Source organism: Maylandia zebra, linkage group LG7 (assembly GCF_041146795.1).
Source record: "Maylandia zebra isolate NMK-2024a linkage group LG7, Mzebra_GT3a, whole genome shotgun sequence".
NCBI classification, from domain to species: Eukaryota; Metazoa; Chordata; class Actinopteri; order Cichliformes; family Cichlidae; genus Maylandia; species Maylandia zebra.
Window position 1 is genome coordinate 43,474,936 of NC_135173.1, and position 72,089 is coordinate 43,547,024.

Here is a 72,089-nt window from a genome sequence, read left to right on the forward strand (position 1 = left end):
GTAGTCCTTATTTATTCAGGGCCTTTTCTCAGCTGCTGCATGTCTCTGCTGGCCTTTCATGAAAAGGTGAAGCTCTGCGGTTTCCTTGTCTGTCCCAGATGTAAGCCAGTGTTATGGCAGGTTTTCTCATGCGAATGCCTCCTGTTTGTAAGGCATTAAGGACTAGAACATGATAATCTATCCACGGGATCTCGAGCGGCACCCAAAAAAACAATGCCTTTGGGGCCTGCTTCTCTAGGGCGACAAAAAGAGACCTCATCAGTCTAACGATAATTGAAATCAGGGATAAATGCTGTAATCAGTGTAGCTTTTGTTAATCACACATATCGGTGATAAATTGCTCTTGATTTAAGTCTGGTAAAGGTATGCACACTGAATTCATTGACATATGAATTGTGATCGACGAGGTGACGTTTAATCAGATTACTGTATGTGAGTGTGAGAGAGAAAGCGAGAGAGAGAGAGAGAGAAAGGAAAGGGTGGACTGCAGCAGGGTGGTGGCGGTGGGGTTTATGCAGACAACCTGGGGGAGGGGGTGGGGTGGTAGGTGCTCATTCACACACGTCAGAGAGAGAGAAAGAGAGACGCAGAAACAAACAGTGCACGTCTCCGTGGATAGACGGAGCAGTGTGCGCAAAAGTTTGGGGTTTTTAAATATCTATCTGGCAAGTGCAGCTTCGTGCACCACGCTCACATTCACCGAACCAGACATCAGGAAAACAGAGGTCAAAACGTAATCCCGAGTTTTATTCTGATGTTTAGCTTCAGGTGCTGGCACGGCGTGGACCTGTTGCTTCAACTTTTGCAGGCAACTTTTGGATAAACTCGCGCAGTTTTTCTTGCCAGAAGGGAGTACAGAGAGGGGAGTGTGTGTCTGTTGGAGGGGGATCCAACATGACCAGCAGTGAGAGGATGATGTGACCCTGTGTAGACTCCTATGACCGCCTCTCTCTCTCTCTCAGACACACGTGAAGCGGCAGCGTCGAGTCCAGGAGGCTGAAGTCAACATGATTCTGTCCGGCGGTTTATCGGATACTTGTCATCTCATTTTACGTGACCGCACGGAGCCCAAGCTGTGGAAATAGGACTTGGTCCATGCTTTTTTGGTATAGTTGCTGCAAACACCTTGTGGTAGAGTAAACACAGGCCACCGTGCACGGTTTGGAGACAGCTACGATGCGGGGCACTTTGGGCGCATTCATTCAGTCCTGCCTCATACTGTTGGTCCGAGCAGACCAGTGGAGGCTGAAGGACTCCGCCAGCTGCGAGCTGAACAGGAAAGTAAGTTGTATGAAGAGAGTGTATGAGTGATCACACTGTTTCAGTTTGCAACAGTGTTGCTTTTTGTGTCTTTTCATTTGCTTTTAATTTTGCACTTTTTGCATAACAGATAAAATAGTTGATCTCAGACTGGACCTGTCTTGGATTTAGTTTTTTTTTTACTTAAACCCTCCGAGGGTTTTATAACTTGTAAAATCAGCCCAGTTTGTTTTTTGTGCAACTACTCACTTATCGTCATTATTTGTTTAATTAATAAATTGATGATCTGATCTTTGAAATCTGAAAAAAAAGCTTCCAAATCTCTAATGTAGCTTTAACTTGAAAACTAACAATCTTACAAAGAAGTGGATTGCCTACAATTTTCTGTCAGCTAATCAATGAACTATTTCTTTTAACACTCCTTTTGTGTATTGGGATTGTGTTATTTGTAGATCTTTATCTAATCTACAAAAAGATGTGTGCATTCATAAAAATAACCTTTCAGTCTCTTTGCGAGTAGTCTTCTTGTAACACCGTTCATCATACCCCAGAGTAACTCAGACCAATTTGAGGTCAGATCCAGCAGCAACAGGAAGGAAAACATTCAGGGCAACAGCCTGTAGTCTGACAGTCACTGACATGTGTATTGTTCATTTGACACTTGGGCTCTAAGTGGCCTGTTAATAAGTCATTATCAGCATGTTAGTGGTCTGTCTAATAAACAGCCACTCACAGACAAAGAGGCAGTTGGTGTCAGACAGGCTGTAATGTAAACATAATGGAAAGACTGTAAATTTGCCCCTTTGTTTCTTTCTCGCTTGTTTTCCTATGTTTTTTTCTTTTCTTAGAGTTGCTATTGTTTAGGTGCTACGTGCTTGGGTGATAATTTGATTACTTGAGCAACTCACAATTAGAATTAATTAGACAATCAGGAATCTCCTACATTAAGGATTTCTATATTTCATGAGATTGTGGTTTAGGACTATCGAACAAACATAAAAAGTAAAATATTTAGCACGTTATTATGAACCACTCAGTTTATGTTTGTTTGTGGTTACTGTGTGGAGTTTACGTGTTCTCCACATGTCTGTCTACACTGGCCTCCTCCTGCACTCCAAACACATACATGGGATTTAGTTAATTGATGATTCTAAATTGTGAATGTTTGTCTGTCTCCGTGTGTGATTAGCGACGTGTTCAGGATCTATCTTGCCTCTCGCCCTATCACACTAGGGATAGGCTGCAGACCTTCTGTGACCCTGAATTGGATAAGTGGAAGAGGGCCCATGAACGGGTCTGTCTATCTTGATTGTAGCTTTGCTAATATTTTTTTCTTGTACCCACAGCAAACTGACCTAAACTCCTTCCTGTGGATGATCAAACGGGACCCTCCTTCATATTTCTACGGTACAATCCATGTTCCCTACACACGTGTTTGGGACTTTATCCCAGAAAATTCCAAGCAGGCCTTCCAGGAGAGCAATATTGTCTACTTTGAGTTGGACCTAACAGACCCTTACACCATCTCAGCTCTGACCAGCTGTCAGCTGCTTCCTCAAGGTGAGAACCTGCAGGACGTATTACCCAGAGACATTTACAGGAGGCTTAAAAGACACCTTGAGTATGTAAAGCTCATGATGCCTTCTTGGATGACCCCGGATCAGAGAGGGAAGGGACTCTACGCAGACTACCTCTTCAATGCCATCGCTGGGAACTGGGAGAGGAAGCGACCCGTTTGGGTGATGCTGATGGTGAACTCGTTAACCGAGGCAGACATTAAGACGAGAGGGGTGCCGGTGCTGGACCTGTATCTGGCCCAAGAGGCGGAGAGGATGAGGAAGAGAACAGGAGCTGTCGAGAAGGTGGAGGAACAGTGCCATCCACTCAATGGGCTCAACTTCTCCCAGGTTAGTTAGAGAGATGTACTTCTTCATACCGTCTCATCTTTGCTTGTGTGAAAGTGTCAATATTGCAAAAATAACAGAAACACAGTGGTACAGCTGTAATCCTACAGCAGAGACTGTTTCAGATAAATTACACATGATGAGGAGAGTGAGGTGGACACATTGAAGCAATGCTATTTCCCAAACCTACAGTTACAATTTACACAAGCATAAAAAGGTCGCTGGGCTATAATTATCTCCATAGTCAACATTTAATGTGTAGCAGCACATAAGTTTCTAATAACTTCCACAGAGGAGTGATCAACTGATTGGACTTTTAAGATAAACATTATTTTAAGATGTGTGCTTTATCTGAACGCGATTATGTCTTTTCGAGTCTGAACAACATCCATCTCATGCTGATGATGCCAAATGATGTGATGTTACATGAAGCAGCTGGTGGGTTCAGGCTTCAGCCTTCATGCATCAGGCTTGCTTGTTTCAATAAACATCAACCTCCCCCCCCAACACTCTCATATATTGTAAAATACATCAGCATAAGACACTAGTATGTGTAATATAAATGATTGAGACTGTCCCTTTCCCTCTTTTCCCATAGCTTATGTGGAGAAAGGTGTGGTGTGAGTAATCAGCTGTATAAACATCCAAGCGCTTGTTTTTTACATCCTTTTGTTATTAAGAAAAAATGGATTCTAATAACTCAAGTCTGAAATCATCAGAAAAAAGGGAACCTTGTTCCTCAAACCTCTCTCACAGCCTTTCTGTTTATCTGTCTGTGCCCCTCGGTGACCCTTTCAGCATTACAAACATGTCTCAAAGACAGCAGCCACTATGAAATCATGTCGCATATTACTGTGGAATTTCTGCCAATGCTGGCCGGGAGTTAGAGGGATTACACCATTTAGCCTAACACCCAGAAGCTTAAATTGTTGTTATTTTAAAGGACGCCCTGTTGGCCACCATAAGTCTCAACTCAAACCACCCAACACCACTTATATAAGCATTCTCTAGAGATGGAAACAAGGGTTTTAATAATCTCACAGCACATATAATCAGTCATATGTAAAATGAATTATGCTTTTTTACTTGTTGGTGTAGGCAGTTTAATAGAAATCTTTTTTCCCCATGGCAGTGCTTACATCTTAATAAACACATGGCGTGTGAGTGATAGATGACAGTTACTGTGAAAGCATTTTTTCCCTCTCACTGAGGTAAGATGATTAGCTTGTGCTCTAAACATCTAAGACTGATTTAAGAATGGCTTTGAATAACTGTGAGTGTTTTTGATTAGAGTCCTCTAATAAATAAGAACTACAGGAGTATCAGCTAATTGCTAACCCCTTTCTAGAAAGCATGCTTTTTTCGTAATTAGACAAAATATCCAATGGCCAGTGGATATATTAATATAGTTTCGATATTTCCAGGAAATCTGCAATAATGATATTTATGACACTTTAGAAAAAATATGTTTTATTTGTTATTGCAGCTTGCAGCCAGTGACATTGATTTCTGCTACCAAAATTTCCATTTTCAATTCGTTGTTGTCACTGATTACAAGCTATGTAATTTGAAGTGAGAACCTACTGCTACAAGCTCCCAGCAGCTTTAGCTGAACTCTAAAAAGTCTGTCAGCGTAGCAACTAATAGTTCCCCCAAGAATAAACAGCCAAACTTAACTCAACTGTTCCGCATAGACGAGACACAGTTATTTACAATATCTTAACTCAGGCACTACAATAATTAAACTTCTGGGCGCACACATCAGGCACAAACACAGGTGAGCCAATCCATTATAAAAACATTAAAGAGGATTCAGGTATTGCAGCTGTTTAGTCTCTAAAGATACAGCAGTCGGGACATACAACAGGCCTGTTTGCACACTGCTGACTAGAACCTATCAGATTTAGCATATAATACTCGCCCCAAAGCCAGATTTGCACAGCATACAATATGGTCAAATGCCCTTCTGCAGCAAATGTAGGACTGTAAAATCACTGCCTAATAACAATATTAAACTGCAGCAGCTTATAATAGGCCAAAGGGTTACTTTCATCTGCGTGCACAAATATAATACTCCAAAGGTGCTCCGAGGTTTAGGCAATGAATTTCTTCACGAGTTCTACAGAAGAAATTGTCCCAAGTTTTCAAAATGTCTTTGAAGGCATTCATCAGCAACAGGTCTGTGACTTTCATCTGTAATGCATTGAACAGTAACCATGGCGTCACTGGAGAATAATCACTCTGGTGAGGCCAACAGGAACAGTTCTGAGAGTCATCAGGGGGATGATGCTCTATAATATGCTGGTCTTTTGCTGTGCTCTTTTATAAGCTAGCTGATAACAAAACAAGTGTTTTGATATTACTGTCATTTAAAAAAATGCACCATGTTTTAACTATTAGTGGCTACTATGTAAAGTCATTTGACCATGATAGCTGGTGATGTTTAAAGAAAAGAAAAAAACATCATTACTTGGCATTTTTAATATATTACAACTTCCTATCACACATTTCTTAGACAGCTGATAACAGGAACACTCTTGCCACTATAAAGGTTTTTAACACATTTACCTAGGTTTTTTTGGCACTTGGCAGGGGGTGCTGCAGCACCCCTACTTACCACGACCTTGAACAACAGCAAAACTGAGAGGAGCCCAATTCAGAACAAAGTTGAGCCCATTATAATGTAGCAGTTGTGACAAAGCATTATATAAAGTGATGTAACATAAAACAAATGTAAGCATAAAACTAGAAACATAACTGCTTAACACTTTTGTTTAACAGCAATTAAAATAACGGAATCTTAAAACCCTTCAGGAGCTATGTAATATTTTTATGTAATAAAGTAGTAATAAAGCAGAAATTCAAAAATATTTTCTAACCTGGAATTTTGTGTCTTGGGTTGATCATTTTAACTAGTTGGCTAAATCCCACCTTTTCCATCATGTAACAGCATCAGTAATTTCCATCCACCATTTCCTTTTTCTGTCTACTGAGCATGACTAGCAAGTGTTCCAGGGATGCTAGTTGAGTCATTTACTTTATTTACTGTTGGATTGTGTTGGGAGTGGTGAAGCAAGTTTGCCCTTTCCACCTTTAGCAGGATTAGTTTGTTGGAGGTTGCTGAAGTAGCTCCCTATTTAGGTACTACATTACCATCAGAGGCTAGCATTCTGTTATGGCGATATACTGATATTACGGCAGGCTCTGTATCCAATGACCACTGGTATTGGCCCATGTTGGTCTTGTTGACTGATGTCAGAGTATAACTAGCATAACCGGCTATTGTTATCTGTTTCGTCACATCAGTTTTATAAAATGTTTGAAGGGACTGAAAACCTAAACAACTTCATATGTTCTATGATGATTTCTGTGTTGCCCTGGCACAATAATGAAACAAATAACTAACACAAGATAAAGAAAACAGAAGGACATTTTGGTAACAACTAGTTGTCTGAAGTTTGCACTGCTTGTACTGCTCAAATGGTGATTTGGTGTATGCACCTGACATTATCACCAACATTTGCAAAGAAGTTTAAATGCCCAGAATCATTTACGGGAGGTGGCATATCTCCTAATTCATTTCCCGAATCAAAGTTGGCCTGTTATGAAAGACATTGATACTTTGCTTATTTTGTTGTATAGACATGGTTGTTAGACATTATTAATATCAGAGAAAGGTTGTGGGTGGCTGAAATTGGGTTTGTCAACAGACCTGTAAAGTGATTAAACCTTCCATCATCGCAGCTTCCATTTAATTAGGTCCACAAAACCTCCAGAAGGCTCAACAATGGATTGTAGTGTCCTGAAAACAACCCCTGTCCTGATCCTATCAAAACAACACACAGCTTGGCACTCCGTAATTTCCACACTCAGTTTCAGTCTAATCACCAGCAGCTCGACTGACGCCTTCACCCCGCTGGCTTAAAGCAGCCTGCTTTATACCTTTTTTCACAGTTCTGCCTTGTAGTTGAAAAGGGCAATTCCATTTAAAGCCTTTTAGCTCAACTCAACTGTAAGATGTCCAGATAGAGTGTGATGAGTGAGATACACGCTTGGTGAAACAATACTGCCGCCTCAGCCACCAGTCTTGACAGAGATGTTTAATCAGGCTGCAAATAGAGAAGCACATTTATGGTTTGTAATAGTCTCTGTAATGTTTTCACTGGCTATTTGGCTCTGGCATGGAAAATAAAAATATTTAATGTACTGAAACAGTGAAAAGTTCTCTCCTCGTGCCTTTGTTAAGGACAAACCAGCATGTAGGCCTGTTCACTTCCAACAACTCAGATGGGTATGCATTTGAAGTAAAATTGATTTTCAAAGCCACAGTTGATGTAGACATTCTCTTCTTTTGTGAAAAATCAACACAAAACCTTTCCACAGCTGATTGGATGACTGCACCACTAGCTTTATTTCTGACTTTCGCACTGGAAAATCATGGTTGCCCTTCAGGAATTTTACCAAAACCTTGAAGAAGTTTAAGACAAATAGGTTTTGCAATCATGTATAATTGGACATCCAAAGTACATCTTTTAATGGGTTTTGAAGGCTTGGTATTTGTTCTAAGAAATGAAAGAAAAAGAAGGAAAGAATTACACAATCATCTCACTGTCATTTAGTTTTCATAATCTCAACTCTTTCCATAATCAGCTAATGAGCCAGCTTCCTGCCTTCTCTGAATGTATCCAAACAGATAAATTCACAGAGGGGAATGCAAATGACATAATGCAGTCATTTACATATAAAGATAATGCTGTACATTTTGAACAAATCTTTCCCTGAAAGGTTTCTGTGGTTTTGTACTTGAGACATTCACAAAGAGATAAAGTAATTGCATCAAGCAAGGAAATTTGAGCTCTAAAGTATATGAATTTTGAAAAAGTTTAGATGTTGAACTACTGCATGCAGCAGGAATGCTTCTTGGACCGATGGCTTGGGAAATTTAGAAAAATTACTGGATTCATGGATCTTAAAGGCAGGCAATTTGTTGATACCCTAGAATATTGGTACCCGGTGCAACTTTTTTACATAAAAAAGACAAGATGCGGCTTTTTTTTGCTTGTCAATATAAATTAAGCACATTTAGGTCATTATTTTCATGCCACAACTTATTATGCTTTCTTTTGTCGCATCTCTAATCTGGCTAAGCATGACTGCTCTTATTCTTGCGTGGTGCCCCTAGTCTTTTGAAGAGCGAGCTCAGCCTTGCCCATTACACTAAGTGAGCTTGTTGAGGACAACAATAGCTGCATGAAGGCTGGCTTTCTCTGTCACTGTTGCTGGATACCCACAAGACATTCCACACCTCAGTGGAGCGGACCTGCTAATGAAAGTGTTGTTTCTTTGCTTCCATCATTGGGTGTAATGGTGCATGGAGAGGTGATGAATGCGGGTCTCAGTGTACGTCTAGGAGAACAGAGAAAGAATTTTTTGAGCCCATTTGGTTCATTCATGACCAGGAGAACAGGGAGAGCTGAGATGCAGACTGAGATCAGTAGAAGAGCCATTAGGGAAGGAAGGCGTGACTCCATCTTCATTAAAGGTATCATGACGTTACCTCTGTTTGACAACCTTGAAACTCCATTTGTGGTATTTTCTTTTCACAAGAACTGACGAGCCACTGAGCTCTGGATGTGCAAGGTTTCATAAGTCGAGGCCTCATGATATCTGAACAAAACCCACATTTATAACATCACAGACTCAGAATGAAGCTGTTTTCTCTTTCGATGGAGCAGTTCAGTTCTCATTAGACTTTCAGTTCGCCTCTCTTCCCTCTTTTTAGGCTCGTCTTTTTTGCCTGAGGAGAAGCATAAGATATTAGAGAGATATTTTACTAAGGAAAGCCAAACACAACTTCTGCCTGATGTGAAATTCAACACGGACAAGGCTCAATAGCACTAGTGATTTTAACCTAATTATCATATCTTCCTGCATGTCTGTAATCCAAGCTGTTTTCACACATGCACATCAGCCCTGAACTTTTTGAGCCATCACCCTGTGGAGGTGCACACGAAAAGCAAATGTAGATCGGATATGAGGCCGTCTTTAACCTGCTGTCTCCTTACAAAGTTTCTGTGCTGTTCAATCGAGTCCACTTGAGAATAGCACAGGTCACTGTCAGGTGAGTTCACAGTGAGCGAGTTGGTGTCAAGTGTCCTGCCTCCTGCATACTTTAACCCGGCTGTGCCCTCACCTAAGAAAAAAAACCCAGAGTATGTCTTGTAGTGAGAATGTAACCGTTTCAGACCATTGACAGCAGTGTGCTACATTTGAGAAAGTGCAACTTTAGACAGTGTCCCAACCTGATTCACCCAAGAATATCTGAGGTTCACGTGTGAAAATGAATTGCAACTGTTTCTGGCCTCAAATTCAAAAAGGCTTCTTACTGCACTAACGTACCCATTGCATCCTTTTTTTTTTTTTAAATCTCTACAAAACTGTTTGAACTTTAAATACAATTCTACATTTATGTAAGAGCATCAAAAGAAGATATGGTAACAGAAGTGTGCTGTTACAGGAACATAATACTAAAGAGCAACTACATGAACAAAAAAAGTATTAATGCCCATGGGAGGAGCTTGCCTGTCAAAACCGAATCTATTGTAAGCAATAAACAATATAAATGTTAATTGTTTTGGTAATTTCTCAGCTTTCAGTGTGCTGCTCTGCACAAGACTTTGTCACTTATGCATGAAGCCACACTTCCTCCATGGTTCAGATTAACTGCACAGATATGAGCGCATTCGTAACAGTTTGTCTAACTCTCAACCGGAAAGCAAAGAAATGTATTTCTCAGGGATTTACTGACTAGCATATTCTAGGCCACTAATGATTCAAATGTTCCATCCATCCATTCGCTTCCGCTTATCCTTTTCAGGGTCGCGGGGGGTGCTGGAGCCTATCCCAGCTGTCATAGGGCGAGAGGCGGGGTACACCCTGGACAGGTCGCCAGTTTGTCGCAGGGCCAACACACAGGGACAGACAACCATTCGCACTCACATTCACTCGCACATTCACACCTAGTGGCAATTTGGATTATCCAATTAACCTATCCCCTCAAGCTGCATGTCTTTGGACGGTGGGAGGAAGCCGGAGTACCCGGAGGGAACCCACGCAAACACGGGGAGAACATGCAAACTCCACACAGAAAGACCCTGGACTGATGTTGGAATTGAACTCAGGACCTTCTTGCTGTGCGGCAACAGTGCTAACCACCGTGCCACCGTGCTACCAAATTAAAATGGTTTTATTTGAAAAGGAACCATGCATTGTACCAGAATTAGCTTAAGGCTGGCAACTTAAGTTAACTATTTTTATGTAGCCTGGCATCCAGGCTGTTTAGTAGCTTCTACTATGGGACGAGACCTGCCTATGAGTTTTTGTTCAAACATGTTGTGGGGTAAGATTATAGATAAATCTTTTTTTAATTAGATAAATTAAGTTAAAATAATTTAGCTCTTTATCAAAATGCAAAATTCAAAACTATTGCTACACTGCAGGTAATTGTTGGTCACGGAATCAGTGAATCATCATCACTGCGGGCAGGGCAGTGGTATTGGTTTTGGCTGGGAAAACAAAAATTCTTTCGTTTGAGAAACAGAGAACATATGGAGTCATAATGACAGTATTACACAGTAATACACAGGAGCAAATCTGATTAGAGCTCATTTGTCCAACTGAAAAGTCATAGCAGTGAGCATGTGACGAGAAAAATGTCTGTGTGTGCTCTTATGGCTGCAGTCAAAATAAAGGGAAAAGAACAGCATTTTAACATTTTAACCTGCACTTGAATTTATTAGGCTCATTACGGTACTCTTGAAGTCGAAGTTAAATGCTCTGCCAAATAATTGTCTTGGCTTAAAGAATATTAATTTGTTATTTTGGAGAAATGATGAATCGTGCATATTTTTAAAATAACTTGCTAAAACGGTTTTGGCAACGAAACATCACTGTTTGAAATATTAAAGGCAAACATGCAGTGCAATTTTCAAAAAGCCAACAAAGCAGATATGGACTGAGCGCAGGAGGACACGATCTAGTGAAAAACATTTATTTACATGCAACCTGTTGCCCAGGTGTTGCAGTGCAACTGCATGATCTCATTCATATTGCAGAAAGTCATTTGTATTCTTATGCCCAGCATTAACTCGAGCATTTCATCTCTAAATTGTTTATAAAATAATTTATTATCTTGCTTCACTCTACTTTGATCACAGGGAGTAAACTGCACATGTTTAATTACAGCTTGGGGCGTGTTTGTCCAGTGTATATTTTTTCATATAATTGCTTGTATCCGTTTATTATTGCTTGCATGTGCACGTGAATATTTCCATGCACATGTGCACTTCTGTGCTTGTTTGCAGGAGTTGGATATGAATGATGGTTTGTATCTGTGTGTATGCGTAAGTGCATGTTTATGTGCATATACAGCTCTATGGTTGAACTTTGAACATGCCCTTACAGCTTCTTTCCTCGGTTTCATGTCAAATGGCGGTGCTTGATTTCCTCCCCACTGTTGACCAAACAGTCCCGTATTAGATGTCTGGCATTTCCTCAGACATTATCTGTCAATCTGTCTCGATACATGACACCAGAGACAAAGAAGCGGCAACTGTTACTCCCAAATCACTTTACAGATAGAAACTGAAGCCTGGCAACAAGTCAGAAAAGAATACAAATCAAAAATCAGCAGTCTGTATCGACTCTTGATATGTAGTTTGTATTGGCTGCTTTCATTTTAACAGCAAAAAAAGAAAAAAAAAAGAAAAGAATAAAACACCAGAGATTTTGTTTTTCTCCTGGTGGCTGAGGAGTTGAATGTGGTGCCATTCGCTTTGGTGATTGCAAATATTCATGTTCATATTACAGCGCTCCCTTCTTCGCTTTAAAGTTTACACGTGTAACGTCTCAAATATTTGAGGAGATATTAGAGAGAATTTCTTTTATTTCTCTTGTTGTCAGGATATTCTTTGTGTGATCACTGCACACCTTTTTAAAAGAATCATTAGAAAACCGGCGTCATACCGAGCTAGAAAAATGTTACAAATTCCATTTTCCTGTCCTGTGTAAGTCCACCCATTTGCATAGTTTTATTTTTTGAGTATATTTGCTTCAAAGTGGATGAGATTCAGCTGGATGGTGCCAACTGCGTGCCAAGAAAAAGAGCTTTGATTCCTGAAAGTATATACAGTAATACACTCCCGCCGAGCGGAGTTTGACTTTTTGAGACTGCCGCAGGCTTTTCCTGGTTGTGTAACACAAGCTTCTGCTGCTCAGTTAGGGATTTAATAGCTTGTCTTTCTGACTTAACGCTAAGTCATGAAAGTTTCTGCAGGTTCCAGAGAACATTACACTGCATTCATACATGGATGCTCCAAATTAAAACATAACACTTACACTCAAAGCTTTAGAAAACACAAGCTCTTAAAGAAAACATGTAAAACTGCACATAATAGCTGCCACTTATGTCAAATAAATGCAAGTCACTAATCCTGATCCAGGGTAACACAAGTTAAACACACTTCATTAGAAATAATTCATCGCTGACTTGATCTTTTTCAAGGATTAATGTATAATAACTGAATTGGGACATGTAAAAATAACTCAGATGAACAGAAAGATATCTCTGAAACTGCTTATTTTAATAGGCAGTTTTCCATCCACTGTTCCAACATCTGATTATGAAACCTTACTGAAAGTAAACAGCTCACAAAGAAACATGGATTTTGTTGTTTCACAGTGAACCGCCGCCTTCATTTAAGTAAGAAAAGCTCAGCATCTGCAAATGAACTTAACCCTCACATACTAAGGCCTTCGCTTAATTAAAGCTAATGTAGGTTACATGTAAGAGCTGCGGGAGTCGTTACGACACTAATTTCAATTTGTTTGGTGCCCATCAATCCCTCTATTGTAGTGTAAGTTAACATTTTTGCGGGCTGTATGTGGTTGAGGCCCCGGGTTTGTTGTTTATACTAAGTCGTGACCAATTAGCATTAAATTAGCATGTGACTGATGAAAAGTAAGAAATCCCATACATGCTTGTTTTAGTGTAATTTATTTCTGTGTGTTGCAAAAGAGATACAAGCTAAGTAAAAACAGTTTAGAAGTAAAAGTGTCATGATAAAGGATTTGTTAAAAAAAAATAAAAGGTTGCTTCTCATGGTTCAGTCTTGACTCTGGTAAATTTTATCCTGTTTGTTTTCCCATGACTGATGAAGCCATTGATCAGGATTACTTGATAGCTAAATTGCTGTAATATCGCTAATGGCTCAGTCACACTAGAGTAAAAGTCCACAACTGCCTTGCGACTAGGAAAAATCAGTGCCTCAGTGTCCGAGGCAAGCGTGCGGGTATAACTCCCTCAAACGTTAGTCAACCAAGGTGATTGTGCGAGGTAACGTGTCTCCAAACAGTCATGGTGCGACTGTGACTGCAGACAGATTGGCAAAGATTTGCTAGCAATTTTGGAAAAGTGACAATTCGTGAACAAAGAAATATTGCAAACACACTGCAGTTGATCTAAGTCAGTCTTCATTGGTTGTATTCTGGTTATTTTACTATATAAAAGCAAGGTTGCTGACCGCCTGAATTTGAATCACATCACTATTTGTGGTGGAAAATCTGGATTTCAGTTTCAAATGTGTGAGGTTCTAAGTAGCCTCTGAATGCAAGTAGTTCATGTGGATTTCTGTGTGTGTAGATGTGCAACAGATTTGCAGTTTTTGCTGGTAGTTAATCGCTGTTTCATCACAAACAAACCCTATTGCCAACCTGACCCATTCAATCGCAAACTTACAGCAGACTAATAACAGACTGGCCCCATCTTAACAATTCTTAATTGCTATCTTGGTGCACCAAAGCTGCTTTGAAGATGGCAACTAAATGCAAGTGGTCACAGACCTGGCCTCTGTCTTCAACAACAAGATTGTGAAATAATTTCCGTTGTGTCCGCGGTCTCTGACCTAGAGAAAACAGTGGAACACCTTTCAAGGAGGTATTATCAAGCTGGATCATCACTGAATGCTGAAAAAAACATGGAGATGCTTTTTAAATTAACCTTTCGCCGTATGACATGATTTCTCATAAATTCTGCCTGGTAAGCTTATGCTTTCTGTGTGCTGCTGAGGTTTGTGGCTGGTCTGGATTAAATCCAGTTACTCCACTGCCTGTCGAAGTGAGCCAAACCTGGCTGGACTTCAGCCGAGTGATACAAGGCCAAAGCTGTCCGCAAGCTCCCACACAGAGGATTAATAGTTTCTGTGTCACCTGGAACTTGTCAAAAGGTTTTTTTTTCTAAAGGACATTTTTTAAAATTAGGAAAATAATATATTTATCATTTTTAATTTGAAGGAATGTCAGATAATTATATTTTCATATGTTTGCTTTGAGGTCAGCTTTCTCATACTTAGAAAAAAGTTGATTAAACATTTGTAGCACGTATTTCCAGTTAAGATTTTTTTTTTTTTGGCTTCGGCTTCAGTCTGTAAAATACAATGATGTTATTGACCATTAAATGAAGCAGGTAAATGATTCTGATAATACTTAATGTGTTTGAATAAACTTTTAAAAGAGATAAATGACCATAAATGCACTTGTGTCCTTCTGGCTCCAGTCCACATTTTTGGGGTTTCGGTGAAGTTTCACAGGTGAGTGCCACACAGCACACTTTGTGAGAGTTCTGCACAGATGTTTTGAACTGTCTCAGTGCTGTTACACACCTCATTCACAGCAGGTCTGTAATGAATAGCTGCCTTGAGCATCCACTAGATTTCTCCCCCCCCCCCCAGCTAGGTGATGATTTCTTAAATACATTGCAAAGCTGCTTTTTGACCATTACGTGCCATTACTAACGTGTCACTTGCCAGGCTGTGTTCAGTTTCAGAAAACACAGCTCGACCCACTATTAGATGCTTCTGAGATATTTTTTGCTGCGTGGCAATTTCTACAAATTAGCTGAAAAAGTGAAATGTTTTGTAAATGACGAATAGCTGTCATGTTGGGAGTGGAGGCCAGGACCTTACACATGCTGCAAATGCAGCGAAATGAGGAAGATGCTTTTGAAATGATCTTTTTGCTGTATTCTGCTGAGAATTCTGGTAATAACTTTATTCATTCATTAATTTAAGATTAGCTACAATGTGTGTATGACGAAGGAACCAGTCATCGTTTAAGGTAGCCTTTGACAATTAGAATCATCTTCATAGTGCTGGTTTTTAAGGTTAGCATGAGCTGGAGAGGCCCAAAAAAGTTACTCTGTAGCTTAGCTTATTATCAGTGTTCCACTGTCAGACTAAAATTGCTCCACAAAACCTTGCCCACATTTTCTCCTCCTTTTATAACTTTGTATTGACAAAACTTGCCATGTGGGTAGCCTTCACATGATTCAGATCTGGCACTTACTTCTTTGTGTGGGCATAATTAAACACTCTAATTTAACTCTTTATAGAATTAGGCATGGTAACCATGGTTGATTAGACAGTTGTGATCACTTACACGAATATCTGACATGAGCTGGCAAAGAGACACCGAGCTACACATGCTCCACAGCTAATCAGGACCTGCAAAGGTAATCAGATAGCCTTTACCTCAGGCAGCAGCACACCACAGACATTGTCAAGCTGTCCAAAGGAGAGGCAGGAAAATTTCTGTCTTTCCTTGGGCTTTTGTTAGGTGCCTTGCATGCAGACCTGGTCTTCTTTCATTGTGAAGCAGTACACCTTATGGTGAAAGCATTTGACAGTAAATAGTGCTGCAGACACTCTGCACATGTCAGGTTAGGACACTATTTAGCTGATTTTTCTAAAAGGAATTAAGCTGCTCACACTCTAAAAAGAAAAGCATTAGACTGTCAAAGTAACTACTAAACATTGCCTCACCTGTCCCTGCCTCATTTTCTTACCCAATTGGAAAATTGATATATATGTGTTTTTGGCTGAGAACAGAGCTAATTGGAGGTTTGAGTGTCACACGGCCTGCACAGTTTCCCTTTACCTGAACGAAAAAAAAAATGGTAAAAGCAATTTTTCCAATTCTGGAAGCCCGTAGTTGATTTCGATAAGATCTTTTCAGAGGAACACTCCTTTTGATAAATCGCTGCTAAGATAACTGACACATATTGGTCTGAATACAACGGCAAATGTGATGGTCTGGTGATTTGACTTGTTTTGTATCTGTAGATGAAGACAGATATGTTGTATAAACTTATGCGGTGTGTGGTTTTTGTGTGCCGTGCATTTTTGTCTGCGTGACGTGCTATATGTGTGTTTGAATCATTTTTTGAAAATAGTCAAATATTTTACATTATTGACATTGCTGCATTCAAATACCAGGCTAAAATAACGTTTAAAAAACCCGCTAAGGTGTACCTAAGCCTTTGTGAACACATACTTTTCCAGCATTTGTGGAATTTCTACTCAGAAGTTGAGGCGTTTTTAGGTTTGGCTTTTGAGGTTTGAGTTTCAGGTGGTTTTGTGACTTCAACAAAACTGTTTGGTAAGCTTTTTAACCTATGTATTTCAATACCATCGATATAACTAATTTTCATGGTCTGTTACTTGCGATACTTTTTCTGCCCCCAAACATCGATTTTGTTTATCTATTTTCAAAGTAATTTAGAAAGCAAAACCTACCAGACTCACTCTGATGCAAACTGCTCAGGTGAGTACTTGTTGCTTTTTATTTTAATTTTGTACTCAGTATTTTTGTTGTTGGGGAAAAAAACAAGCACGCTGTATTTTTTTTTCACATTTGCAGTTTTTCTGAAGTCACACACTTTGAAACTGTTTCTGAGTCTGCAATAATAAAGAAACTTTACAGACATGATGCAAAGTTTGATTCCTCACCATCTAAACTTGTATGCAAACCACTCTTTGACCCTGTGTGAATCTTTCATTGGCTGTTTCTTATTCCACAGTTTCCTCCCCTTATCTAAAACGTGTTGAAGCCTCTTCGCTTGCTGTTTTTACAGTATATTTCATCATTTGTGTTGCTTTGACAGTTGCTATTTTGGTGTCAGTTTGCATATCAGGATGCTTATATTTGTACCATTCACAATAGTTGCAGAGGGACACTTCTCTGAAAACTGAACTCCCAGCACATTTGTGATGTTTGGATATTTTTCATATTTTGTTGACTGTTCATAAATCTGTGGTTGTGAAGCTGTGGGAAGTGGTAGATGTCCAGACAACAACAACCATCACACTCTCTGATTTTCACTTGGCCTACCTATCTTTTTTTTAACCGCTATTTCTTTTTCTTTCCGTGGAAACACGATTCTCTCTTTCCTCCCGCTGTTTGTCTCAAAAATATTTTCACCCTCTGTTTATCTCCTTTACTTCCTTTGTCTCCTGTACTGATCAGCCTGACAGAACAATAAACAGATTAATTTCTCAGATGGTTTGGATGCAAGGGCCCATTTTCCATTGCATAGACTTATTCTGTAGGTGATTGGGAGGTGTAGCGTTTATACTGCTGATGGCGTTAAAGGTCGATGTTGAGTTTATTGGGATTCCAGTCTCTGTTTTTGTTTAGAATAAGAGAAGTGATGCAAGCTGACTGAAAGTGTTCACATGCATATTACTGTAAATAAGCGTGTGTGCTTGTGCATGTGCCTGGCTTCTTCAGTTTGGTTTGCCCGCGGTGATTTGGTTCTGAGTCTAGGCCAGTGGTAAATAGCACTATGTGGGTTTTTAATTCCTGCTGTGTCTTTATTTCTTGGAGAACTTGGAGAGCAATTTCTTATCCTGCTGTCTGTTGTTGTTTTTTTAAACATCATTTGCCCCCATCATCCTGTGCAGTGAGGAATTTGGTGTATTTCAATTCAATGTCCAAACTTTTTACGGGATTAATATACAGATTCAAAAAAGTACAAAATAATCATCTTAACCTTCCTGCCTTCTTGGGACCTTTTTGTGCCACTGCTATGTGTTAAATGGCTGCCATTTCCACTGTGTTCAGTGGAATATAACCAAACTTGCCACAGGATAGTTTTTACCTGTCAATGTTAATATTCCAGTGTGAATTCCTTAAATCAGCCTAAAATGGCTGAGCAGCAAAAATCCCCACACCCATCACCCTGGGGACCATTTTCTGCCCATTGACTTCCATTATAAACGCTATTTTTCAACCCCAAATTATCATCATATGATTTTATTTTTTCTTCTTTTCTTGGATGTCAATGAAGACTCAGGGCCTTGAAGTTTTAATTTTTAAATTGCAAAAAAAATGCAAAAAAAATAATGGCAGGTCAAAATGTATGTTGGTGCCAATCTTTGGTCCATCTAAAGGCCTACTTATAATGACAATCACATATTACTTCAACTGGTTTTTTGTGGAAATATTTAGTTTCGTTTTTTGGTTTTTGGGGCTTATAACGCAGGGCGCTCATGTAATAACACTGGGATTTGAAGGGTTAAAACAACGAAAATATAATTAAAACTTTACATGAATATTTCAGGGAGAAGTAGTTTTACAAGGTTGGCTAATTTAAAGTGGAATAAAATATGGATATATGGTCTTTTTATGGCGTGGCTGAGAATGGTCCCTAGGGTGATGGGTGTGAGTTTTTTAAAGGATGGCAGGAACAAAGCAATTTAGTCAACGCTGTTGGATTAAAGTTTTGGGCATGTAGTAGTAGTTTGAGTTTTCCCTTTTCCTCTTCTTCCGTAATTTACATTTCCCATGTAAACCTTTTCACCTTCAGCCTCTTTTTGTCGTCATATGTTTCCATAATTTCTTTGGACTTCTGCATCTTGACTCTTTGCAGTTTCCTGTTTTCACATGTGTGCTGAATAAAGGTTCAATTATCTGTGTAGCATGATGTGGATGACTTAGAATGCATGTGATTGGTCTGTGTTTACTCTGTACATACACTGATAAAGACAAAAAGCTGGTTAAAATAACCTTACTACAAATACGAGAGTAGTTCTGCAGAATATAACAGAATTGTCAACTCGAAAATAACAAACTACGTCCATTCTTTGAATCACTGTGGTTTGGCAGCGATGTAAATGGATAAGCTTTTAATAAATACTCCTCTGGCCTTGCAAGAAACCATCAAGCAGTCTTGATCTATGCATTGTTATCGCCACAGGCTAAGGATGAAATAGCTGCCACCATCACCAAGGGGGCAAAGTTTGTGGAATGAGTGCGCTGAGTGGGATTTTTCTGTTTCTGCAGAGGTTGGAGTGCAAAAGAGCACACGGACTAAAATGCAATTCATGCATCTAAAACTATGTTTTTTATAAACTCGACACTGAGATATTTCCAGATATTGGAAATACTGGAAAGTCTTTTTCTTGCCTGTATCCTTGCTTGGCTGTTTTTTTTTGTCCAGCTGCGATTCCCAGTTTGTCGATGGCCAGCCATTTGTCTACAATGGCATACAACACTCTGCTATTGAAGCAACCTGCTGTACCGAAATATTACAACTTTTTCCCAGATGAAAGAAGATAAAACAATTTATTTCCGACGTGGCCGGTGGCAAATTTTTGCCTGTTTGAGTGTGGAAAATCTTGAATTAATCTACTCTTCTTTCTTTGCCTGTTTGCGTGATAACACACATACATTCTCAGATGGTCAGTGTGCGTCTGCAGTAAGTGTTCGCAGCTGTTTTGGCTTGAATCTCAGCATGAAACAGCTTGGCAGTGTTGTTCTTGACTCGTGCTGTCCTGAATTAATAGTGTTCTTTCAGTCAACAGACAGTCGTCGAGATTGATGGCTGTTTTCCTTGTGGCTCGCTGTGTTTTCAAGATCTTTGTGTTGTGTCTTGGTGGACCGAGTCGCCGAGTGGCTCGCTGGTTGCTGTGTGGGCCTGTTTTGTATGTACGTGTGAGAGAAAGGAAGAGTGACAGGCAGGAAGACAGAGGCAGTAAAATTTTGCGAATAGTGGACACTCCTGTTTGGTCACTGTCAGAATGTGTGATGACAGGTGGCAGCATGTGTGTGTGGGAAAGTGTGTGTTTACAGTGCTTCTATGTTGATTAGGAAATTAGCTTTGCACAGAGAAGCCACTGTTGTTATGTTAATTTATATAAAAAGTTAGAAAAGCTGGAGTTACTGAACTTTGACATTTTGGCATTTTTACTTAGACAGTCAATCAGGTATAAGAAGACATTACAGTAAATCAAGGGGTTGATCACAGACTAAGAATGACCCTTGTGTGCAAACGGCGTGTTGTTAGGACTCCTGTACAGCTTGTTCAGGGTATAGCGAAGCAGTATAGCCGGATAGAGCGCGGGGGTTTGAGAAGTTGACATTTCAATCACCACAACCCCCACGATCTGCGCGCGCGTGCACACACACACACACAAAATGCGCGTGTAGAAACCTCGAGCCATTTGGTTTGAGGCTGATTCCCTGTGACAGCCTAAATATTTGGCTGTGTCAGGCACCAAGGTAAATGCACCCCGCAAGAATGTTTTTACAGGGCGAGAGAAAGGGAGAGAGAGACAGAAGGGAAGCGAGGAGGGCGAGAGATAGGTTTTGGACAGAGATAAATAGAGAAAGAGAGAGAACGCACAGAGAGGAAGAGAAGGAGAAGTGTAGTCACGGTTTCATATGAATGTGGTCTGAGTGCTGGCCGCTGGTTTCTCTGTGATGTACATGGAGCATGTGCTCATTTTTTTATGTGCTGAAGTCTGGAGGCATAACTCTACTCCAAATAATTAATCAATAAGAAATTGTATCGACACACTCTAAGTTTAAACTTCAGCCTCCCAAGAGATCTATGAGGAAACAAAACATGCACATTAACTTATTCATTGAAAACATTTTTAAAAAGCAGACAAAACAAACATATTACTTTACTGATAACAGCTATTAGTGAAATCCTTGCTCATCTTAGATGACTTGGCTTTTATAAACACACTTGTGAAGTAAAAATTGCTTGCTGATGATTTTAGTATTTTAGTGATTTAAAATGAAACTGTGGGCTTAACCTGGCTATTAAAGGAGTTGTTCATGTTAGCATTAACTCACAAGGATCATAAGGATTAGGAAATATAAATGGTATATGAGGATACTTTTTCCCTAAAGAGAGAGAATACGTTTTTGGTCATTATTATTTTCAAAGCTTTGGGCCTGAGGACTTTTTTACTTTCTCCTCTTTCTTTCCTGTACAGGAAATCCTTGCCCAATACTTTCCTTCTTTTGTTGCATTGGAAAATTAATAAATCTTTCTTCAAAGGTCTGCTCTGAGTTCTGCAGAGCGGGCAGTAATCCATGATGATGAAGCATTTAAGCACACACACACACACAAACATATAGGCACAGACACATACATGTACATATAAACACACTAAGATGAGACCTAATCTTGTACAGGTTATACACACGTACATACACGAAAACATACACACGGAGCGAGGAGGTCATTAGTGACCCGAGGAATGTAAGGGTCAAATCTTAAAAAGATCTGATAGAGGGGATCTATAGGATCAAAGGAGAGAAGGATGGAAAAAGAGGGAGTGAAGGAATATGCAGGATGAAAGAGGAGAAGAAGGGAGGTATGAAACGATGGGAGGATAAATGTGTGAGGGAGAGATGTGTAGGCAAGTCGGAGAAAATATGCTCAGGGGAGTTGGAAGGAGGGAATTGAAAGAAAGAAGCAACAATACGGATAAGTCAAACTGACAGGTGTGCGTATCTGTGTTTAAATGGTGGGTTTTCAGCAAGAAAGTGAAAAGGTTGCGCTGTGGTGAAAGATTTATGTGTGTGCGGTGGGTTTCTGTGCGGTGGGAGTGTCAGTGAATGTCTGCTGAATAAAACACTTTATTTCCACTTTTGCAGCCGCAATAGCCATTAAACAGCCGTTTCTTTACAAACATAAAGACAAAAATCATAAAACTGGCAGTATCTTCACTTTTTTTAACCACAGTCTTATAGAAAAAGAAACTTGCTATGTTTTCTTTCGCTTTTCAGCTTGTAGTTATGGTTTAAACCACCTTTTTAGTTTATTTAGGTTTTCTCTTTATTTTCATACACCTTTTCCTGGCTCAAAACCAATATTGGATATTTATTTGACCAGAAAGCAGCAGAAAAATACAAAATAAACACGTTATGTTGATTTTTTTTTCTCAAGACTGTTAGATGTTACACTGAAACGCGAAAGTTCGTTTTTCATGGTTTTAAACCTCTGAAACCTCTGAAACTGTGGAGTGGACAAATTGAGACTTTCAGTTTAAAATACACAATGAGACTATTATGAAAGAGAAAACAATCAATTTGAAATCAGTCACATTTTTTTAATCATCTTAGGTATTAGAAGTTCAGCCTGTTTTGTCTGGAAACTCAGATAAAAATAGACGTTACTTCCTGAACCCCATCACAATCAAATCACAGGGCATTGGTGTTTAAATGTTAACTACCTGAGGACAGCACAAGGTCTCCGAATCACTGTTTTGTGAAGTCCTAGCAGTGCTGCTGTGCTCCTGATGGGTCTTGTTTTAGGGCTGACTGCTCTGACTAACATTTCGCTGATAACATCACTCATAAGTAATTCAGAATCCCCGTCTCTGCCTACTTCTGCCTGCATTCGTCTTCGTCTATACTCTCATCCTGAGGTTTCATCGATAACAACAGTAGTGAAAGTCTTTTCACTACTGTTCTTTTTCTCTCCCTTTTTTTCTTTGTTTTCTTCTCTATTATTGGTCTGAACCTTTCTCTTACTGTTGCTGGTATAAATCATACTCAGTGCCTGTTTCTGTCTTATTTATGTGCATGTATGACAAAGAGAAAAGGAGACTTGTATTACTGTGATAGCATCACAAGCAAGTAGGAAACCGAGGAGCTGTTGGGAGTCTTCATTTGTACTTGGGAGATTGCCTGGAAGATCTCTGTCTCACTCTCTCTCTTTCTGTGTGTGTGTGCACGCATCTGTCTGAGGACATGGTTTGTCAGCAGTGTGGATAGCCTACTTTATAAAACGTGTGTTACTCCATATGCTTTTTCTGCTCACTTAGGCACGCAAAAACAGAATATTTGGAAAAATCACAAAAAAACCACAAAGACGCTTGCACGCACCAGCACACATGCTCATCTTTAGTGTCTCATTAAAGCCCAGCTGAAAATTAAACTAGTCAAACACTCTCTAAATCTCAGTGCCAGCTCTTACAATCAGAATAACATAAATTAGCTGGAGGCTTTGCCATAAAAGGAATATAGCTTTGTGTTTACATGTTGGTCACATTATGCCAGATTCATATTATGACATGATCTCTCGTATAGTTTACATAGTCTATATATTTATATACAGACCAAATGTGTTGATGACATTGTTGGCGAGATTAAAGACGTAAAGTCATCTTATCTTTGCTTGTTATGATTATGGTGATTATGATGGCAGCATTAAGGCCGAAATATACTGAACCTAAAGTAACATGAAGCAGACCAGTGTTGAATGCTGCTGGCTGTTGTGCCGCTGTCTTTCCCTGGATACAAAAGAGGTCCTTCTCTAAACTGTGACACTATTCCTATTCCTATATTATTCCTGTGTTATGGAATTAATTGTGCTGACTTATTTATGGTGCCATCACATTAGTACTGAATAGGTTTGTCACCAGAACTGAAAGTTTCGATACCTTTTGACACCAAACCAAAAAACACTGATACTCGAATACTAATTGATAAAGAAAAAGCACAGATTATATCGCATTAGATACTCATTTGCAGCAGTATTGAAATCAACAGTGCTTTCTTCACTTCCACCAGCTGACGCTCTGCTTTACACAGCCCCACTGTAAGCTGACAGGCTCACAGCCCTTCCCCTCACTAGAAGCTGAACACATGAAAAGTAGTGCAACAAACTTGGTGATGCTTATTAAAAGACCAACAGCCCACTCTTTATCAACAGTTGTCATACATGTTAGCCTGGACACATGTTACCTGATTAATTACAGAGCTGCCGCGTGCTATCATTAAAATAGGGTCTAGTGGCTTTGGCTAACAATAAAATGCTAATGCTAATTTTGGACTTAGGGATATTTTATATTCAGTGCAGTGAATTGACGTCAAATCTGCTGTCACTAGCCACCGTTTCTTGGTCGTGCACTTATCAAGTTTTGTAACCTGCTTGAAGACATGACTGTGTTGTTTTTTTTCCCTGCTGTTTTAATGGTATATCAGTAGAAATGCTCAAACATTCACAGATTATATAAAGGGAGATGTTGGAACAGTTGAAAAGATGATACTTTGTGGACAAAACTGGAAAAAGCAGTTTTTTTCTCCTTGTTTTGATCTCTTCTTCTCCTACATCAGTGCACATGTAGTTCTCTGATCAGGAAAATAATGTAGTGGCTACCTGCTTTGCTGCCATAACAGAGAGCATAAATGAATGAGGCCGTGAAGCCAGCAACCTGGTGGGTATACTGGGGCCTTTAGAGAGCAAACATTATCAGTCCTGCTCATCTGTGTTGTTAATGGACAATGTTAGTTTGTCAAGATAGCAAAAATTATTTGTTTTTAAAAAGTATTGTGTTTCTTTTAAAGAAAGACACCTAGACAAATGATTCAGTAGATATATCTATAGCAGGAACTTTTCATTTAATTGTTTGTCCATTATCTAACTTTGGTGTAGAATGAATGACAAGGGATCTTTATTAATAGAAAAAAGCTGTAAAACGTATGAAAATATCCTGAAAAGTTCAAAATTAAAAAAGCCTTCCAGTGAAACGGACTGGCATCTTTGCTTGCCCGATTTTGACCCCCGGGCCTTATGTTTGACACCTCTGCTTTAGAGAAAATCAACATTTGGCTCTGGTACATGTTCCTTCACATGATTTAAAGCATCTTTCCACTTGGCTCGCAACCAAATGACAATTTTTACTAAATAGTTGAGGAGGTGTAACACCTTAACAATACTCTACAAAACTCAAAACCTTAAACTAAGACTCCAAACTCCAGGGCGAGAGCAGCAAGAGTTTTTTGAACACTCCAAATCTCCACATGTGGGAATCTGACCGTGATGATGTTTGCTCTAGATGCACACACCCACCCCACTCCATCTCCACAAGAGGGGAGATTTCCATGACAAAGGACAATTATTGACTTTCATTGGCTCCGCTTTCTTTGATATCAGCAAGGGGTGTGTCTGTGTGTCTGTCTGTGTGTGCAGGAGGGGGCGGGTTAGGGGACAGCAGAAGAAACAGGGGGATCTGATGAAAGGAGCCGAGTGGGGAAAAAGCACCCGCTGACCCGCAATGGAGTAGTAGAAGAGGACGATTACAGCAGAAAGAAAGGAATGATTTGTTAAGGTTTTCTTCCTTTCAGTCCTCCACTTTACTGCTTTTTTTCTGTTTCCTCACTTTCTGGTTAGTGTTTTCTTTCTGTCTGTCTTATTCCTTCCCCGCATTTTTTTTTGTACTTTAAGCTGCCTATATATGACTGATCCTCCCCCTCACCCACACCTCCGCTCCCTCCTCCTCTCCCTTCACTACCATAATTTAAGGGGCTGAAAGGCATGGCGAGCACAGAAAGAGGAGAAGGGAGAGCAGTGAAAAAGGGGAGACCCTGCAGATGAGGGCCTTCCTTCACGGAGATGGCACAGATGTGAGGGTGTTTTTGTGAAATGAGTCGGGGAGGGGCGGCGATAGGCTAATTTGCGTGGCATAAAGACGGGGGTCCTTTTCATATGCAGAGCTCCACTTTGATGCGCGGCCGATGAAAGCTGGAGGGAGCACAGAGGAGAGGAGAAGAGAGGGTGACGGAGGGGTTCTTTGTCCCCCTGACAAGAAGGCATCTGCTCCACGCTGCTCTCCTCTCCTGCTCTCTTCAGCTATAAGGAGGCTCCCACAAAGGGGAAGCCGAGGGGGAAAAGTGTCATCGGAGCACCTTAGAAAGCAGAACATAAAAAGCAAAAACATAACAAAAAAATAGCCGCTCAGGTCCGCCTTGCATACAGATACGCATATCGTTACAGAATTCAAGAGCTGAGGCTTCACACACAAACTGGTGAATTGCAAAAACATGCTGACATACTGTGGACAAATTTACATAGTTCCACTGCTAACCAAAAACGTATTCACTTTGACTCATTGTTCCTTTTGAGAAGCAAATAAACTATACAAAACTTTCTTCTGTCACTGGGATTGAGATCAATGGCTTCCAGGGTGAAAGGTGTGCGTTTGTGTGCATGTGTCTGTGTGTGTGCGGTGAGAGATCAGAGGGAGACCATGCACTGAGGTGACTGGCGGTGCTTTCTGTACGAACCCCTGTCTCAAGTCTGATGTGTAGACTGTACAGCTTTCTGAGCATGTGCGTGCGCTGATGTGCAATTGTGTATATCTATATTTGCATGTGCATGTGTGCATATGTCTTTCATCTCACCAGGCCTCTCTAACCAAACACTGGCTGATTTCATGCTCACACAAAAGCTGAATCTGTGCTGCAAAGCTGAAAGGGGTCCAGGCAGAAAAAAGTGTCCTTTTTAAAGTGGTTAATTCAATAGGACACGTAAATCAGAATTTTATGCCCAGTCTTGCCTAAAATTTAACATGTTTGCTGTTTGCTGACAGTGTCTGTCAGTCAGACTAGTATAGCTCAACAACTTTTAAATGGAATCCTATAAAGAGTGTACATAAAATAGTTTTCAGATAATGGATCATTTTAACTCTAAACCAGGCTGGACTCCAAAAGGCTAGGCATGCTGCGCTATGTTGAAACTGATAGCTCCTCTCCATTTCCCCACTGTGGCAGTTACCACTACATATCATCACAGCAAAAATCTTCCTTATGTGGATTCCTCGCTTCTCAAGATTTTCCGCTCTAGGTGAGCTATCCTCTCACCTTTTATCAGACATTTGTGTTTTTTTTAGCAGCAGAGCTCCTCTCTCTTACGGATAATTGACATTGTCTTGCATTGACAGCCACATGTGCTGTCATTTCTCTTGATCCTCTTTCTTTGTTGTTTTTGTTTTTTTGTGTTGCATTGCTCAACAGCTGATCTGGGAATATCTTTAACTCTCAATTTGATTGTCTCTTTGTTTGGCAGGCCTTGAAATAAAACCTCAGAGTCACAGAATGAAGCCTCCTGAATACAACTGTCATCATTAATGGTTCCCAACAATAGCATTCTTCAGCTGCATGGCAGTTTTAGCAGTGGCACACTGCACAGCCAATAACTGTTCAAAGATTGCTTTGGCTTGTAGTTGAGAGGGCACTGTTTATTGCTGGTATCCAGTAATTACACCAGAACATACCAATGCTCACATGTATGTGTGAGGTTGCTGACTCGCTGCTTGTTTGATTGTTAGAAGTTGTATTTTACACATATAATTGACATTAATTTGCTTGATCTTCATATTTTTGACCCCAGAAAAACCTCTGGGTCTTAGAGGGAGGTAGAAATAAATCTTTCATTAATTGGTTATCCCTGTCTTATTTTAGGTGATCTTTGCCCTGAACCAGACTTTATTACAACAGGAGTCTTTAAGGGCAGGAAGCCTACAGGTCCCATATACCACTGAAGACCTCATCAGGCACTACAACTGTGGAGATCTCAACTCCATTATCTTCAATCATGACACATCACAGGTCAGATCATCCACAATCTCATCTTATCTTGTCTTGTCTTGTCTTATCTGTAACTTTCAGTCTGTCTAATAAGCTTAGATTCATTTTGATCTTAGGTTTGTCCAACTGGCACAACCCTTAACCTTTTACTTTCACCCCTAACCTACTGACCCACCTCACCTTCTTCTTCCCCCACCCCACACACCCCCAGCGCACACATGCACTTTCTCCATACTTAGCTACTTCTGTTCTTTCTTTGCCACCATTGCTATATGTTTCTCCTGCCAATCTCATGAGATCTTTGTCAGTCCAAAGGCTTTTAAGTCAATTGTACCATCAGTCATGTAAAGAAAATAAATAAGTAAAAACCCTTGAACGATATGTCTTAAGAATTTCAGATTTTTTATTGATTCAACCTTAGTCAAAGGTTTGCAAATAACCTATAAATAAACAATCATGTCTTCTGTGTTTTACTTTCATGGCCAACTACCTTGGGAACTATAGGTCCCTAACTTCAATAATGTGACACTGCCACCCAATGAGCAGGCCACTGCCCAGGAAATAGACAGCTACTTCCGACAGGAACTCATCTACAAGAGAAATGAAAGGATGGGCAAGAGGGTCAAGGCTCTGCTTGAGGAACACCCAGACAAGAGCTTCTTTTTTGCTTTTGGAGCAGGTTGGTGTTCTCTAATCTACACAAAATACACACAGAAAAAAATGAACAGTGAACTCTGTGATCAGTGTTTGGAGTATCAGCTTTATAATATGCAGTGTGGGTTGTTGGTTTACTAGTGTGTTATTAGATACAGTAAATGCCGCTATATACGTATAATATCCCAAATCCACGAGTTCCTCCCCGTGGATACTTCTATGTGTATGTGTATTTGTAAAGTGGTAATGAGATCTTTCCTTCAGTCCAGACCAAAACCCCTGGACACAAATTTACTTAATTACCTTCAAAATGACTGAATGAGTGAATGGTCTGTGTGTGTGTGTGTGTGTGTGTGTGTGTGTGTGTGTGTGTGTGTGTGTGTGTGTGCATGGCGGGGCCTGGGGCTCACTAAGCCTTGACCCCTGTGGGACATGGTCCTGCTCCCGGCTGGATGCTTCTGCCCGTCTTTGGGATGTGGATGCTTGTTTGTTCTGGGGTGCGTGGCTGGATGTTCCAGTGTGGTTGTTGGCTTGCTCCCTTGGTGGCAGGGTAATAATAATTACTTTTATCCATTTAATATAATGACTTTAATTCCAGTTTTGTTTGAAGAGCACTCCTACAAAGGAGATTAGAGACTTCTTAGTCAGAGCAGCTTAGCAAACTCAGGTAGAGAAAGCAAAGACATCGTAACCTCCTAAGACCCGAACTCTTTCATGGCATGCATTTTTAATTTCTCTTTGCTATTTGGGCTGATTGGGACCGGATGAATGTAAAAACAAAGAATTACGTGATTTTTTTTTTTTTTTTTTACCTGATTTTTGTTTCTGAGAAAAATGAGATCCACATATGAGGGCATTCGCTTTAAATTTCGATAGAACAATAGCAGTATAATGTCCTCATAAGTGGATATCAGACACTTGTAGAGCAAAATGTAGTATTTTGGTCTAAACAACTCAAAATGTGATGTCCACATATGTGGACGCCAGGTCCTAGGAGGTTAAGGAAGAGGTGAACAGAAGCCCCAGAAAAGCTGAATTTAGCTTGTCTTCCCAGAACTGAAAGGGCAGAGTCCAGAAACACACACATATATATACATTTATACATATAAGTGGGAATTCGTGTCTCTTACTGTTGTCTTTAAATAAAGAAAACAATTTTTTTGGATGTTATTGCATTGGATTTATGGAAACCGGTGCTGCTAATCAGCCCTATGAATGAATAACTCACTGACTGATAGATGGTCTTTATCAACTTTGAGTCCAAATAGTTTAGTTTAAAGGAGATCTTCTATAAACCATAATTTTATCAATGCAGGGTTAACCAGAAGCAGACTTGTGGTGTGTTTGAGTCATTTAGAAATGTCAGCATAATACTTTGAATTCTTTTAACACTACATAGCAACCTCATAAGTATCACCCATCTAATAAAAGAATCCAATGAAAACAGGGACGGTGATAAGAACAGAAATCAAGCATGATTCTATGTGTGTGTGCGTGTGTGTGTGTGTGTGTGTGTGTTCACTTTATGTGTGCATAAGTCCATCAGCCAGACTTTCTTTATTCTGTTTTGAAAATGTACAATCAATTGATTCATTCATTTTCTCTATCCTTTGAATTTGTCTTTGTTGTAAATCACTGATTGATCTATTGATTATATTTTGGACAGTTTTCTAATGTAATGTCCAACAATCAGCTTATTTTTGCATAAAGCGTTTACAGATAATTAATAACACATCTATAAACTATTTATTAGCCATCAATAAGGGGAGTCTTATTGAAAAGTAGCGCCATTACATTCTGAATTTGGCATGTCATAAAGTTTCAGTTCATTTCATACTTCTTATACAGAGCTGTATGAGAAGAGTGGACCAAATTGTATTAATTTCTTAATCCAATTTTGTTGTTTTGTTTTGTGTTTTTTTGCTTTTAAGCAATGTTACTGTGTAAACCTTTGGGGGGTCATTTTTGAGTAGAACAGCAGTGAGCTTTGAGCAGAAAGAGAGAGGCTTTCACAGACTATTGGTCTGCTGCAGGAAACAGATGAGGAAAAGCAGATGAACACACACACACACACACACACACACACACACACACACACACACACACACACACACACACACACACACACACACACACACACACACACACACACACAAAACCCACTCCCAGTGCCTAACAAGGAGTACATTTCAGAGCTATCCCCTAAGGAGGTGCCTTTACAAGGGCTTGGTCTCTGAAGGTGTGCGCCTCTGTGTGTATTTTTGTATGTATGGGTGTGTGCTTATATGTGTGTTCACTGTGCATGTGTGTGTCTGCATGTGAGCTGGTGAGTGAAAGTGATATGGCCAATCAGCCCAGAAGCATTGGTCTTAGACATATGGAGGGCAGGTTAGGTCGTTGTGTACAAGGAATGGGATGTGGCACACGATGGTCCACACACACACACACACACACACACACACACACACACACACACACACACACACATTACACAGGCCCCTGGGTATCTGGGTAAAATGTGTCCTTAATTATCCCGGGTGGGGTCAGAGGACAAGCACACTCACGCACACACACCGGCTACAATGGAGCCCATTATGTCAGGGTACTTCGTTTCCCTGTTGCTATCAGCTGTGAGATCTGTCTTATCACTGACCTTATCATGTCCCTCTGATTCGTTAAAGAATGTTTAAACAGATTAAAGATTTTTTTATGTTCCACATTTTCAAAGCTTTAGGTAATCTGTGATTATGAATAATGTTAACTTTAGATTAAATTTGATTCAGAGGAATTAGAGTTGTGCTTTTTGAAACAGCAGTAGCATATTTGACATATTTCTTTTCCCGGGTAATGATCCCATTTGACTGCAGAGGTCGGCCTGCAGATTCCTGACTGACCTATGTGGAAAATTGTTGAGGGTTTTCATTTTTGCTTTCAGTAAGCTTTATTGCCACAACAACTTAAGTACACTGGAAATAAAATAATGACCTAAAATAACTTAAGCATTAACATTCTAATATAGTACAAAGTTAACTGTGATGAGGAAATATGGCTGTTTTTTTATATTTAATTTTTATTTACATGATCAACGCAGTTTGTCTGTTTGTCTGTTTGTCTGTCAGCAAGACAATTCACTCACTGGCCACTTTGTTAGGTATACTTCAGTAGTTCTGAAGCGCACTTCTACAAAGGAGATTAGAAGCGTTGTAGTCAGAGCACCTTAACAAGTTCAGATACAGAAAGCAAAGTCAATTTTTAAGTAACACGAGACAGAAAAGCTGATTTTTTTTCTGGAACTGATGGGTAGTACATGGCACAAATTGAGCCTAATCAGCCAGTCACATGACACAAACTCAGTGCTTTTAGGCAGATATGTGCATATAGACATGCTAAAGTTTAAACTGAGCGTCAGAATGGGGAAAAAGGTAATTTAAGTGATTTTGAATGTGGCATGGTTGTTGGTGCCAGACGGGCTGGTCTGACCGTTTCAAAAAACTGCTGATTTGCTGGAATTTTCTTACACAACCATCTCAAGGTTTTCCAGAAAATTGTCTTACAAAGAGAAAATAGCGAGCAACAGTTCTCTGGATAAAACTGCCTTGTTAATGCCAGATGCCAGAGAAGAATGCTATGAATGCTTCAAGTTGATAGCAAGGCAACAATACTTTAAATAATTACTTATTATAACTAAGGTATGCATAAGAGAACCTCTATATGCACGCATTTAATGCAGATTGGCTACAGCAGCAGAACATTACACCGGGTGCCTCTCCTGTTAGCTAAGAACAAGAAATTGAGGCTACACTTCAAACTGGCTGGTGAACAAGCCGAACTAGGAGACGCATAGTCAAAGGAACCCGTAAAGGTTTTGTGCAGATATGTATACCTTCTGTCATAATTGAACAATCGTGCACTGGATTTGACCCACAGTTGTTATCTTTGACTGTGTGAGCCATATTATGTGAGTATTTAGGTGTTTTTGCATTGTACGAAAAAAATAAATAAATCCATGAATGGACAGTAGTCACACACTAGAGTAAAATGCTTTCCCACCCTAAATAATTTCCCATACAGGAACACATACACACTGATTTATACACCAAGAAAGAATTTCTTTGTTACACGTGGGTGGAAAACGAGGCCCTGCCAAAGTCTTTTACCTGAACTGAGCTGTAGGGGCTAAACTGACTGGTCAACTGAGAAATTGTTATTTAATTTCTTGTCATCATTTTCACACTCATGTTAAAAATTCACCAGAATGTGGCCTGTGATTGGTTTGCATCCCAGCTTTCACTGTTAGATAAACTTTGTTTTTCAGCAGTCTGGCCAGAATAGTGGTCAGGAAGGCAGCAGTCAAACAAACAGTAGCGGTCGCTGGTCAGTACCTCACACTACACTTTAAGGCCCAATGGAGCAGACACATACACACACTCTCACTCTACACTGGCTGTGTCTCTCTTTACTCCCACCTCACACTTTGTTGTCTAGAGTCCTTTCTTCTTTTCCTTGTGCAAACTGCCTGTTAATGCAAGTTCACAGAGTGCAGTGGGTAAAGATTTGAAGAAGGAAAAGAGATGCGGTGATAAGAGCCGGTTATAACAGAGTCACATTCATGGTGCACAGACCTCTGTGACCACCCAGTAGTTCTGGTTGTTATGAGAAAATTTAAGGTAGAAAAAAGTTTCATACACCTGCAGCACAAAGTACCCTGTGTCATGCTTAGTGCCCCATCTTTCTGCTAAAGCATAAAAACCAGGCTTATTAGAGTAACAGAGACATTGCCCCAGTCTTTCCTGTCATCCTCATACAAAAACATGTCAATAAAAAGATTTTGACTATACTGGGATTTGAGCCAGCTTTCAGCGATTTGCCTTTTTAAAAATTTTTTAAAAGTTTTTTTAACAACATAACTCATAATGGTGAACATATAATATTTGCCAGTTCTTTAGTCCTAGAAGGAGCAGTGATTTTAGACTCAATATATTCTGCCCTTGTCTTGACCATAATGGTAAAACTATGAAGGTTTTTCCAGTTTTACTTTGCGTAGCTAAACAGCTATCCTGTCACAACTTTGTACTTTACTGTACTGTAAGTAAATACCTCCTAGAAATTTGTCTTTTCCCCCCACTTGTTTGTCTGAAATACCACGCCCATCACTCAACGTGAATGATGATGTTGAAAACGTGCCATATGTTCAGACAGACATATGGAAGTGGTTATTGCTCCGCTCCATAGGTACAGTAACCCAATCCATGTATACAATCTGAACCCTTGTTCCCTTTATAATCTCTGCCATACCCTGGCACGCTTGACTTTAATAAAATGGTGTGTTTACATATCGCTAAAGGCCGAGAGCGACGTTCTGCCTGCTCTCAAATGTTTTTTCTTTTTCCAGGCTGAACTTGAATACATCCATGTTTCAGCCTGAAGCTCCTTAGCACACCATGATTCCCCTGAAAATCTGCTCCAAAACCACAAATTTAAATATTTGCGGCAGTGTAATAGCCAGTGTGGTTGACAGGCTCTAACGGTTACTGTACTTTGAAATGTTTGACTCTTTTCACAGACAATTAAGGTTTGACTTTGGATCTTTTGCTGTTTAGCTTGGTACAGCCTTGCTAAAGTGAATACCCCTTGGTTAGTGAGCTGTTTAGTACTGTGGGTATGCCTGTAATAAATGGATGTTTTGGCTCATGAGCTGCAACTCATGACAGAAGTTGACATGAACTCATAACTCACACAAAGCACCTTGACAAGTCAGTATGTGGGATGCTCTTGGTACTGGAATCCCTTGATGAACTGCTGAGTCCTCTAGTTTCAACATAAGCAAAGGGTACTAACATAGCCACATTTATAATGCATTTGTTTGCCAAACTATTTAAAAGCAACTTAAATAATAAGAATATATCTGGCATATTCCAATTGGAGCCCCCTCGAGCCAATGGACATGACAGTGAATCCAAATCCCACTACCATTTTAAGATGGTAGCGTGACAGTAACCATTTTCAGCTGCTACTTTATATCAGTTTTTATGTTAACAGTGAAGTTATGTGGCTTTTATTGACACATAAGTGCTGTACCACAAAAATAGAGTGAAGCCAATAAGATAACCGTACATATCTCACTGTAAATAACTCAGAAGCTTTTTTTTGTTATTTTATGATGTGATAATGATACAGTTATTATTTCACAATTATGTGAAATAATACATGCAGAAGCAAAAATGTTCTGTATCACATTTAATGTTATAGATAATCTCAATTGATATTTGGGATTCAGGTATTTGTTTTTGTTTAATATTTTAAAGCATTATTTGCTGCCAATGGTTGGTGCTGCTCTCCCAAAGTGCAGAGTAGGATTAGGATTAGGTTTAGCAGATACGATGACAGTCATATGGGAGACGGGGTACACTCTGGATAGGTTGTCAGCTAATCATATGGCATGAAGCAACCACTGACACTCACATCTACACCTACAGGCAATTTAGAGTCACCAGCTTACAAAGCATGCTTTAGTCTGTGGCAGGACTTAACCACTGGCACAGTGATAACATTGAGCCTTGGGGAGTCAGTAAGTTTGAACCCAGCGGTAACAGCGCTAACCACCGTGCCAACCCCATATAAACATAGGTTTGAATATTTCCCTCAATGTAAATATAGTTGTGATGAAGAGTTAAAACAAATTGATGCAGAATCTATAGTTTATGATCCTGCTACACACTGCAATCAAACCATATTCAGCTCATTTGAAAAGCATTACATTATAACTGTTGTTACAACACTTTTTTGTGTAAATAAACTAAGCCTCTACTGCCCCTACATACATAAAATGGTAGCTTCATAGGATTGACTAGAGATTTCTCCAGGTTGAATCTTCCACATGCATGGCTCAGATCTCTGCTGTGTGTTTTTACTGTATGCACGGCATCACCGCTGCCACTGCCCCTTTGGTTTTTCTCGCCCAGATGGTGTGAAAGTCAAAAAAAATATGGTGCTTTTTTCACAGCAACCTCACACTCATAAACAGCCAGTTTACAACTGTTTGGGGTAGTCGCTGACACAAGTAACACACATGTCATCCAACACCATTAAAATCCAGACCAGACCTACCACACACCGGTTAGGGAAACAGGCAGCTAGGGCCAGACCATCTGCCAATCCTACATTAAGTCCCGGATTTAAGTTTGAATGACACCTTTATGCCTAACCTTTTTTTTAAGGTTTAGTTTATGATGATACATTTAATGATAAATGAAATTATCAGTTATTAAGATATTTAATCATGTTGATCGAATAAAACAACAGCTATCAGGTGTTTTTTTTTTAAAAACAAATCTGAAGAGGTGGACACGGTGTGTTTACCACCTCCAGAGTGGTAAACACACTGTGATGAGGTTTTGTGTCAGAAGAGAGGAACAACTAGCTGCTTTGAGTTCAGCCAGACAGACTTTTACTTATTATTTAAAACTGTGAGTAGTTTCTGTTTGCATGTATAATATTAAACTCAGCCCAGATTAAAAGACAAAACATTTTAGCAATCAGATGTTAAGATACCACGATCTGTAATGTATCATTAGCACATGCAATGTCTTCTTCCATGAGGATAAAAGAGCGATAAACCTGTCAGCCCCTCTGGGTAACTAACTGCTTGTTAAGCTGCTGAGTGAAGCGCTCCTAAATATATACATTTTGTTGAAGTCATCTGGTCAAAGGCCTCAGCCTCTGTACTTGAAAGACATATTTCCTACAGCTCACGCTTCTCTCTCGGCTGCAGCACTAAATGCTTGTCACAACAGTTTGCTGTGATTTATTAAAAGAGTTGAACTCCTCACCCACTGACCTCATTCAAACTCAGGAGTATTTCCTTATCCACCTGGAAAAAGGCTTTTTACATGCCTGCCCAGAGGCTCAGTTTCATTTGGACCAGAGGTAACTCGCTTCTATATAAAAGGGGAGAGGGAAAGAAAAATGACATCTTTAGCAGCAGCAGTGCATCTATTGATGATTTTGAGTGGAAATTTCTCATGTACAGTTCCTGTATGAATGAGTCTGTCTCTGGCTGTACGGTGACTCTGTACATTCAAACAAGCAAAGCAAGGTTTGACCTCAGTAACTTCTTTTCTGGCTTAGATTAGCTTTATGTGTCCTGTACACAGTGTTGGGAAGGTTACTTTTAAAATGTATTCCACTACAGATTACAGAATACATGCCCCAAACAGTATTTTGTAATGTATTCCGCTATGTTACTCAATGAGAGTAACGTATTCTGAATACTTTGGATTACCTAATATATTATCATGCTTTTTACAACTACATGAATCTACATTGCTGTGTGATTTATTACTTTTACTGAAGGTTACTCGCCATACCAATACCAACTAGATGTTAAAATCTTAATATAAAGTGAGTAACAGTAGGTGGACATTAGGTAAGGCAGCACTTTTTGCAGCGATCTCGTATAGAAAACTATTCCGCACGTATATAAAACAGGTCCACGGCTCCGAACCCTAACGGCATAAAACCGTAAAGAGACCTCTGGCTAATACGTCGGGTTCCGTGTATATATATATATTATATATTTACATGCTTCCATCTCCTGTTTCTGGTCGGTGACATCTCTTACTTTTCGACTCTCTTTCTTGCTCCCTCGCTCACAGACACATAACGGGTATGGCAGTCCATTCTCCCTGCAGCACGGACTACACTGCCCATTTTTTAGTAATCTTTTGGAAAATGCTACATTGGCTTCGATGTAGGAAAACTCATAGGAGACGTATTAATTTGGGTCTAATTTGATTTTGAAAGATGGCAAAAACTCACAGCTCAGGCTTCAGTCACACAGACCTTGAGACAGGTAGAGGACACCCTTGCAACCTCTGGCTGTTAGCGAAAAAAAATGTATTACCCAACTGGTTGGCAAGTGTTTGCTGGAGGTTGCTGGCTATTGCTGGCATGTAGCACCAAAAACCTCTTTGTGATGGTTTTGATTATGTTGCCATGGTTGCTCACAGTTAGAATCAAAGATGCTTGCGAACTACTAGCCGAGCTGCAGTGAAACTACTGCAACACAAACGAGAAATGGAGAATCTTCACCTTCAAAGTAAAAGTTGTCCCCTTGCAGCTGCAACCAAGATGTTTCAAAACGTGCACCTTTTACTTTTAAAGCAAATGGTGTCTGTTTCCTTCATTCATTGTTTTACAAGTCAGAATCTTCCATGCAAGCTACAGTGACAGCAGCAACCTGCCAGCAACCAAGCATTTGCCAGCAGGGTTTTGATGCAGCACCATATGTCTTTTGGTGACCTATTTCATTTTGAGATTGCCAGCAACCACTTTCCAACCAGTCTGGGGAACACAGATTTTTTCTTAGCAACCAGATGTTACCAGGGTTCACTGATTGATCTCTAGGTCTAACTGGAGTTTTAAGTTTCACAGACAGCCAGCAACCACTCACCAACCAGTCGGGGAATACAAACTTTTCCCTAGAAACAAGGGGTTGCCAAGGAGTTGCCAGCTGGTTTCTAGGTCTGCGGATTGGGAACTTAAGGCTTCACAATGGGACTTAACTAACCAATGGGTGATGTCACAGTGGCTTTCTCAATTTTTATCTGCAGTCTGTGGGATTAAGTAAGAGTTCAAACACATACCAGAGCTGACAGAGTAACCGAGCGAGGAGGAGAGTAGATCAACGAGGCACTCAGAGAGGTTACCTTTGCTCATGGCTGAACAAGGGAGCTGTACTTTACTAATTTAATTCAATTTATTTGGGACAGTGCATGTTAATGAACATACATGTAAAAAAAATGTCTAACTGATGATATTTCTCTGACCGCTTATTGCTGAAAGATTATTTCTGCTCAAGAAATGTAGGTCACTCTAGCTTTTACTATTTGGGGGAGGCCTTATGCTCAGGGGATTCTTTTCTGTAACATTAGGACCTGACACTTGGACACTTGGAACCTCTGCCTATGCAGCTTCTATTTACATCTGCAGAAGTATGAAGGTTAGGCATACTGAAGCTGGGGAGTAGAAATCACCTTATCTGGAAAGAAGAGTAAACACAGACAAACTCTGAAGCGAGGGGCCGTCCTCTAACTCCCTGTGAGAGTATAGCCTACGGAACTGGACGACCTAGCCTGCCCTAACATGTGCTCATCTTTTTTTTGTAGAAATACTTGATTGATGTCATTTCCATAACAAATGCATTTTTATTTTGTGTTTTACATCTGTGTCCTCTCAAAGATTATATCTGCAAGAGGAGAACTTGGTCTTACAATGTTCCCACAATACTGTTTGTGCAAAGAAGAAGCAAGGAAGTTAATGAACTACCGTTTTAGTTGAACAGAGTACAAATAGTCGTTAGCTTCATTAGAGTCCTAAAATGAATGACTTGATAAATGATTGAGTTTCATGTGTCCTAAATTATAAGCATTAGGGAAATGAAGGTGCTGTCCTCCTGCTAAAGATGCAGAAAGAACAAAATAATCAGCTTAAGATGGTATGGTTTTAATTAACATGTGCTGAAATTACCCTTTTGTGGGTCATAACTTCTGTTTGGCATTTAAAAAGATCTGGAGTGAATGAGAGGTTTTAATCAGAAAAACATCATTTTTAGGTTTTGCCCAAGCTGCTTCGGATGTTTTAGCTGCTGCAGAAGTTAAACGTGGGTATGTTTTCTTATGAAGCTAAAATGAGAAAGCTGGAGGATGTAGGCTCACAGTTCAATGCAGGTCACAATCTTTTTAAATAGGTAGTAAAGGATAAAACAAGAGTGAATAGAGACAGAGGACGAACAACCGGGAAACTGTCTGAAAAAAGTGCTTTTGAATTTGTCAAAAAAAGGAGAAAAAGAAAAGTGATTGTGTTGTAAAGGCAACACGGCAGTCACAAACGTCCGGGGAGACTTTAAAATACTCTGTCCCGTGGATCTGCTTCTAGTTATAACACAGACCTAAAGCAAAGACAATATGCAGGCCTCGTGGACAACTGCTACAGCTCTTGCAGATTACTCAAACTAAATGGGCACAAAATTGCACTCCAAGCCACATGTTTTAGATGGAAGTCCTGTGAGAAAACGTCTGAGAAAAATGACGATCTGGAATTCTTTTTAAAAAGTGAGAGGGCATCCGACTCCCCTTGGTGTATTTTTTTTCTGTGCTCAAACAGTTGAAAACCTGAGCAGAGACTCACAGCAGGATCGCAGAGGTTTGTGTGTGTGCGTGTCTTGTTTTTGTTTGAGAGGAAGTGGTTTTTGAGGCTACAGTATGCAACCTCCAGGAATACATTCTGGTGGCAGAGTGTAACATAACTGGCCATGTTGTGTAGACAGTTTTTCATTCTTTTGCTGTAAACAAACAACAACTGATAACTTTTGACAGTCTTTAAAACTTTCTGGCTTTTCTGGATTCAGTATAACGGTAATCAAAGTCTGCAGTATGTGTTGCTCACACAGAACAAAGCTTTGTGTCTTTGCTGACAAGTACACTCGTCTACCTTTTTATTAGCTTCCAGTGTCCTGACCATGAGATTGTGAACCACTGGTCAAACAGACCCAGAAGAAAGGATAATAATAATTACATACTCATACTCACTCATTTACCTGCTTATTAAATATCTCAAATCTCAAATATCTAATCAGCCAGTCACATGGCTGCAACATGTACATGCCTAAATACATTTGCATGTGGTTTCAGCCAGTTCAGCGTCAGAATTGTTTAGCGTCAGAATTTGGGAAGAATTTAAGTGACTTTGAACATGGAATGATAGTTGGTGCCAGATAGGCTGGTCTGAGTATTTTAGAAACTGCTGATCTCTAGGGTTTACAGAGAATGATCTGAAAAAGAGAACATGCCCAGTTGATGCCAATACAAAAATGCCTGTTGTATGCCTTGTTGCAACCAAGTTATGCAGAAGCGTATCTCTGAACACAACACATCGAACCTTGACGGACGATGCCACTCCTTTCAGCTAAAAACAGAAAAGTGAGGCCACAATTTCAACAGGCTCACCAAAGTTGGATAACAAAAGAATGGAAAGCTGATGCCTGGCCTGATGAGTCTCAATTTCTGCAGCAACAGTAGGGTGGAAGAGTGGCTCCATCCAGCCAGTGGTGGTGGTGTAATGGTGTGGTGCATGCCTACCATGCACGTCCCTTTGGGACCACAGTGTATCCATCTCCTGATTGGTTGCTTTCTACAGGATAATGCGCCTTGTCATCTCAAATCATCTCAAACTGTGACAACTCATGACAAAGAGTTCACTGTACTCAAATGGGCTCCACAGACATCAGTCTAAATCAGGGGTGTCCAACTCCAGGCCTCAAGGGCCGGTGTCCTGCAAGTTTTAGATATCACCCTGGGTCAACAAACCTGATTCAAATGATTAGTTCATTACCAGCCTCTGGAGAACTTCAAGACATGTTGAAGAGGAAATTTAGCCATTTAAATCAGCTGTGTTGGATCAAGGACACATCTAAAACCTGCAGGACACCGGCCTTCGAGGCCTGACGTTGGACACCCCTGGTCTACATCCAACATATGACCTTTGCAGTGTGGTAGAACAGCAGATTTATATTATGACTGTACAGCTACTTTCTGATGATATCATTTCAATATGGACCCAAATATGTGAGGAATGTGTACAGCACCTTGTTCAGTCTGTACCATGAAGAATTAGGAGAGTTCTGAAGAGAAAAGTTGGCCTAACCTAATACTAGCTAGGTGAACCTGGTGAGTATGTAAGCTTGTATAATATTGAAGTTGCAATAGGCATCTTTTACAAAGCCTGTTTCTTTTTCTCAAAAGAATATATCTGCATATATCAAATTGCCTTCTCTTTCTTTATATAAATGTCTTCATTGTGCATACATTTTTCATCTGTCTCACTTTACCGTTTCAAAAAGTCTCTACCATGCAGCTGAAGAAACAATTAAATTTAACATGAAATCCAAAGACTGTATATCAGTAAGAGAGCGTTCTCAGTCACGGGTATTCAAACACACGGGTATTTTTTTCTCCTTCTTGGCGCTTGAGACGCTGAACTGGATATAAGCACTGGAAAGTGACGAGTACAGTTTTTTAGGAGCTTTACTTTGATATTTCCACTTTATGCTACAGTCAGTTCCAGGCTGTAGGTGGACAGGTGGCCCAGCACCATCCCCTATTAAATATTCTCTGAAACTTTATTTGTAAAATGAGACATTCAGTGGTAGGGACCTTCAGAATTGGCATTGCTCCGGTTTATTTTGTCAGAACTGCTCGCTTGTAAAGAATTTTCCAACTTTGATCACTTTTTCACAGTGAATGAGCCGGTGTGTACTCAAGTCCCTTAATGTCTTGGCAGAAGGAGCTAAAAATGAGGACTGCGCTGAGCGAGAGAGTGTAGACTATTGCAGCCTGACAGATGTAATCCCTAACACGGCTCCAAAGTGCTGTGTGCCACCACAAATTTTCAAGTGAGGGTTTATTTAAAAAACAACCTCACACCACATACCTCTTATGTGCCCTGTTTTTCATTTAGGCTCAGCATAAATTTAAAAACAGTTGCTCAGCACAACCTTAAAAACTTCTTGCAGACCCTTGAGCGGTTATCACACTAATTATAAGCATGGTTCATGTTTAAAAAAAACAAAAAAATGCACAAAGCAAGACAAAGTAATTAAATGACAAACGCATTTAATGATCCGTCTTCATCAATTCTGCAAGTGCGAACAAAGTTGCAGCAAATTTGCACTAAGCAATGCAACTCCATGTACTTTCTCTCACATTCTCCCAAATAACATCCACATTAAAGAGACCATTATTCCGAAACACTTGTCTGGGACAGAGACGGTGATCATTAAATAACAAATTGGTGTAACAAACAGTGTCAGATGAGATGAAGGCAATGTAATCGATTTCCTCTGAAGCACCTAAAACCTTTCTGATCCAAATTATGTGAACGAGGAGTTCACGTCTAGTTGTAATGTCTTCTCAAATTCACATTTCCTAATCTCCGTTTTCCCTAGTTTAGCTTGAGCTCAAGATATTTGGTTAATTGTTTGAAAACCACCACCAAGCTAACACCGCGCTTCAAACTGTCTTGTCCCCACTCATTTATTCAGGTTGGTGGTAGTAAGCCAACTTTGCGTGGGCACAGCTTCAAGATACAGTCTACAGAATCTCAATAGTTTGTTTTAGCTGTAAAACTGTGGCCTTAAAGGATGCTCTTGTCCTCTGCTATCACAGTCTGGCATCTGAAGTCTTGACATTCCTGTATTGCTTTGCAATCTGTTTTTCTTTTGTAAGAAGGATAAATCTGCTCTTTTGTTTCTGCTTCTGTCTTGAATTGCCTTGTTTTCTGTCTGCATTTATGTCTAGCTTCTTTGTTTTGCCTTCCCTGTGTGTCTCGCTTTTTCTTTGTCATCTCTACTTCAACAGCTGTGTCTGTTTACATAATCCTGATTGCTATCAGTTTGATTGTAAATTGTTTTATTTCACTGAATTAAGCCTATTAGTGAACTGTCTGTCACACAGTAACATGCCTGAGAGAAGTACAAGGAGAAATGTTTTGGTATTGGTGGAGATGTTAGCATTCTTTGGCCTAACTCTATAAAGGTACGTGGTGTGTGGCTTTCTCTTGTGTATGATCAGTCTTTCAAATTCTTACAGCCGTATCACAACCATCGTTTATCACAGCTTTCTCTTATCACTGGCATCTCCCTTTCAAAACCACATCCTGGAGGAGTTTGAATGAATGAGGTCTGATTGTAATGATGTAATATGTTGTCGAGTCTGACTAAAACAACACATGAAGCTCTACTGCTGTCCTCTGTGCTGGACTGCTCTGATGCTACAGAGTCCACCATTTTTAAAGTCTTTGTGGTAAGTTATGTTTTTGAAGGACCTGCAAGAGATAAAACTGTACTGAGTTACAATGTAATATAATCTACAGTTAGAAAGTTGATGTACTCCAATAAAAGGCTTGAGACTTGGGTGGAGACTAAATCCGCTGGCTTGTATGCACACCCGTTTAACCAAAGCTGTCTTGGTTTTGGCATTCTCTCTTATGCTTTCACGAAAAGAGTACCCTTATCCTGCAGGGGGTTTGGATCAAAATGACAGCACATATTTGCATGTAACATCATGCTAAATTTATTCCAGGCAATGACATTGACATTAAAAAAAGTTTTTTTCCATGACTCATCCAATGGTAAAAAAAAATCACGGTGCCCACAAGGATATGAATAATGTTAACATTAAGAGTTTCAGCGCCACAAGCTGGCTGCATGAGATAATCTAGTGTATGCCTCTGATACAGGATTATTTGGGCTGTGATTTTAGACCATGGTGGCATCATAACATATCTTGCATAATAGCATTTTTGTAGATAGAAATTAAATGTCAAAAACTATAAAGTGAATATATATAAAGTGAAGTGCTTTAGCATTTTATAGTTCATGTTTAAAAAATCAAATGTTTTAGCCCATTACTAGGTGGTTGCTAAGCTGCATGCTAAAGTCATGCATCACGAAAAGTACCTTGGATATAAATTGCATTCTACTTGTTGTGAAATTAAAATGATTTGATGGTTTTATATGTGTATAATATGTGCATAATTGGTACAAATTTGTACCAATTATCATCTGTAGACGGTTGCTTGGCAATATTTTGGTTGTTTATCTTTTGAATGTATAAGAGGAGTTGTGACTTTGTGCGTTGTAGGAAGATTATGAAAGTTTCATGTATGTAGAACAACAGCTGTTGCTGTGCAATCACACTGTGGTATTCAGATTAAACACTCAGTGGTTATTTCATGTATTTCCATTCTGTCACCTTCAACAGCAGTGTTATCAGTGTAGCTCTAGTACCAACTATGCATTTCTCTGGGTAGGTATTTGATTTGCTATTGTAAAATTCTCAGAGTCTCAACTGGATGAAAACTAGTGACTGACCACGCCACTAGAAAGTTTGTTTTGTTCAATAAAATTATACTATTCTATTATTTTAGTTAACAATATATCAAGTCATATTATGCCAGAACTTTTTATATGACCAGTACTTTGGTTTTATGACCCAAAGTGATTTTATTTCCCATCACCCTCAGCGTACTGTACTTTTATTTCTGTGGTCACTACTAACATTTTTTAGTTAAAGTAAGATGGAATACCTGCATCACATGAGAAATGCATCTTATTCAAAGTGTTAAGTAGATTTGCCACCAACTTTCCTTGCAACTTTTTTTTGTTTAAGAAGAAACAAAAATCACTGCATCAATATTTATTAATTATTTAATACTCATTTGTTTTGCTCCAATCTAAACTTTTGAGTCAGATTTTAGTTTCTTGAAAGTAAGCAGCACTTTTATGTAAAGCTTTTTTGATTTCATTTGTTGTACGCCAATTGTTCATTTTTTCCTTAAAATAGAAAGAAAAAAGTCGTGAAGCCTGCTTTAAAATCAGTGAAACAAACCATTCACAAAAAAGAAATCCAGTATTTTCAGCTGTATCCAATGAAATGTTTTATCTGTCTACAAATTATGATAGAATAATAAAGTGAAGATTGATAGACTGTATTACAAGGCACTGTGTGTAATTACTCTTAACTAGCTTGACAGTGTTTAATCATCATGCCTGTGGTTTGATATTACTTCCAACGGTGTCCTGTTCTTTTCAACCAAATTGCATGTGACTGATAATTGATGAGGTTTCAGTTTAATACAAGGAGGAATTGACTGTCCATCAAGGACATGCAAATCTATGACTTAACCAGAGATTAAAAAAGTGCAGTGTAAGCAGAGCCCGTATTTCCAGACACTTGATATGTGTGTTAATACTGAGCTGGCATTGTTTGAAAAACACCAGGATGGCTGTGTGATTTCTATGTGAGTTGATAACCAGTCATTTTCTTGTCATTTGCCTTTGACATGACTGTTGCCTCCATGGATGGCTAAGTCTCCTTGACAGTTGAAGGCACTGAGGTTTTGCTCAACTTTTAGCAGCTCAAAGAGCCAAAACTGTGATTTTCCAGTAAAATCTTTGGCAGGTTAGTACTTCCGACGTCCTAGAGATGTCAGATCATGAAATTCAGTTTTTTATTTTAATAGTCTGAATCTCTCTGTTTTTATAGCTCTCTTTGTCTCTGTGCTATAATTTATGCACAGTTGATGTTCAGGAAACCGCTGTAGCGTCAAATATCTGAACAAGAATAGAAAAACTGAAAATGACCATTTGAGCCAAAGATTGTGGCTCTGCGTCTTGGCCAATAATAGTATCTTCCCGAAAGAAGCAAACCAAACGCTCCACACATCAGATATCTTATTGTCATCGTCTTCAGTAAAAGGCTTTATTCAGTGCTCAGTGGTCATGATTATGGGCTGCTGGGTCCAGCTGACTAGCAAGGAACATGTGTACATAAACGGAAAGAAAAGGCTATGTAGGGCAGAATGTCCTCAGCGGTGCCTATACGTGTAGAGTTTGTTTATCCAGCATGCTGTAATGTTATGAGAACTGCTGCTTCAGCCTTAGTTACAAGTTGTAATGTAAATATTGATGTGTATGGAAAAGGAACAGTATTTAAAGCTTACCATATGTTCTAATAATTTGACACACTGATTCTGAAAACTGGATAAGCGTTTAAGGACAAATACTGCTGTGGTCCTTTTCTGTTAGAGTTAGCAAAACTGTATTTTGTTGTGTTACAGACAAATATTCACATTTAGCACTTAAAGTCATGTGAAAAGGTCCTGTGGACTGCAGAGTCTAGCATGTAGAACCTAGCTTGTAACTAGCTAGTAGCACCACCTGTAGCAGCAACAACGAAGTAATAATTTTTTTGTATGGCTTTCTAAGTCTTTCACATGGTTGTGGAAGAATTTTGACCACTGTTCTTTACAGTGTTGATTCAGTATGGGCAGTAATGCGTTACTGTAATCTGATTACTTTTTTAAAGTAACGAGTAAAGTAAGGGATTACTATCGCAAAAACGGTAATTAGATTACCGTTACTTTCCCGTAGGAACGCTGCGTTACTGCGTTACTAAAACTGTGATTTCTTGCGAGAATGTCTCATGACAGTGACGTAAGTGAGTGCGACGTTTGTGACAACAGCTGTGTGCAGATCAACAATGGATAATATATTGAGTGCAGGAGAGAGTATGAGTGTGCAGCGTTTAAAGCGTGGAAGTACTGACCTTACTTTGAGTTTAATTCCATAAAAAGTGACAAAAACATTAGTGTCCGCTGATCACTGCGTGGGAAGAAAACTTCTTTTTACAGCGAAAAAAACCCCTAAACTTCCAAGCAAGCACCGAGTGCACTACGACATAATGGGAAATTCACAGAGAAACTCGCGGATTCTTCCACTGACCGCTGCGGCACACCTGCACCAGAGCACACCTCCGCCTACCCCACTCCTGCTTTAGAGGTGAAAATAGAGCAACAGGACTGCTAGTCTTTGACTTTATTTAATTTCTGCTGTGTTTTACTTGCATCTATTTGAAAGACTGAGTGTAAACACAAAAAATATTTTATTTTACCTATGTGCTAGAATGTGCAGAAAATAGGCTTAAATGTTAAACTAAAGTCAGAGAATGGTGCATATAATTAAATTTTTGCTTGATGCGTAAAGTTAAAAGATTAAAACTGATAAAACAAGTTAAAAAGAGACTTTTCCATTTGATTACATTTTGTATGATGGATTATGCAGAAAAAGTGGAATTGGGCTGAAAGATCTATCGCTTTATCACCTATTCAGGTTGTAAATCGTGTTTTTAAAAAGTAACTAAGTAATTAATTACTTTTGAAAATAAGTAATCAGTAAAGTAACGGGATTAATTTTTGGGGGAAGTAATCAGAAATTAGTTAATGATTACTTTTTTCAAGTAACTTGACCAACACTGTCTGCCACAGGACTCACAGTCTCACTTTGATTGGGTCATTGCAACAAACCTGATTTGTTTTGCCAGTGTTTGTTCTGTAGATTTACTGGTGTGCTTGGTATCTGCTATATCCCCAAATGTTGACCATTCTTTAGCTGTTAGATAGATTGCCTTGCAATTAGCCTTTAGCTCTAGACTCCGGGCCCTGTGGTTGCAAAACAAGCTAAAATCGTTACCAGAAGTTTGGTTGTTTGTTCATTTGCAACTTTGCAATTCCTAAGCTGTCATGTTCTTTTTTTTGAGAAGAGTCTTTCCCCTGGCAACCATGCCAAACGAGGCATATCTGTTCAGTTTTTTTCTAACTGTTTTGGCATGCTGAGAAATAGCTCCCGGTTTATTCGCAGCTTCTTTGAGCATTCCACGTTATGACGTTAGTGAGGAATTTGCAGGGAAGACTGTGGCATTATGTGGCCTCACGTTAACCTGTTATGTTAACACACATGCTCCAGACCACCAAACTGCCAAAACTATTGTTTATACAGAGATGCTCACACTTGCTGATGATCGGTTAATCATGTGCATTTGATTAGCAGCATCTGCTTACCCCCTTGATTCCTATGGAAGCTTTAAGGGTGTACTTAGTATTTCACAGGACTATATAGAGTTACTTTCCTGGTTTTATAGTGTCAACCAGGAAAGTAATGTTATCTCAATATCATAATAAAAGTTCAATGAAGAGAAACATAATTTATTGAGATACAGAATTCAGTTATTCTATGTGGTGATGAGACTCAGATGACCCATTATAACAACAGAGTCCCGGCTACGATAGGCTTTAGCCCAGGACCCCTTGGAGTTTAGACGCTAGTCGTGGTGCAGGTGAAGATGGAGGTTTGTATAGAGTTTTGAGTGACTACGGTGAGGCGGAGATGGGCTGAACAAATTAGAGCCTGAATGGCAGAATGACAAATGAGCAGTGATATTTACAGCACACAGAATGGAGGCTAACTGGCTTACAGAAACCAGACAAGAAAATGACTGGACTAGAGCAATGATGTCGGCATTGAGTTTGACAGTGTGGGAAAGTGGATGTAAGAACTAGACTAGCCGCTGATGTATCCATCTTTCCAGCAAAAGTCTTTGCAACAATGCAAATGACTACCTTGTAACAGCTTTCAGACACAATGTTTAAAGAGTGTTTTGAAAGATTTTAGTTTTCATGTTTATTGTTAGACTCTGCTGGTAGATGATTGTAAAAGATGTCACTTTTATATAACCATAACATGAACTGGTCCATGGTACTCCAACTCAGAGGTCCATTCATGTATGCATGTAGCTCCACGAAGGAAGTTAGCTGTGAATGAAAGCTTTCAGGTCACAGGTCTTTATCTGTACCATTCCCCCCCTTCTCAGTGGTACAAAATAAACCATACAGTGAATATATTGTGCAATAGGACACAAAGTAAAAGCCAATTTCATAAATGTAAAATGTATGAAATTGGTCTAAATGAGTAATCAGTGAAAATATGTCAGATGTCACACATGTTATTCTAGAAGTGTGCTCTTAAAACTGTGGCGTGGGCTGTATGCTGGGCGGCAGCCTGCAGCTCTGTTTTGAATGGGACCCTATAAATATAAACTACTGCTTATGTACCCAACCCAAAACAACACGTAACAACACCTTAACTTAGAAAACTCTAAACTTAATTAGTAATGAGAAACATGGTGAGTCAGTAGACTCCAACATTTCCAACTTTTATAACTATGGTACAAAGATATGTTTGTTTTGATTTAGCTTGAGACAACCAGGAGTTAAACTGTGCTGGAGGCAGCCGTAGTGGAGCTCTGCTTGTTGATACCTTTAGATATTATCTCTCACGTATGCAGTAGAACACTGCCTTCCTTTTTTCTGTCCATCCACCCATTTCCATTTTCTTAACCACTTATCCAATTCAGGATCACTGGGGGGCTGGAGCCTATCCCAGGAGTCACAGGGCGAGAGCAGGGTACATTATACAGGGCAGTGGTAACTTTAGTAATTTTTTTATCCATACAAATTACACATACTAAGAAGAATTTGCTTTCACTGAAGAATCATATTTTATGGTATATGCTTACATCTGTGTGTGGCCTTGTGTATGTTTTGTTAAGTTCGTGTAGGCTAACCTTTTCCATTAAATTAGTGAAAATATTGCTTCATCTTATCATCAAAAGGCACAGAGTGTACTAAAATGAAATGTATCCAAAAGTAAGAATCTTAGATTTTATTTATCTTAATTAAAATAAATATAATTAATGAGCAATGTTGTTACTCTGGACAATTCACATTAATATAACACAAATGAAACTAGTATCTACAAAAGAAACAGCCTATAAGGTTAAAGCCAGTGGCCAAATGTTACAGCATACACAGGCCATATTTCATCAAAATCCAGGCCTAACACATAATTTTCTTTTCCCACTTTATACCTTTTTCCTGGGGCATCAATCATTTTTAATCAAAGATGTCTACATTTTGTTTTTGTTTGTAATTTCATGAGTTGGGCGCACGATTAGAGTGCAAGTTTCCCATGTTTCATGCTAAATGGAACACTTATAAAATGGTCTTTGTGTGAAGGGTTTGCTGCATGGCATCCAAAAAAACGCCTAAAATAAAAATGTCCCTCTGAAACAAGCATGTGAAAGTTTAAAGTCTCACCACTTGTGTTTTCTATTATATTGATTAAGCATGCCCTAAAATCTGCTTTAAAGCATTGGCTACATGTTGATAAGATAGCTTGTTATTAAAAAATATTTATTATTTAAAGCACACAAATGTCACTTTCTATTTTATTTTCTTGTGCCACAGGATTAAAAAAAACTTTTTTAAACTCAGGAATAAATGAACTCTAATTTTTTTTCATCTTGTCAAACATGCTCTCACTCCCCGTGAACACACTGGCCTTTGGGGACATGACAGAATTGATGGCTTACCTCCTTAGCGCTTGCGTGTGTGTACGTATGTGTGTGAATTGTGCTCCTTTGAAGTTCTGAAGTCCGCCCATCTCTCTATGGCTCTATATTGTGCTCAACAGCTCCATTTATCCCACCTTAATCCCCTGACTTAAACTTGCATAAATCACGCTGAGTTGTTTCTAAACCTGGGCAAGCTGGAAAACAGTGTCTCTGTCTCTGTTTCGTTCTGGTTCAGCTCTCATTGTGAGTTTAAGGGCTTCTGGATATTTAGCCGACCATGCTAATGATTACTGGACAAGTACAAAAAATGTCTTTTTATGTGGCAACTGCGTTTTTTCTCCTACACATTTTAGCAAACCTGAATTAGGTAAATGTGCCTTAAGACAGAGAAAACATAAGATATGAAAGCATAATTAATGGTATTTTTTCTGTTTATACATTAGAAATATACAGTTAGCTTGTAGCGTAGGAAAAAGAAAAGGCTTTAGAAGAAAATAGGGCTCATGGGATCAAAAAGACTTCTAAGACTAAACTCACAAAGTTCACACTCACAAATCGTTTAACTGTTTTACTCTAGCAGATCATATGCAAACATTGTAGAAGTCCCTTCTCTGGCCTTTTTCTATGGCTGGGACATAATGTGACATTGTTTTAACCAGCATTCAGTCCAAGTCTCTGGGCAGCATCACGACACCCATAGTGCATCTAAGCTAACCTCTCTCTATCGATGGCTCTAGGCCAGATTAAAGTGCTGGGGCTCATTGTTTACACAGCTCTGTGGTGCCACGGCTGAGCAGGCCCAAACAATGGACCCCTGCTCCCTTTTGTCAGAGTGAGAGGAAGAATGGAGACCTCTTGACATGGCAACCTGAAGCCTCAATGCCCCTACTTCACCTAGCTGAGAGGGTCACAACGAGAATGAGAGGGGAAAAAAGGAGAAGAGGGGAAGTTGGACATAAGAAAGAAGGAGAGCAGAGAGAAGAAAATGGAAAGGGAAGAAAAGAGATATAATATGGAAGGTAGAAGATTAATTAAGAATGGAGGAAGAAAGCTCGAAGTAAAGGACGTGGAAGAGGAATGGGAAAAGGAGAGGCAATGACAAGTGGATAGGAGATGCAGAGAAAAGCAACACTGAACTTACTTATGTAGGAATCATAAGTTTTGTAATGATGACAGAAGCAGATATATAAATGTATGCGTAATAATTTGATTGGTGATATCAGGCTTGCTTTTTGTTTTACTCTTAAGTTAAACGAGAAAGAGAACTAACAGAGCTGGTGCTGTCCTGACAATGTTCCGCTTATTTTAGTTTGAGATGGCTCATCATCTCCTTTCAGAACAGCAAATTTATCATTTTCTACTTATTGGTTGTAGGTCACTTTCTGGGTAACAACACAGTTATTGACGTGCTTCGTCGCCAGGGATATGAGGTGGAGCACACACCTGCTGGGCAACCCATAAACCGGTGAGTTTGCTTCAGTCTAATCATCATCATAATGCTGCTTGTTTAACAGGACTGGACCGTAAGACATCCATGGCTTTTAGATGCAGTTTCTCATATACTATATGGTGTTTTCGGTAACATCTCCCCGCCTGTGTGCTTTTTGCAAGTCTTCTCTTGTTTCAGCTTAGATTGTACTGGAAGATAAGTGTCACAAATTCCCCGCTGGCCACCAATGAAGTGGTGTTGAAAAGGCCAATTTAAGTAGGGTTCTCACCTCCTGCTGTGAAGCATGTAGTGCAGTCTACCTTGGCACACTGAGGGTGGTAATCTCGCTTTAAATCTGTGTTCTTGTTCCTGTGTCTGAGTGAATGAATAGGTAATTCTACTTTCTCACACACAGCCCCCGTGTTTGATACGGTATTATGAGCCTGAGATGAACCCACATCTTGCCTGTTCATAGACTACCTTGATGTTGTCTTGAGAGAACAGACAGCCTTCATTATATCCTTGTATAACAATTTATTATTCGACTTGTCATTAGTATATCTGACATCACAGTTGTTCAGGTCTAAGTGCATTTACTCTCTTTGTTACCAGTATTGGTTTATTCATGGTGATTAACGTGTCTTGAAAGGAAAACTAGTGTCAAATAGTATCAAAAAGAAGAGTTTAGGTTTTTCTGTCATGCTTCCCAACTTGTAATTTGTTCTTCCACAAAAAGAAGCTATGTTAACTATTAGACTGTAGTTAGTTTTTTGTCCTTCCATTGCATCCTGAATGGAGAAAGAATGGAGACCTGTTTATAATAATATATAATATTAATAATTAATAATACTTTTTTTTCGACTTCGCTCTGCTCGTGATTTGAAAGTGTATTTCTCCTGCTTGTTTCACTGCCATTTACTTATTATGATCAAATATTCACTTTAAACTGTCATGTTAATATTTTATTGGCAGGCTCTTTAACAGGACTGTCAGGTGGAATAAACTCCTGGCCTGCATAAAAACACTCTAACCTGCTTTCAGCACTTTGCTACTTTTGCTCAGCATTTTCTCTGCACTTGTAGACTCTAATGCCATGTTTCAGTGACCTCACAGGAAAATGTGATATTTATTTTTCCTGTAACAGCAAAACAGACCTTGTCCTTACATTCTTTGGTGTCCATGGCAATATCCTTGGACAAGGCACAGAGGCTGTAAGATGTGCTCAGTTTGTTTCATCTGCATCTTCTTTGGTGCATTATGAAAGTTCCATTTATGGCAAAGCCCTCCAGACAATCATATGCAGGGTGAAATGTGAGCAGGCTGCAGTGTGAAGTGTGAAACCAACACTGGCTTCATCGCCAGTATAGTCCAGCATCACCTTCGTATCCATGATCATTGTTAATTGGCGCTCATATAGTTCACCACACTTGATGAGTTCTTCAACAGTGATCTCTTTTTGTCCCACGTGATTTGATTAAAACAGCCCCAAAAATGTGTTTTCAGCATAAAGATTTCAAGTTTTTGCTTTTGCTTCGGACAGGCAAACATCATCTTATAATCTTCATATGGTTCCTTGCCTTGTATCCCCAGTTTTCTGCTTCTGATCACCTAGGCAGGGTAACTACTCTTCTTCTTTTGCAGACAGGCTTGGCACCATCGTTGGCAGGATTAAAGATGATTAAAGACTAAAGTTGATGATTTTATTATAAAAGTGACATGCAACGAACCCCTTTTCTCTTTCTTTCTAAAGCATCTTACCCTACTGTAATGTGCATCCTCTAGGCGATCATCATCTGGACCCGTCTCACCAGAGCTGGAGGATCATTACGATGAGTCGCCTCAGCTGGAACCTTTCTTGCACGAGCTTCCTCACAAAGAGGAGGGTCAGGGGCATACTCTGGAGGAGGATCTGTTACCCCACATGCTTCTGCCACCAGATAGCCTGGAGGTTCTGGAGAAATCTGAGAGAAAAATGCTAAAGAAAAAGAGGAGGAATAAGCAGAAGAAACAGCGGCACAGGCATTTTAATGACCTCTGGGTTCGGATAGAGGAGAGGTAAGATGAAAGAAAGAGGGGTAAAGAGGTGAAGGTCTTTCTTCTCTATATATGGGTTATCAATGACTAGAGATGAAAGGCCACAGGTGAAATGAGAGTATGATAGCAAGAGCTCAGAAACAAGCCAGAGAGGATGTAAAGGGAAACTCACACTTGTATATAGAATAAAACTGACACTTCCTGGTGCAGTGCTGCAGGCTCAAACAGCCACCATATCACATCACCATGCACTTCATGCAGTTTGCATAAACTTCAGCACATACACATATCGTTAGCTTCATAGCATAATTGCCTAAGTCATTTGACTAAGTCAATGACTTAGGCACTTATGCTATGAAGCTAACGATATGTGCCCTGCAGTGGTATATGAGTCCTGACTAGTTCCAAGCTAGTGTAGGTGTCTTGGTTATGAAAAGAGCGACCTGGGAATTCCTGCTAAGTATCGGGATTTGGTCTCACAGTAGCTCCAGGCAGGAACTCACAGGACAACACGATAAGATCACCTTTCAGACAAAGAAGAATCTTTTGCACAAGGTGTGGTCTGCCATGTGGAAACATCCCTGCATTTTTTGCAATGGCAAAACACAGTTTTGTCATTGGGTTGGAAGCAGTAACGCTAATATGAACTTCAACACATAAACAGTCCTAATCTATTCAGTCACACCTTTGGGGAATTTAAATTTTCCATGGCCTTGCCCAAATTTGGGTTGCAAGAGAAAAGACAAAAGGACAACATGTGATCTTGACACAAAACAGAGAAATTTTTATCTTAATTGAAACAGAGAATGGGTGAACAGCTAACATTAGCGTTATTCAGATGTAGATCTGGACTTAAGAAGTTGTTGCAGGCAGCAGTTTGTAAAACTGAACTTGTGCTACCAGTATTTATTATTTCAATATGCAGTATGCACTAGTCCAAATTAGTGATGGAAAGAAAAAGCTAAACAAATAGTGTCACTTCTTCATGTGAACAGAGGAGGTTTGTGAACATTTGTGTACATTATTTCTGCAGAAGTGTTTTCTCTAAATCTGCAAGATCCTGTATTTTGAGCAGAAATGAAACGGACTCTTTGTGCATGGACGTTACAATGTTATGCACGTTCTTGTATATTTTAATGTCTAAAAAGGTGGCTGAGTAAGAGAAAGTAAGGCAATTTGAGAAAAAGAAGCAACTCCAGTCTCACAGTTCTTTGTTGTGTGGCCATGGTATGTCACACCTGGTTTCTTTGCGCCTCTTAAGGCCTTTTCACACAAACTAAAGTTAATTTCTCTAAAACTATGCCCCTTGAGTATTTGGCTGAATGCAAATAAGTATGAAGAGTAATGTAAATTTGGGGCAAAGTGGCATTATGTTAGGAGTGTTTCTTTTTAATAAAAATGGAAATGCTATGATGTCTGTGTGGTTTTGACCACCTCAAAGCAGTCATTGCCTCACAGACACTTCAGTCTGTGTAATTTGGGGATGAAGGAAGAGTAACAAAGGGCATAATAGCTTTCAGGTTTATTGGCAGTTGGTCATGTGACGATCAGTGATTTGAGCACCCAGAAATTCTGTCAGAGAACTTTTTCTTTGTGGCTTTCATCATCATTAATGTTTCCATTGTTGACTTTCTGCAGTCTGCATATTTTCTCTGGCAATTTTTGACAATGTGTGGATGTGGAGAGAGGCTGGTTTTCCTGCTGATCCTGCCACAATTTCCTCTACAGTACCAAAGAATTGTACAGTGCAGAAACAAAACAAAATGCTTTTTGTTTAAAAAAAAAAAAAAAAAAGTAAAAGTCTGGAATTAATAAGACCCTACCCAGTCTGTAGTGATTCTAAATTGCAAAATGGGAGCCAGTGCCTGTAGAAAAATTATGGTGTAGTTTACTAATTGCAGCATACAGAGTTTTAAAGCCCCTGAAATTAAGATCTGATGTTGTTTTGTTTTTCCTGTAATAAAAAGAGTGAAAAAAATCAATGAATGTAAGCAAACGTTAATGTCACAGCAGTGAAGATGGGTTCATTGTGAAAGCCGTCATTCAGTTAACCCTTTAAAGGCTAAACCATGATGTAGTTGACAGAAATTAAATTATTTTGCATTAATGAGTGTTAATTTGTGTCAGTGTGCAATGCGCAGCGTCATTGTGCAACCAATTTTTTTTTCAGTTGGGGAGCGCCTGGGGGGGGGGGGGGGGGGGGGGGGGAGTATTACCCACACTAATACTCATTCCCTTTGCCCACAAACCAGTGAAAGAAATGCAAATACAGAATGAATGCAGGATCCTCGTTAATTATACCAATTAAAATCATTCTGTTTTGTGTTCATCATTTACGACCCATCATTCAATTGAGAAATATTATAAATCTTCATTATTAAATCCATGTTTTTGCCTCTTTTCTCTCTACAGCTCTGTGGTGCAGTCCCCGCCTCCCCCAATGGTTCACATCATCAATGGTTACATCACGGTGCAGCCGCCTGACAGAATCCAAAGCCAGTACAACTATCATCGTGTTCCTTCAGCAGCACCAGCGCCTTCGATCTTCTCGTTGTCTTTACTGAGCTTTCACCTCACACTACCTATAGTGATCTCACAGATATGGACTGTGGCCCTCTAGTAAAATGGTTATAAGGACTCTAAATAAAACTGGTACACGTACGCGGTTTCAAATATACTGCTCTTAAAAAAAAGTCTGGTCTAGCTGTTCACTCCATGGATGTTTGGGCACAGAAAGTTTGCTATGTTGGAAGTGAACTGGAAAGGTGTGGCAGTAGGGCTCATCTCTTTACAGATTGGGCTTTGATGTGCATGCGAGTTCATATAACTTGAAACATAAAGGTCTGAGTTTCACTTAATTTACACAGAGTGAGCACAGAGTATGCAGTAGGGAAAACAAGAAGCTCAAACTGAGGTAGTGTTATCACTAATTACACAACTCATCAGTGCCTTGCTGGGTTACACAGTTATAGTAGACAGCTATTAGTTGCTCTGAAAATTTGAGAAATCACTTAAGTAATTTTTCAGCTTAAATATTTTCTCCAACAGCAACTGGGACCACATGTCCTTTGAGTATCTCTGTGAGAGTACGTGGGCGTGGGACAAACAACGTCTATCGGCTCTTAAACCCACTGGGCTTGCAAACACAAGTGCTCAGACTTTAATTTATTCTTCTATTTTAGAAGAATCTGATTTGATTACATAAAAACCTGCTGCGGGGAGAAAATTGTACATACACCTTTTGAATATTATAGAAGTATTTTAGAATTATTAAAAAAATTAAGATTATCAGAAGCATTGTTGTTTATATGGAAAAGTATAAATAGATATGCAGTATATTTTCAAAACAAAATCAGGAACTAACCACCATAGCCCCATGTCATGTGTCTCACTGAAATTACATTTTTGAAAGGGACAGGTGATTGTATTGTACTTTATTAGTGTTATCGACTGCTTTGATGTATATGTTTGCTGAAAGAATTTATGTGGATGTGTCTGGGCGTGTGTGCGCGCGTGTGTTTTACATAGCATTCATTCATTTTTTATTTATTTAAAACTGTAGTGTTGCTGTTAGCCATGTGAAACATTCCCTGTGGCTTTTGTTTTTATATATTTCATCTCACCATGATGCCAAAATGACTTGTTTTTCAAATGTTCTTTCAGTGTAATTTCAAATGCATATCATGGCAATAATAATTAAACTGACTACATGAGCAGACCGCGTAGTGCTTTACGACCTTCACATTTCATTTATGGCACGAGATAGCAACAATAAAATATTTATCTGGATGTAAAATTGGTCTTCGATGCTCGTTCTTCGCTGTGAAGCAAATCAGTGGAAAGTCAGGGGAGAGAAATTTTTACAGCAAAATAACCAGTGTTATATTAAGTATAGATCAAATTATTTTATGTACCTTAAAGGTGTTACTCATCACAACGAACAAACGAACAGCTTCCCAACACTTAAAACCTTTTGGATTCCTTCAAAAATCTTTTTATTTAATGGTCAACAGGTTTACGCTCCAGTCCCATTATCATGTGTACAACCCTCAGTTCCAACAGGCAGCTGTTTTCAGTGATCAAGCGTTTAGCAGCTAAATTGCGCATATCTGTTTCTAGTTGTTGTTTTTCATCAGAGATGTATGAATATTAATGTTAATGCTGTGTGCCCTATGTCTGCTGGATGTATAAATAGCCATCTGTTAGCTAACATGTTTTTTAGGTCCATCAGCTTTAGGTACAGCAGTATCAACTGAACAAAGGAGTGGGCACACACACGTACACATGCTGCCCTCCTGATGGGTTCATGGCATGTTTATGTGATGTTAATGTGATAAGACAGCTATTAGAAGTTGTTTGACGTGTGCATGTGGTCTGTCACAAACAAGACAGCTGGTCTGCTGGCAAATATCTTTCCTTCGAGACACAAACAGGAAACCGGAGCAAACTGGCTCTTTAGATGTACAGGAAATGAGAGATAATTGATTTGTTACATTAACAGGAAACGCTGAGTGACTTGTTAGTTTGTGCTTTTATTTAGGAGTGGCTATGTGCTTGATGTGCTGACATGCATGAGCAAAATTAGGGCAGTGATTCTGAGTTATTCTAAGTGTTATATTGGGTAACAACAAGTACAGTACAGCCCATGGAATATGCTAACTTTATCTGATGCTTTCTGATTGTTAAAGACAAATTTATGTTTGTTTTTATTTAAAAAGCAAAAAAGTAAGATGCATGGAAAAAGTAAATCACATCCTTACAGCTTTTCACACATTTGTGCATGTCTTGCACTAAAAATACTTTAGTAAATCATCACTCTGTAAGTGATATCAGCTACAGGGTTGAATTCAAACTGCTGTTTTTTTCAGGACTGGCTCCACCAGCATCGGTGTCCTGGAAGAAGAAGGTGAAGGCACTTACAGCAGCATCACAGGATGATGACAGGATGCAGCAGGTGACAGGAAAGGCAGCCGTGGGTGTCACTTATAAGTCTGTGCATAATGTGTATTTTTGTCTTACTGTCTGGAGACAATGTGATGGCTCTTACACACTTTGTCTTCTTACCAGGAATATCAGCACCATCACAACCTTTTAAAAGATAAAACATTTCCATCCATCGCTACATTTTCTTTTACTTACCCAATTCAGGGTTTTGGGGACTGGAGCCTGTCTCATGGCAAGAGGTGGGGTACACTCTGAACAACTTGCCAGTCTCTTGCAGGTCTCACACAGACACACACTCACTCACTCGCTTTCAGTACTTACAGATATTGTAGACTCATCGCTTAAAACGTGGATGCCTTTGGACTGTTGGAGGAGATCACATAGCCTGCATGCTGGATTCAAATCTTGGACCTTGTTACTGTGAGGTGATAGTGCTGTTATGCTGCTATACTACAGTATAGCAGCAATATATAATAGCTGTAATAGCATCATAACAGCTATTATGTAAATTTCCAGTTAGGAAACAAGGCCAGCAGACAGATCTCCCAAAATTATTATTACACTACATATTATCATTACAAGCACAGCATACATAGCTACTTTCAGATGTGCTCTTACTGACAAGAGCAGCACACAGCAGGTAGCTGTTTGACTGGCAGATTTTTGATTTATTCATTTCTTGCCTTTTCTGTCTTTTTTCCTCACTCCAATTTCCTCTTATGTGCTCGTGCAGATTTTCTTTGCATGGATCGTACACACTCTCTCATAAAGGAGACTGCAGGCTTTTTCGGGACAGACAAATCACTGAATCACTGATTCAATTCTAAATCTTATATTGGATCAACAAATGCTAAAAAATAACATGAAGGTGTCCAAAGGCTGAACTTGTTCCATTTGGGTATCTGAAGCTCAGTTAAAAAACAACCAAGGAATAGCTTAGAAGACGAATAAAGTCATGTAGCAGAGTAATCACAGCTGAGATTTGAATCCCATTGAAATGTTGTTGGCAGGATTTGAGATCTTGCACTGAAGGAATTTAACATGGAAAAGTAGTGAACATTTTCAGAGGCTATATCAGAGACTGCTATGCAATTATGCAAAATGGCTGCAACGAGCTATTTTAGCTCAAAGAGCTAATGTTAACTTCTGAGGCTAAGAGGGCACTTCCTTTTCACAAAGAAGAATTATACTTCAGCTTCAACTTCTGTTCACTAAAAGCTTGAAACAGACATTTCTCTGCGTGTCATTGTTCAGCCTTTATCTGCTTTGTTTGTCCAAATAGGTCAAAAGGCCAAGAATAACAGAATGCAGGGATATAATATTTAGCTCTGAGGGCTTTTTAAATTCTTATTCTATAAACAATTTAGGCCTACTTTTGACTTTTTTGCTGATCAGGTCAGGTCATTAATCTTTTTTTTTTTTTTTAAACTTAAAGAAAATGAACCCCAGACTTTTGCCGCTGACCTTATGCGAGAATGTGGAACTGAACACTGCTACCTTTCATGGCGTGATGCGTGTTTGGAGAAATGTAGAGAGAAAAAGCAGACTGATTGTATAACTAAAGTCATAACTGGAGCCACTGCAAAAGCTCGAAAACATTAACCTTACATCATGTTGATGTGCGACTCCAAACGACATTTGTCTTGTGCTCCGTGTAACACAAAACTTTAAAAACAACAGACCTTGTAAGTCACTCAGTCATTACATAAAAGAACAAACAAATAGGTGCGGGTCACTCCGCTAATTGCCTCCCTTTGAGTGCTTTTGCTGACAGATGTTACAGCTCATTTACTATTAAAAACACTGTATAATGAATGGTGTGAATTACATAAGTCAAACTGTGGACCATATGAGTGAACTAGTGTCAAGGTAAAATCAATTCAAGACTTTAAACCAAGACGAGAATCCGCTTATACACACATCAAGTGGCAATTTCTTTCATTACTGTCACGGCTGGCGGAGGGAGCCGTGTGGTGTGGAGGAAAAGGAGGACCCAAGATGCAGCAAACTGATGATACGAGTGATGTTTTATTTACAAAGGTGGCGGTGACAAAAACAGGCAACGAGGTATGAGTACTTTACAAACGGAAACCTAAACTGGGAGAAACTAAATAGCAAACCTGAGACCGTACAAAGGGGGTGCGGGGCAGAGGGACGCAGAGACAGGACACCATGGAACGCAGATGAATGCAGAGATACGCAGAAATACACGGATGAGTGCAGACGAGCCGACGAGGAGCACAGGCAGACACCAACTATAAATACACACACCAGGTAATGAGGAAATGGCACACAGGAGGGGACACAGCTGGAACTTAATGGGCATAACGAGACACAGACCTACAAAGTAAAACAGGAAATCTAGAACCCGAACCGGACACAAGGGGGGAGGACACAGAATAACTAGAACAGAGGGAAATAGTCACAAAACACAAAACGCTGGGTCAACGACCCAGGACCATGACAATTTCAGTTTAATTTTTTCTTACATGTTTTAGTTCCATTCTCATTTCAAGACTTTAACCAAGAATTAATACAAGCATGCAAAGGCTATTTGATAACAGCTGAACCAAATACCAAACTCAAGAATTCAATACTGCACATCACGACGAGTTGAATTAGAATAGCATTTCGTCTAGAGTTGGTAATTATAGTGCAATAGATATGCATGTAACATGTGGCAAATGCAAAGCATTACCTGCAACGTGAATATGAGGAATTTGTTCATTCCGATCCTTTTTAGCATATGATTCTGAGCATGTTTGGGGGATTTTTGATCTAATTATACCCTTATTTATCACTATATGAAGCAATATCCTCTTGCCAAACATTGATTTGGGAAAACACAATCAAATAAGAAAGCAGGTCTTAAAAAAATACACGCTACACTGAACTGGAGGTGCGCTTTCCAGATCGGACAAACCCATGCGAATTGAAAGGAGATGGCGATGCATCCATCTGTTTCTGGAAAGCAGAAACCTAAAAGGTAAAACCAGCCACAACTTAATTTTTTTTTTTTTTAAATTAACATGCTTACAAAAAAATAATCTGAGGTTGCCTGTTATTTACAGGCAGAATAAATATCTAATCCCTTGTGAAAACAAGATCTAACCTTGAGTTTTCTCCATTTGTTATTGCACATGACGCAAAAAGTTCTATTTTCTGCACTAAAAATGTATTGGTTCAAATTGATCAGAAATTCTCAGCTTGTTATTTCTGTTAAGTTCCTCCCATAATACCAATCACCCAGAAAAGCTTTTATCTACCCTAGTCTATTTGTGCCTTTGTGACACAAGGTCAAATCACTTTCTCACTGTTAAAACAAGCACTGAATGCTATTGTTTATCTGATGTAGCTCTTGCACAATTGAGCCTATGTTAGGTGGATCTGTCTTTGGCTATTATCGCTGCATCTGTCTAAGAGTCCTTGCACTGTGTTAGCTGCGACCCATGGAAATAAGTGCTTTTTTGCCTGAGTCCTCAGTATATATTTACATACTAAATCTCTCTGTGGTTACATGTGTTATGAGTATTGGTTAGAGCTTTGACCAGTGGGAACTCATATTGTAAACATGCAATATTGGAGAACAGTCAATTCTTAGATCAACTATCAGTAAAATAGTAAATTTTGTATATTTCGTCTCTGCTCTTGATTTACATTTCTACATTTTTCTTATATTTGCCAGTTCCAGCATAATTCATCAACTTTCACAGATGAACAAAACCTGCTTTTGTTAAATGCAGCAATGTATCGCAAATCGACCTTTGCAAACTGGGCATGTGTGACATTACACATGATTTTTGCCAGGGGCCCAAAAGAATTGCTTAGAGATGGAAGTTTTCACTGGGTGGAATTGCCCAGAAATAGGCCAGACTGAATAAAACATATGAAAGCCCAGGAGTTCAAGTATTTTGTAAGGAGGTGATCATAACAGTTTTCTTAAACTGCTTTATAAATCAGCCCATTTTTATTCGCATAAAATGTGAATAATATTATCATATGACCATAAAAAACTGATTTGATTTTCCACCACCAGCTACCATCACCACTGACTACTTTATAAAATAAAAAGTTGAGTGATAACTCCCCCAGTATTGGGCATTTAAAGAGGAACTAAACACCAATTTTAAACTATGTGGTGTATTAAGTATAACAAGCATTTATATTTCTGTAGAAATACTGCAAATTATTTAGGCCTTTATTTTTAATCATTAAAAAACAATTATTAAAAATAAAACATTTTTCTACTTTGTTTTTGATACACTTCAATTGTATAAGAAATATCTACTAATCATCAAAACAGCCAGGTCATCCCAATACACCTAAAATCCATATTTCAGTTCATTTGGAGATTCAGAGCAAAAACATTGTTTATGTGTCTCACTGCCTGTCAGGGTTGCTCAGAGTATGATTGTCAGCATATAAACAAATCTAAAAAAATTTGTGCTGGCACTGCACCACAGGGTGTCAGTCAGCTGCAGCTTGGATCAGTGGAGCCCATTCACAGGAGTGATTTTCCTGACGAGTGTTGTGGATAGAAAGAAGCCCACACTGGGAGCTGTAACCTGGAGTCATGGCACGCACGCATTTGGAAACACTGCTTCTCAAAACCAAAGCACACAAACACTCATGGTTGATATCAAAATATTGATAGTATATATAAAGTAGTATCATAGACGCCTTTCTGTCTTCCTGTTGCTCATATGTCAACATGCGTTTTAAACCATTCATTTAGTAGGTTTCCCAGTTATGCCAAACGCACATGCACCCCAAGCTGAAGTATGAAGACCACTAGGTGGTCCTCTCTACTCTGTCCTCATTCCACTTAGGAACATTTTTTGACTACTTCATGTGTCAGTGTTTCTATTCTCCCCCCAACAACAAGCCACATTACTAGCCTGTTACTTTATAACCTATTTATGAGCTATTTCACCCCCCCCCCCCCCCCCCCCCCCCTTTTAGTAAGCATTACACAATATCCCTGTCCTCATTTTTAGAATAATGTCATCCAATGCCATGTAGTTATTTACAATTATATACTAAAGAACTGAAGGACTGAGCTGCATCTTTCTTTTAATGGGAATGACAGCAGTGGATTTGCGTGCAATGCTGCCCTCTGTCTTTGAACTGAGGTACTGGATTTCAGTTAATTTGTGATTCTCCTGACATAGTGACTGTGCAACTACTGCAAAACAGTAATAATATATGTAAAAATAATTAAGCTTATATTTACATTTTTTGACATGGGTTTAAATAAAACAATAAACAAATAAATCTCAATTTTATTTATTTATTTATTTTTTTTTTGGGGGGGGGGGGGGACAGTGTTAGCAAGACTACTTTTGGCTTTTATGCCACTGTGCCTGCTGTTCAAGCAGACAAGCAACTCCATTGATATATAAAACATAATTTTTTACTGGAAAAAAAATAATAATAAAAAGAATAGTCACATTTTTGATAGCACCTTACCTACTGTTTCCTGCAACTGGATGTCGATGCATGTCACTCAAGGGTAGGTACATTATTATGTCCACCTGCATAACTACAACTGATCGATGTCAAGTCTGGCTCATATGAATAAATTCTCTTTTTCATTCTCTTTTTGTGTCCAAGCTTTTGGACAGATAAACATCAAATGCCGTTATAACAGTGTAAACATATGCAAAAGCAAAAATCTATCTGTGCTTTACATATTGTTGATAAACCTTACTCCAGTACAAAAAGCTGAGATGAACTTAGTCTGCCTTCCTAAAACCTTAACACCAACTAGTTCTGAACAAGCTATACCTTGGTAGGCTAGTCCGGCACTCTCATCTGACAGCAAGACGGTTCCTTGTTAGAATCTCTAAGTCAGTTTAAGTCTTTTTGTACATCCTCAATGGACCTGGGTAGATTCTGCATGAAGCACTGTATGAGCATGCAGCTATAGGGTGATGTAAAATCTAAAGTACTCAGAGTTAAGACTAGAAAAGTACTATATAAATTTGAGTCTATGTACATAACTACAACAGAATAAGATTAAACACTTAAAGTACAGTAAAGTAAAGTTGAGGATATAAATTGGCACAGGGATCATTAGAAGATTATGAAGTGTATAAGCCATTTTTCTTTTCTTTGCAGTCCATCAAGTGCTCTTCTCTTGTTCAGGGTCCCTGCTGTCACGTTCCAGCCATCCTGCTGACTGACTCCTCTATGACTGAAGCTTCCAACTCATCCTTGACTGGCAAAATCTCATTCTTTGCCTTCATTTTTTTAAGTAGTGACATCTCGACATCTCCAGTAGACCTTGTGCCTTAGCTACATCTGAGTGACAGCCAGGACCTTTACTGTTCTCCCCTTTCATACTTTGAAGACATGAATAACTGCCGCAGAGACTTTTGAGTTGCAGAACTTTCAGCATTTCAATACTTTCCTATTATGGGTGAACTTACATTCTTCATTTATGCTCAGATATATTGCCAGAAGTATTCACTCACCCATCTAAAGTATTTAATACATGTGTTTCAATCACTTCCACGGCCACAGGTGTATAAAATCAAGAGGTGAGGCATGCAGACTGCATCTGCAAACATTTGTGAAAGAATGGGTCGCTCTCAGGAGCTCAGTGAATTGCAGGATGGTACTGTGAAAGGATGCCACCTGTGCAACAAGTCCAGTGTGAAATATTCTCACTACTATTCCAAAGTCAGCTGTTAATGTTATTCTTCAACGTGATTGGGCACGATTGTAACTCAGCCACAAAGTGTTAGGCCAAAAATCACTGAGCGAAGTAAAAGGATGCTGAGGAGGATACTGGTCGCCAACCTTCTACAGAGTCGATCTCTACAGACCTTCAAACTTCATATGGCCTTCAAAGTATCTCAAGAACAGTGTGTAGAGTCTCAGTCTGTGTGTGTCTCTGTCTGCCAATCCAGTGGAGGAGGAAAACAGTACTTGTCTGACTGCGCTACGTCAAGTGCAAAGTTTATTGGAGGCGGAATTATGGTGTGGTTTAGTTTTTTAGGAGTTGGGCTCTGCACCTTAGTTCCAGTGAAAGGAACTGTTAATGCTTCAGCATACCAAGAGATTTTGGCCAATTTCATGCTCCCAACTTTGTGGGAACAGTTTGAGAACGACTCCTTCCTGTTACAACATGACTGCGCATCAACGCACAAAGCAAGGTCTATAAAGACATGGACGAGTGAGTTTGGTGTGGAAGAACTCGACTGGCCTGCACAGAGTCCTGACCTCAACCCACCAGAACACCTTTGGGATAAATTAAAGCGGAGACTGCGAACCACGCCTTCTCATCTACCATCAAATATATGCTGATAATGCAAAGGGGAACATGTGGAACCTTTCATACCAGCTTTGAGACAAATGTCAGGTCCTCCATAAAAGCTGTAGACTCTTGGGCACTGAGCCTCAGCAAACTCTACCTGCATGTTTATGGTGGCTCATCAAAGGATCCTTAAAAAGGGTGCAGCCATTTCCCAAGTTCAGTTACGGGGTGGGTGTGTCACCCTGTAGTTAAACCTAGAGGACAATATGTAAATGAAATCTTGTTTGCTTTAACTCTTACTCTTTTATATCCTCATTGCTTCTCCTCAACATCTCTCTCCTTCAGAGCAATTTTTATAAACCATTTAATTTACCCCATTTGGCTCAGTGTTGAGTATCTTTATTGGCCATCTCCTGGATCTCCTTTCCAGCAGGAAAATGTACTTCTTTGGACATGTTTAATAAATATCTAATGCAGTTTATGCTGAAGTAATTCTATAGTTACAAACCTGAATTTATTTTAAAATATGTCCAAGAATTAGTTGTTCATAGGGGAGTTTTGAACAACAGAAAAAAAGATTTAGGTGAGTTTTATAATAAATTCTTGCTTTTATTTATCTTTTATAACAGGAAGCACTTCAAACTGACTTGGGTGAAGTATGTCTACAGAAATAAAGTAATTTCTTTTATATATTTGGTTTCATTCCAATGGATTTATCCACAAAAGAATCGCTAATTTTTCATATGTTCTTTTTAAGAGGGCATTGGAGAAACGTTTCACACACAGCACAAATAATACTATTACTTGGTACAGTTGTTCTGAGAAAATTATGTACAGAATTTAAGGACCTTGCTTTAACCTTGGGATAATAAAACAGTTTTAACAAGGGGACTGATGAGATACTGTCTTCATCAAAATCAAACCACATTTTATTCATGTGTGTAAATTGCCCACGCACCAGTCCTAATAACATCAGCAGTGTTTTTTTGGTCTCTGAATGGAATTCATGAGGGAAAATGAACTTTACTCCCAGGTAAAGCCTTATTATGTTCACCCATAGATTCAGCTGAACACACTGCCAAGAGATGGTATTCATTTATGAGCTTAATATGCAGGAGATAAGTTTGTTTGTGTGCAGTAGCTTGATTGCCCCAAACCTAATCAATTAAGAAGCCAAATATTTTTGATTTGTTTGACTTTGAGAGGCTGCATTTAACAATAGCCATCCTACGTATCGCATTTTTTTTTTTTTTTTGCCTGTCCCGTTTGGCTCTTTTGCCATCAGAATTGTTGTCTAAAGGCAAAGAAAGATGCCCAACGGATTTACTTTACCAAACTGACCATCCCAGCCTTGCCGTAATGGTCCATTTGATTCACCTTTTATTGTTTATTTTATTTTCACTTGCTGAATACGGGACAGACTTGACTGGGGGAAAGAAGGGGAGAAAGAAAGAGGGAAAGAGAAACAGCTGAGAAGAGGGACGGGGGAGAAGGGCAAAAAACAAAAACCAACAGAATGAGCAGAAAAAAAAAAGAAAAAAAATGCATATATCGATCACCTGGATCACCTGCTGAGAAAGAAAAAAAAAAACAAGCAGAAGAAAACAAGAGTAATAGAATAAACAACATCACAATGATATATGGGAATATGACAGTAAATACTAAATATTAAACATTATTGTGCAGCACATAAGATCAACAGAACACAGTGTGCTTTGAGGTAGGAGCCAAAAAGGGTGTAGTTTGTGGGTGTGATCACCCGTGTGTACACCTGTGAGCATGGACGCGCTTGTTTTTTGTTTTTTTAAAAGGTTCCTTCATGTAATGATCTGCTAGAGGGTGTGGGGGGGCCACAGCCCCGTCCTCCAGGGCATGAAGCAGGTATGGAGGAGATCAAAACTCCAGACATCCAGAGGCCCCCAGAACACAAGAGACCAAGGAAGACCAACAGAGGGGCAGCTGCGCCACTGTCCCGGAAAGAGCTGAGGAGAGTCCCAGATGAGGGGTCACTCAGCAGCCGCGGAGCAGAAGCCAGGGGGAGTTGCAGTGACGCGCCCGTGAGCTCTGCCGGCAGCCAGCCGTGCCTGAGTGAGCCGGTGTGTACCTGGACGCCCATCCCCAGACACAAAGAACCAACGCACCGATGTCTGAGGGAGTCCGCCACTGGCAGGGGAAGTGGTGGTGGGGGGAGATAGGCCTCCAAACCTTGGAGGGCCTGAGATGTCCCCAGAGAGGTGACGTCTGATACCCAACCTGACATATAGACACAGACATACAGGCACACACAGACACAAACATCCATTCCCACCCTCATGCTCTCATATGCACTTACTCCAAACTCAACCAACGTGGAGACAGACATAAAGAGACGTGCGCCCATATGTAACACTCCCCAAGCGTTAAAGTTAAGGTTAAGGTTAAGGTTCTTTATTTGTCACATGCATAGTTATACAAGTATAACACACAGTGAAATGTAGCCTGACACGCTCCTCGACATGTGCAAAAAAATTGGGGGGGGGGGGGGGGGGGGGGGGTGTAGAGGAAAAACATTATATATATATATATATATATATATATATATATATATATATATAGTATATACATTGGGTGAATGTGCAGTAGTAGCAGCAAGCAGGTGAATTCTGTACATTAATATGAATAGACATCTGACTATTTTACAGGATAGACAATATAAACATATTTAAAATTAAAGGAATTGAAATGTACATTGTGCCTTGGTTTAGTGTCAGGAAGAGTCCTGTCTCAGTCAATTATAGATGATGTAAGACAGGGCTCTAGAGTGCGACCAATTTGGTCGCAAATGCGACTTAAAATGCAGGCAGGAGTAAACAGGTCATCGGAGGAGGCCGAGATGATCATTAAGTTTAACATCGCCTACAATATTGCAAAAGAAGAAGTTCCGTTTACTAAGTTCAAGTCAGAAATAACTCTTCACAGGAAAAATGGCTTGGACATAAACCCCACATACAGCAATGATGTTGCGTGCGCCCAGTTTATAGGCGTAATCGCTGACACACTGAAAAAAAAGACGTCAGTGGAAATTGCGAACAGTACATACATGGCCTTCCTGATCGATGGAGACACAGACATCGCCACAAAAGAATGTGTCATTGTGTACGCTCGTATCTTGCAAAAAGGAAGACCAGCGAATATACTGATTGGACACATTGAGGTCCAGCATGCCCATGCCCAAGGTAAGCCATGTCATGTCACGTAGCCTATGTATATGATTAATAATATTACGTCGTGTTACTGAATTAACCATATCTAGCATGTTCTTATCATTGAAAATTAAACATAGCAATAATACATGAATATAGAAACTCAAACTGAAAAAGACTGCATTGTAAACTCTTGATCTGATAAGTAAATGGTATTTTTTTTAAATTTGTTTAGGAATTTATGCTGCCTCAAAGAAAGCATTTGCTGCTCTTGGGGACCAGTGCAGTAACTGGTTGGATAAAATCATTGCTATGGGGGCTGATGGAGCTGCTGTTAAGTTGGGCAGCAAAGGGGGTGTCAAGTTAATCATTTTGAAAGGTTGTTAGTTAATCATTTACAAATCAAAAAAAACGTGAACATGTAAAACTGCGGTGTTAAGTAATGCAGTTTAAAAATTTGGGTACGCCTAACTTTTGTGCTTGTACGCCTAAATTTTGTGCTGGTGCGCCTAAATTTTATTTTTAGGCGCACCAGTGCAACCATGGCAAAAAGTTAGTCTAGAGCCCTGTAAGAGGGCGGGTGTGTGTGTTTAGGGCACGGATGGCTTGGGGATAGAAGCTCCTCTTGAGTCTCTCTGTCCTTGCCCGGAAGATGCGGAACCTTCTACCAGATTGCAGAAGCTGAACAGTTTGTTGCCAGGATGGGACGGGTCCTTCAGTATCTGCGCTGCTCTAGTCCGGCATCTCCTGGTGTAGATGTCCTGAAGCGGGGGGAGAGCAATCCTGCAGCAGCGTTCTGCTGTACGGATCACTCTTTGGAGAGCTTTTTGGTCCTTCACACAGCTGTTCCCAAACCACGATGTCATGTTCTGTGTGAGGATGCTCTCCACAGCGCCTGTATAGAAAATCCTGAGGATCTTTGGAGAGACCCTGAACTTCCTCAGTTGTCGTAGGTGATACAGGCGCTGCCTAGCCTTTTTGGTCTGGACCTGAATGTGGGCAGCCCATGTCAGGTCTGAGGAGATGTGGACACCAAGATACTTGAAGGACTGCACCCTCTCCACTGGAGCTCCATTGATGATAATGGGCTTGTAGTCTCTGTGCTGACCCCTTCTGAAGTCCACCACCAGCTCCTTGGTCTTGCTGACGTTCAGCTGGAGGTGGTTGTCCTGGCACCATGATGCCAGATTCTTCACTTCATCCATGTAGGCCGCCTCATCGTTGTTGGAGATGGCACCCAACACCACTGTGTCGTCAGCAAACTTCACAATGGTGTTGGAGCCATGGGTGGCCACACAGTCTGAAGTGTAGAGGGAGTAGAGCAGTGGCGAGAGGACACATCCCTGAGGTGCTCCTGTGTTGATGGTGATGCTGTTGGAGAAGCACCTGCCCACCCTCACCACCTGAGTTCTGCCAGTGAGGAAGTCCAACACCCATACTCTACGAACCGGGTCTAGGTACCCTTGCCCCTGGAGGGGGGAACTGCACCCAGACCCAGGTGGTGTTACCCTTTTCCCTGCGGTGGGGAGAAGCAGACCGCCCCGACTCCGCAGCAGCAGGGAGGCCCCACACTCCAGACCGCAGTCGGACGGCCAACTCCTCCTCCTAGCCCCCCCGCTCCAGCCGGCCACAGAGAACGGGGGTGAGAGAAGACTCCAAACCTCCCTCCACCCGCTCATTGTAGTGTTGATGCATGTGTGTTCTAAGGTGCATTTAAAACCCAGGAGGGCATGGAGCTACCTGCCAGAGAGCAGCAGGTAAGCGCATGGTCCCTCCTGCTAGCCCTCAATGTCTACGTGTATTTAAAATTGAGAGGTGGGCAACGACGCCAGGGGTGAGGTTGTACACCCCGATGGTACTTTGGATTCCGTGTATCGTGCCCACCCCCAAGATCCTATATGTATGTGTAATGAGAGTGTGAGTAATGTGAATGTCTAAGTTGTGGGATAAAATTGAGGCAGAGGCAGCCAGAAGGGGACAGAGGGGGGGGGGGGGGGGGGGGGGGGGGGTAGCCTCCTCTGCACCCTACGTATCGCATTTAAGTAAATCCATTAGATTTCAAATACATGCCTGTAGGTCTGCCTCCTGTGAACTTAGTATTTAACAATTTAAAGTGGTATTATGTTCGTCTCCTGTGGTGTCTCTCATTTTATAATCCTCCCCCCATTATTACTTAACTGGCATAGAAGAAGCCATACAAAGGTAAATGCCCTTCTTACTTCCACATCCCCCGCACCTGCTACCATCCCTTGTGTTAATGGTGCAGTGGTGTTTTGAAATGAGTACCTATTAAAATGCCATTATAAGGGAGGGATGTTGTCCGTGGCACAGGTTTATTGGGAAGTAAATGTAAGCCCCTACATGCGAAACACCTCATTAATCCTGCAGTTATTTACGACCCTGCAGCACAGAGGCAAGTGCAAAGATGAAATCCCTGCTCATCTAAATATTGTCTCAGCTGATAAGATTAACTCTGCTCCTACTCATACATGTGGGTGCAAAGGGACTTAACACTTCAAGTAATGACCTTTACGGATTCCTGCAGAGAAACTTTCTTACGCTTAAATCTCACATAAACAGAACACAGAAAGCCCAAAAAAAACCCCATTGCTGAAACGACAACAAAACCCTGCAGTATTATTTGGGATAAACTGCATTCAATATTATGTTGACTTTAACAAGAATAAAGAGGTACAAACTTAAAAGAGTGTATTTTTGGTGTGAATTGGAGAATTGGAACAAGTTTTTAAAACAGCACTGATCTTGTAGCCTACGGAGTCCAAAAATGCTGCCATTAAATATGCATGTGAAGCAGTAGGTGACCATAAATTTATCACAGCTCTTCGTGTCTAATATTCTTCCACGGATTCAACTGCAATTTCTTCTCGAGAGGCTCTGTTTTGAGAAAAAATTGCATCAAATGAATTTGGAAAACCTGCAATAAATAATACAGAATTGGTGCAAAAATTTAGCAAACATCAAAGCCAAACAGTCAAATTCCACAGCTCTTTATACACCAGTCAAAGTGACACTGTAACTGCGATGTTTAATAGAATTTGCATTGTTCTTTTCTCACATCGACATACATGAATCTTTTTTTGTGCTTTTCCA

At 39.8% G+C, this 72,089-nt stretch overlaps 1 protein-coding gene across 1 annotated transcript; it reads left to right on the top strand.

The window, feature by feature from the left end:
- The first annotated feature begins 593 nt into the window (after positions 1-593).
- On the top strand, positions 594-57,358 carry trabd2a (TraB domain containing 2A). Its single transcript, XM_004538238.3, has 7 exons — positions 594-1,281; positions 2,607-3,167; positions 27,543-27,689; positions 28,173-28,347; positions 51,503-51,593; positions 53,340-53,612; positions 56,004-57,358. Exons 1-7 carry the CDS (start codon positions 1,177-1,179, stop codon positions 56,209-56,211), a joined length of 1,560 nt encoding a protein of 519 aa, XP_004538295.2. The 5' UTR covers positions 594-1,176; the 3' UTR covers positions 56,212-57,358.
- The last annotated feature ends 14,731 nt before the right edge of the window (positions 57,359-72,089 follow it).

Coding starts and splice junctions, on each gene's coding strand:
- trabd2a (XM_004538238.3), top strand. CDS start 1,177: ATGCGGGGCACTTTGGGCGCATTCATTCAGTCCTGCCTCATACTGTTG. Junction 1,282..2,606: donor GCTGCGAGCTGAACAGGAAA/GTAAGTTGTATG, acceptor TTGTACCCACAG/CAAACTGACCTAAACTCCTT. Junction 3,168..27,542: donor ATGGGCTCAACTTCTCCCAG/GTTAGTTAGAGA, acceptor GTCTTATTTTAG/GTGATCTTTGCCCTGAACCA.